Source organism: Arachis stenosperma, chromosome 5, assembly GCF_014773155.1.
Source record: "Arachis stenosperma cultivar V10309 chromosome 5, arast.V10309.gnm1.PFL2, whole genome shotgun sequence".
Lineage (NCBI taxonomy): Eukaryota > Viridiplantae > Streptophyta > Magnoliopsida > Fabales > Fabaceae > Arachis > Arachis stenosperma.
In genome coordinates, this window is record NC_080381.1 from 83685799 (window position 1) to 83757887 (window position 72089).

General features: G+C 40.0%; 2 protein-coding genes and 2 non-coding genes across 4 annotated transcripts; all 4 read left to right on the forward strand.

The window, feature by feature from the left end:
* Window positions 1–21310: 21310 nt before the first annotated feature.
* On the forward strand, window positions 21311–22899 carry LOC130980939 (uncharacterized). Its single transcript, XM_057904580.1, has 2 exons — window positions 21311–22370; window positions 22613–22899. Exons 1-2 carry the CDS (start codon window positions 21311–21313, stop codon window positions 22897–22899), a joined length of 1347 nt encoding a protein of 448 aa, XP_057760563.1.
* Window positions 22900–23124: 225 nt separating this feature from the next.
* On the forward strand, window positions 23125–23970 carry LOC130980940 (uncharacterized). Its single transcript, XM_057904581.1, has one exon. The coding sequence runs from the start codon at window positions 23125–23127 to the stop codon at window positions 23968–23970; it is 846 nt and encodes a 281-aa protein (XP_057760564.1).
* An 18342-nt stretch (window positions 23971–42312) lies between these two features.
* LOC130983432 (small nucleolar RNA R71) lies at window positions 42313–42420 on the forward strand. Its single transcript, XR_009087424.1, has one exon. It is a non-coding gene; the product is annotated as a small nucleolar RNA R71 (small nucleolar RNA).
* An 8725-nt stretch (window positions 42421–51145) lies between these two features.
* On the forward strand, window positions 51146–51253 carry LOC130984863 (small nucleolar RNA R71). Its single transcript, XR_009088769.1, has one exon. It is a non-coding gene; the product is annotated as a small nucleolar RNA R71 (small nucleolar RNA).
* Window positions 51254–72089: the final 20836 nt, after the last annotated feature.

Sequence of the window (72089 nt, forward strand, 5' to 3'; positions counted from 1 at the left end):
AGGAACTTCAGATAAGCGCATGAAGATGCCTTCCCTTCCGTCTCTCTGCTTTCCTACTGTCTTCATCCAACCCTTCTTACTCCTTTCCATGGCAAGCTCGTATAGGGTCTCACTGTTGTCAGCAGCTACCTCCCATCCTCGCAGTGAAAGCTAATGCACACACTCTGTCACAGTGCTGCCAATCACCGGTGTGGTTCCCTCCCCTACCGGAATAGAATAACTCTTTTGCGTCTGTCACTAACGCCCAGTAGGTTACAGGTTTGAAGCACGTCACAGTCATTCAATCATTGAATCCTACTCAGAATACCACAGACAAGGTTAGACCTTCTGGATTCTCTTGAATGCTGCCATCAGTTCTTGCCTATACCACGAAGACTCTGATCTCACGGAATGGTTGGCTCGTTTGTCAGGCGAGCACTCGGTTGTCAGGCGATCAACCATGCATCGTGCAATCAGGAATCCAAGAGATATTCACCAAGCCTCAAATGCTTGTAGAACAAGAGTGGTTGTCAGTCACTTTGTTCATGAGTGAGAATGGTGATGGGCGTCAATCATCACCTTCATCATGTTGAAGAACAAGTGATATCTTGGATAAAGAACAAGCGGAATTTGAATGAAAGAACAATAGTAATTGCATTAATACTCGAGGTACAGCAGAGCTCCACACCTTAATCTATGGTGTGTAAAAACTCCACCGTTGAAAATACATATGCATAAGGTCTAGGCATGGCCGAATGGCCAGCCTCCCAATGATCTAAGAACTAAAATGTCCAAAGATGATCTAGAGATCTAAAAGTGATCAAAAGATTTCTATACAATAGTAAAAGGTCCTACTTATAAGAAACTAGTAGCCTCGGGTGTACAGATATGAGTAAATGACATAAAAATCCTCTTCCGGGCCCACTTGGTGTGTGCTTGGGCTGAGCAATGAAGCAATTTCGTGTAGAGACTCTTCTTGGAGTTAAACGCCAGCTTTGGTGCCAGTTTGGGCGTTTAACTCCCATTTGGGTGCCAATTCCAGCGTTTAACGCTGGGATTCCTTGAGGTGACTTTGAACGCCGGTTTGGGCCATCAAATCTTGGGCAAAGTATGGACTATTATATATTGCTGGAAAGCCCAGGATGTCTACTTTCCAACGCCGTTGAGATCGCGCCAATTGGGCTTCTGTAGCTCCAGAAAATCCGCTTCGAATGCAAGGAGGTCAGAATCCAACAGCATCTGCAGTCCTTTTTGGTCTCAGAATCAGATTTTTGCTCAGGTCCCTCAATTTCAGCCAGAAAATACCTGAAATCACAGAAAAACACACAAACTCATAGTAAAGTCCAGAAAAGTGAATTTTAATTAAAAACTAATAAAAATATACTAAAAACTAACTATATCATATCAAAAACATACTAAAAACAATGCCAAAAAGTATACAAATTATCCGCTCATCACTATACTTGGGGCAGGCTAACTAATCATATCGAAATTTACATAAGCTTTAAATACATACGTTAAACAGAAAAATCAGAACAGAGTAAAGAAACACAGAGAACAGAGTAAAGAGATAATGAGAAAAGAGTAATATAACAAAAAGAATAGAGGAGAAGAGTATAAAAATAAAGAGTTAAGACTTGTGGCATGATGTTCTGTTGTATGTTCATCTGCTGCTTTTCCATTGCCCTAGAGGTCCTGTAGGCCCAAGTTCACCTACAGTGAGTTGTTATTCCTGTAGGCCGAAGTTCACCTACAGTGAATATCAATTGTGCATCTCAGGGTGTTGCTCCTGTAGGCCGAAGTTCACCTACAGAGAGTTATGATACCTGTAAGCCGAAGTTCACTTACAGGGGCGCCTTTTCTGTAAGCCGAAGTTCACTTACAGAGGTGCCATTTCTATAGGCCGAAGTTCACCTATAGAAAGTTGTTATGTTGTGATTGAACAGAGAAAGAAAGAGGTAACGTATAAGAATGTGAAAGTGATGATGAATAACGAGATTAATAATGAATGATGGTAATGATAATGATTATGTGATGATCTGCTGCATGAAAGCAGTCAGATAGATGGTGGTACGACCACTGAGAACGCTTTCCTGGGATACCTTGCTATAATGCTTTGCTGTAAGACAGAGGTTGCTTACAGAGGTATCAAGATGAATGTGCTCCTGTAAGACAGAGGTTGCTTACAGTGAGTGTGTTGTTGCTCCTGTAAGACAGAGGTTGCTTACAGTGAGTGTGTTGTTGCTCCTGTAAGACAGAGGTTGCTTACAGTGAGTGTGTTGTTGCTCCTGTAAGACAGAGGTTGCTTACAGTGAGTCTGCTGGGCATATATCGGCTAATAAGTGCCACCCTGCAAGACAAAGGTTGCTTGCAGTGGATACCCTGCAAGACAAAGGTTGCTTGCAGTGGGTATTGCCAACAGGAAAGCCTTATCCAGACAGAGGTTGCTGGGTAACGTCGGGAGCGGGTATGTAACCGACAGATGAGCTCATTACCTGCGCTAGGACTAGACATGCATCATACTTGGTTGTGCATTTTCTCTATTATGATTATTGCATGAATGTATGCTTTCTCTGTTTGTATTCTATTCTCTGTGTTTGTGTCTGTGTTTTACTTTCTTGTATTCTTCTGTTTGTGATCTTTTTCTGTTTTCTCTATTTTCTCTATTTATCTGTCCTCTGTTTACTACTTCTCTATATTCTGTTATTAGTCTGCTAAACAACACAAAATTAATGAACGTAACTAATAACCCCGGCCCTACTAAGAACTCCCCAGTTCTTACCCCTTCTCTCTCCCTTCCCCCTCCAGATGGAAGCATGAGTACCCTTCCGTAGTTCGCTGATGACTGTTCGTAAAGAGGATTCTGCTCTAGGTAATCTTCTGAGTCTAGGGTGAATTCCGTTCTCTGTTCATATGTATATACGGTGAGGCCAGCCAACGTCTGCACCCCGCTTATCTACAAACTTTAACCTAACTCCTTCGTACGATGTTGCTGTTATGTGGCCACTCGATGAAGTACTTGAGAGATGCTCTTTGATGTCATATGATCGTGCAGAGGAGTAGTATACGACCTTCCACCTTTTGATGACGTTCCACCTGACTTGAGTTTTGAAGACTTAGAATGTACTTTCCCTCGCTTTAGTAGTTTAGAGGGACTAGGTGAGTATAGAGTCTAGGCTAGCCTGGGTGCCAGCTTAGGGACCTCTTGAACAGGTCAGGACCTGGGATGTTGTATGTATATATATGTATATAGTTATTATCTAGCTATATCTAGGGGTGTTCTAACTAACAGTCTATATTCTAATAAAGGCTGAATCACCGAATGTTGTCAACTACTTGTGATGTGTTTATGTGTGGTTGTTTGTAAATGTTTTATATATTATTAGTTGTGAATTGATTATGAATGATACCGTTTGTTAATCCAAATGTTTTCAAAAAAAAAAGTACCTCGTAAAATAACTACGCTTTTAACAACGAATCAGGCTCATATAATAAATAATAGATAATAATTAGGAAGACAAGTTGGTAGCGCTCAGTTTCTAGTATGATCATGACGTACCAGAAATTGGGTCGTTACAATTTGGTATCAGAGCAGTTCGTTCCCAGTAGAGCCTGGGGAGTGGACTGACTATGCTTCATTGCATACTCTGCTTGTGTGTCTCATGCCGTTAGGGTATCTTTAAGATACATTTGGCATGAATGTCTATGCGTGCTCATTTTGGGAATGTTCGTGCCTAACTTGAGATATTAAGACTGATCACCTTAGATAGTCTGCAAAGCGGGCAAATTGCTTATCCTATTCCACTTGGCGGAGCTTCTGAGGATAAGGCATATTGGCTTTATATTCTTCAACCTTAGTTGCTGCAGGTTTATTCCTTACAGAAGTGGTTGGAGAAGCCTTTTTAGAGTGGTTACTATCAGCACCCTCAGGTGTCTGATTCCTCATTGGCGTTTGAACGCCAGGATTGGGTGAGGAATGGGCATTTAACGCCAACTTTTCCCCTTTTTATGGCGTTTGAACGCTAGAACTGGGCAAGGAATGGGCGTTTAACGCCAGCTTTTCCCCCATTTCTGGCGTTTGAACGCCAGGAGTATTCCTCTCTGGGCTCTTACTGTCCTCAGAGGGATTTTGGGCAGTGGTTTGCTTATCCTCTGTCAACTGTTCCTTTTTTGGCTTTTTGCTACTTTGAGCAGTGTTATTCAATGTCTTCCCACTCCTCAGTTGAACTGCTTGGCATTCTTCTGTTATCTGTTTAGATAACTGCTGTTTTGTCTGATTCAACTGTGATTCTATGTTCTTGTTGGCAATTTTAGTTTCTTGGAGCATCTCTTTAACTTCTGCCAACTGTTTTGTCATCAGGAGTAATTGCTGATTAAGCTCAACAATCTGTTCTTGAGGATTAGGATCAATAGTTTCTTCTTTTGTAGAGGGCTCACTGCTAGAGTACAAATGTTGATTTCTAGCAACAGTATCTATGAGTTCTTGAGCCTCTTCAATCGTCTTCCTCATATGTATAGATCCACCAGCTGAGTGGTCTAGAGACATCTGAGCTTTTTCTGTAAGCCCATAGTAGAAGATGTCTAACTGTACCCACTCTGAAAACATTTCAGAGGGGCATTTTCTTAGCATACCTCTATACCTCTCCTAATCATTATAAAGGAATTCATTATCCTCTTGTTTAAAGCCTTGGATGTCCAGCCTTAGCTGTGTCATCCTTTTTAGGGGGTAAAATTGATTCAGGAATTTGTCTGATAACTGTCTCCATGTTTTTATGCTTGCTGTGGGTTGGTTATTCAACAACCTCTTAGCTTGATCTTTTACAGCAAATGGAAACAGTAATAATCTGTAGACATCCTAATCCACCTCTTTATCACGTACTGTGTCAGCAATTTGTAAGAACTGTGCCAGAAACTCAGTAGGTTCTTCCTGTGGAAGACCGGAATACTGGCGATTTTGCTGCACCATGATAATGAGTTGAGGATTTAGCTCAAAGCTGCTTGCTTTAATGGGAGGTATACAGATGCTACTCCCATATGCAGCTGTAATGGGGTTAGCATATGACCCCAGAGTCCTTATGGACTGCTCAATTCCACTTAGGTCCATGATGGAGAAAGGGAAAATTATATGGATTCACAAGTAAAGTAAATATTTTTTTTTTAAAGTTGACCGAATAAAATTAAAATAAAACAAAAGGAAAATAAAATAAATTTTCGAAAACTAAAAGAAAATAATATCAAAGCAATTCGAAAACTAAATCAATTAGTTAATTAAAATGATTTTGGAGTTAGCAATTGAAAAGATATGATTGAAAATTATTTTGAAAAATATTTGGTTTTTGAAATGAGGAGAGAGAAAAACACAAAATGACACCAAACTTAAAATTTTTAGAAAATCAAACACAAATTTTCAAAAATTTGAAGGAAAACACAAAGAAGGCACCAAACATAAAATATGAAACTAAACTCAAATAAAAGACTCTAAACCAACAAAAATAAAACAGTCCTAATCTAAGCAACAAGATAACCCGTCAGTTGTCCAAACTCAAACAATCCCCGGCAACGGCGCCAAAAACTTGGTGCACAAAATTGCAGTCAAACTTTTGCAATTCCGCACAACTAACCAGCAAGTGCACTGGGTCGTCCAAGTAATACCTTACGTGAGTAAGGGTCGATCCCACGGAGATTGTCGGCTTGAAGCAAGCTATGGTAATCTTGTAACTCTTAGTCAGGATATCAATAATTATCAGATTTGATTGTGAAAGGTAAAAGAACATGAAATAAGTACTTGTTTTGCAGTAATGGAGAATAGGTTGAGGTTTTGGAGATGCTCCATCTTCTGAATCTCTGCTTTCCTACTGTCTTCTTCTTCATGCACGCAAGGCTCCTTCCATGGCAAGCTGTATGTAGGGTTTCACCGTTGTCAATGGCTACCTCCCATCCTCTTAGTGAAAATGGTCCAAATGCCCTGTCACAGCATGGCTAATCATCTGTCGGTTGTCAATCAGGTTGGAATAGAATCCAGTGATTCTTTTACGTCTGTCACTAACGCCTAGCCCTTCAGGAGTTTGAAGCTCGTCACAGTCATTCAATCCTTGAATCCTACTCAGAATACCACAGACAAGGTTTAGACCTTCCGGATTCTCTTGAATGCCACCATCAATTCTAGCTTATACCACGAAGATTCTGATTAAAGAATCCAAGAGATATCTACTCAATCTAAGGTAGAATGGAGGTGGTTGTCAGGCACACGTTCATAGGTGAGAATGACTATGAGTGTCACGAATCATCACATTTAACAAGTTTAGGAGCAAGTGATATCTTAGAATAGAAACAAGCGTGATTGAATGAAAAACTGTAGTAATTGTATTAATCCATCAAGACACAGCAGAGCTCCTCACCCCCAACCATGGGGTTTAGAGACTCATGCCGTAGAAAATACAATGAGAAACATGTAAAGTGTCATCCGGTACAGATACAATGTCAAAAGGTCCTATTAATAGTGAACTAGTAACCTAGGGTATACAGAAATGAGTAAATGACGTAAAAATCCACTTCCGGGGTCCACTTGGTGTGTGCTTGGGCTGAGCATTGAAGCTTTCATGTGTAGAGACTTTTTCTGGAGTTAAATGCCAGCTTTTATGCCAGTTTGGACGTTTAACTCCAATTTTTGTGCTAGTTCCGGCGTTAAACGCCGAGAATTCTGAAGCTGATTTGCAACGCCGGGTTGGGCCAATTGGGCTTCTGTAGCTCCGAAAAATTCACTTCGAGTGCAGAGAGGTCAGAATCCAACAGCATCTGCAGTCCTTTTCAGCCTCTGAATCAGATTTTTGCTCAGGTCTCTCAATTTTAGCCAGAAAATACCTGAAATCACAGAAAAACACATAAACTCATAGTAAAGCCCAGAAAAGTGAATTTTAACTAAAAACTAATAAAAATGTAATAAAAACTAACTAAAATATACTAAAAACATACTAAAAATTGCCAAAAAGCGTATAAATTATCCGCTCATCAGATGTAAAGGCCTTCAACCTTTACTAACACGTCCTCTACCAATCCATAAGCTTGTCTTACTTACTTGTCTACCATTTGTAATGAGAATATGACATGCTGTACCTCAATAATCCCCAACTTCTCCATTACAGAGAGTGGCATAAGATTTATACCTGACCCTAGGTCACACAGAGCCTTGTCAAAGTTCATGGTGCCTGTGGTACAGGGTATTAAGAATTTACCGGGATCTTGTCTCTTTTGAGGTAAAGTTTGCTGAACCCATGTATCTAGTTCACTAATGAGCAAGGGAGGTTCACCTTCCCAAGTCTCATTACCAAACAACTTGGCATTCAGCTTCATGATAGCTCCTAGATATTGAGTAACTTGCTCTCCAGTTACATCTTCATCCTCTTCAGAGGAAGAATAGTCTTCAGAGCTCATGAATGGCAGAAGAAGATTTAATGGAATCTCTATGGTCTCTATATGAGCCTCAGATTCCTTTGGGTCCTCAATAGGGAACTCCTTCTTGCTTAAGAGACGTCCCATGAGGTCTTCCTCATTGGGATTCACGTCCTCTCCTTCCTCTCTTGGTTCGGCCGTGTTGACTATTTCAATGGCCTTGCACTCTCTTTTTGGATTCTCTTCAGTATTGCTTGGGAGAGTACTAGGAGGAGTTTTAGTGATTTTCTTACTCAGCCGGCCCACTTGTGCCTCCAAGTTTCTGAAGGAGGACCTAGTCTCACTCATGAAACTTAAAGTGGCCTTAGACAGATCAGAGACTAAGTTTGCTAAATTAGAGGAGCTCTGCTCAGAATTCTCTGTCTGTTTCTGAGAAGATGATGGAAAAGGTTTGCTATTGCTAAACTTGTTTCTTCCACCATTATTAAAGCCTTGTTGAGGCTTTTGTTGATCCTTCCATGAGAAATTTAGATGATTTCTCCAGGATGAATTATAGGTGTTTCCATAAAGTTCACCCATGTAATTTACCTCTGCCATTGCAGGGTTCTCAGGATCATAAGCTTCTTCTTCAGAAGATGCCTCTTTAGTACTGTTGGATGCATTTTGCCATCCATTCAGACTTTGAGAAATCATGTTGACTTGCTGAGTCAACATTTTGTTCTGAGCCAATATGGCATTCAAAGCATCAATCTCAAGAACTCCCTTCCTCTGAGGCATCCCATTATTCACAGAATTTCTCTCAGAAGTGTACATGAATTGGTTATTTGCAACCATGTCAATGAGTTCCTGAGCTTCTGCAGGCATTTTCTTTAGGTGAATGGATCCACCTGCAGAATGGTCCAATGACATCTTGGAAAAGTTAGATAGACCATAATAGAATATATCTATTATGGTCCATTCTGAAAACATGTCAGAAGGATACTTTTTGGTCATCTGCTTGTATCTTTCCCAAGCTTCATAGAGGGATTCACCATCTTTTTGCTTGAAGGTCTGAACATCCACTCTAAGCTTGCTCAGCTTTTGAGGAGGAAAGAATTTACCCAAGAAGGCTGTGACCAGCTTATCCTAAGAGTCCAGGCTATCTTTAGATTGTGAGTCCAACCATGTTCTATCTCTGTCTCTTACAGCAAAAGGGAAAAGCATGAGCCTGTAGACTTCAGGATCTACTCCATTGGTCTTAACAGTCTTACAGATCTGCAAGAACTCAGTTAAACACTGGTAGGGATCTTCTGATGGAAGTCCATGAAACTTGCAGTTTTATTGCATCAGAGCAACTAGTTGAGGTTTTAGCTCAAAATTGTTTGCTCCAATGGCAGGAATTAAGATGCTTCTTCCATCAAATTTGGGCGTAGGTTTAGTATAATCACCAAGCATCCTTCTTGCATTATTGTTGTTGGGTTCGGCTGCCATCTCCTTTTCTTGTCCGAAAATTTCAGCAAGGTTGTCTCTGAATTGTTGTAATTTAGCTTCTCTTAGTTTCCTCTTCAGAGTCCTTTCAGGTTCTGGATCAGCTTTAACAAGAATGCCTTTTTCCTTGTTCCTGCTCATATGAGAAAGAAGAGAACAGAAAAGAAAGAGGAATCCTCGATGTCACAGTAAAGAGGTTCCTTATTGTTAGTAGAAGAAGAAATGGAATAAGAGTGAAGAAGAATGAATAATCCAAACACAAGGGTGAGGATAGAGACAGTGATTTGAGATGAAGAGAGGTGAAGAGAGGTGTTAGTAAATGAATAAATAAATAGAATAAGATGAGAGAGGGAGAAATTTTCGAAAATAAATTTTGAAAAGGAGTTAGTGATTTTCGAAAATCAAAGGAAGAATTAAAAATTGAAATTAAAATTTAAAATAATTAGTTAATTAAAAATAATTTTTGAAAAAGAGGGAGGTATTTTCGAAAATTAGAGAGGGAAGAGTAGTTAGGTGGTTTTGAAAAAGATAAGAAACAAACAAAAAGTTAATTAGTTAGTTGAAAAAGATATTAAAATCAAATTTGAAAAGATAAGAAGATAAGAAGTTAGATAAGATATTTTGAAATCAAATTTTTGAAAAAGATAAAATTTTGAAAAAGATATGATAAAAAGATATGATTAAAAAGATATGGTTGAAAAAGATTTAATTTTTAAAATTAAAATTAATTACTTAACTAACAAGAAACTAAAAGATCTGATTCTAGAATTTAAAGATTGAACCTTTCTTAACAAGAAAGTAACAAACTTCAAATTTTTGAATCAATCACATTAATTGTTAGTGTAATTTCGAAAATTTGAAATAAAATTGAGAAAAAGATTTAGAAAAAGATTTTTAAATTTTCGAAAATCATAAGATAAAAATGAAAAAGATTTGATTTTTTTGAAAAAATTTTGAAAAGATAAGATTTTTTAAATTGAAAATTTGACTTGACTTGTAAGAAACAACTAATTTTAAAAATTTTTGACTAAGTCAACTCAAATTTTCGAAAATTATGAGAAAATTAAGGAAAAGATATTTTTTATTTTTGAATTTTTAATGAGGAGAGAGAAAAACACAATTATGACCCAAAACATGAAAATTTTGGATCAAAACCAATGATGCATGCAAGAACACTATGAATGTCAAGATGAACACCAAGAACACTTTGAAGATCATGATGAACATCAAGAACATATTTTTGAAAATTTTTTTATGCAAAGAAAATATGCAAGACACCAAACTTAGAAATCTTTAATGCTTAGACACTATGAATGCAAAAATGCACATGAAAAATAACAACAAACACAAAACAAGAAAATATCAAGATCAAACAAGAAGACTTACCAAGAACAACTTGAAGATCATGAAGAACACTATGAATGCATGAATTTTCGAAAAATGCAAGAATTTTTAAAACATGCAATTGACACCAAACTTAAACAAGAAACACAAAATATTTTTGATTCTTATGATTATGATTTTTTTGTATTTTCTTTTTTTTTTCGAAAATATTCTTTAGGAAAATGAAAAAGAGAGAAAAAAATTTGAAAGATTTTTTTGAAAAATTTTTGAAATTAAAACAAAAAGAAAATACCTTACGTCCAAAGACTTGGTGGACGAAATTGTGATCATCAACAATGGCTCCAAAGACTTGTGCTCTCAAACATGAATCACACTTTGTCACAATTCTGCACAACTAACCAGCAAGTGTACTGGGTCGTCCAAGTAATAAACCTTACGTGAGTAAGGGTCAATCCTATAGAGATTATTGGTATGAAGCAAGTTATGGTCACCTTGTAAATCTCAGTCAGGCGGATAATAGGTGATTATGGATTTTTGAATAATAATAAATAATAAACAGAAAATAAATATAGAGTTACTCATGTAATTCAATGGTGGGAACTTCAGACAAGTATATGGAGGTGCTGTGTTCCTTCTGAATCTCTGCTTTCCTACTGCTTTTATCCAATCTTTGTCACTCCTTTCTATGGCAAGCTGTATGTAGGGCATCACCGTTGTCAAAGGCTACATCCCATCCTCTCAGTGAAAAAAGTCCAAATGCTCTGTCACGGCACGGCTAATCATCTGTCGGTTCTCGATCATGTCGGAATAGAATCCCTTGATTCTTTTGCGTTTGTCATCACGCCCAACAATCACGAGTTTGAAGCTCGTCACAGTCATTCAATCCCGGAATCCTACTCGGAATACCATAGACAAGGTTTAGACTTTCCGGATTCTCATGAATGTCGCCATCAATTCTAGCTTATACCACGAAGACTCTGATCTCACGGAATGGAAGGCTCGGTTGTCAGGCAAGGGGCAACCATGCGTCGCGTATCAGGAATCCAAGAGATACGCACTCTAGCTCTCGCTTGTAGAACGGAAGTGGTTGTCAGGCACGCGTTCATAAGGATGGATGATGATGAGTGTCACGGATTATCACATCCATCAGGTTGAAGTACGAATGGTATCTTAGAACAGGAATAAATCGAATTGAATAGAAAATAATAGTAATTGCATTAAAACTTGAGGTACAGCAGAGCTCCACACCCTTAATCTATGGTGTGTAGAAACTCCACCGTTGAAAATACATAAGTGATGAAGGTCCAGGCATGGCCGAATGGCCAGCCCCCATGAATGACCGAATGGTCAAAAGAACTAGATAGTCCAAGATCCTCTAATACACTAGTAAAAAGTTCTATTTATACTAAACTTGCTACTAGGGTATACAGAAGTAAGTAATTGACGCATAAATCCACTTTCGGGGCCCACTTGGTGTATGTTTGGGCTGAGCTTGATCTTTACACAAGGTGAGGCTTATCTTGGAGTTGAACGCCAAGTTGTAACGTGTTTTTGGCGTTCAACTCTGGTTCGAGACGTGTTTCTGGCGTTTGACTCCAGAATGCAGCATGGAACTGGCGTTGAGCGCTAAGTTACGTCATCTAATCTCGAATAAAGTATGGACTAATATATATTGCTGGAAATCTCTGAATGTCTACTTTCCAACGCCATTGAGAGCGCGCCATTTGGAGTTTTGTAGCTCCAGAAAATCTATTTCGAATGCAGGGAGGTCAGATTCCAACAGCATCAGCAGTCCTTTGTCAGCCTTTTATCAGAGTTTTGCTCAGGTCCCTCAATTTCAACCAGAAAATACCTAAAATCACAGAAAAACACACAAACTCATGGTAAAGTCCAGGAATGTGAATTTAGCATTAAAATTAATGAAAACATCCCTAAAAATAGCTAGATCATACTAAAAACTACCTAAAAACAATGCCAAAAAGCGTATAAATTATCCGCTCATCAGAGTGTCCCCACACTTGGGTCTTGTTCCATGTGATTTCCTTCCATGTCATCTTGGTGAGTTGCTGCTATGATTTCATTAATGAGGTCACATTGGAATATGGAGTGATCTTCTGGGGTGTGCTTCATAGCTTCATCTAGATTGAAGCTCACTGTTCTGCCATCTATCTGGAAGGAATAGGTTCCCGAAAAGGCATCCAGCTTGAACTTTGAAGTCTTTAAGAATGGTCTACCAAGCAGGATTGACGAAGGTCTCCCTGAGTCATTTTGGGGCATCTCCAGGATATAAAAGTCAATGGAAAATGTGAGCCCCTTAATGCTCACTAATACATCTTCAGCAATTCCAACCACTGTGATAATGCTTTTATCTGCTAACACAAAACGAGCTGCCGACCTTTAATTTTAAGGGAGCAAGCCTTAAAGCATTATATATAGACAAGGGCATAATACTCACTCATGCTCCTAAATCACATATACAGTCAGAAAATATCACACCTCCAATGGTACAGTTAACCATGCATGGGCCTGGGTCACTACATTTTTCAGGTATATTTCCCATTAAAGCAGATATAGAACTACCTAAAGGAGTAGTTTCTAATTCATTAATTTTATGTTTATGTATGCATAACTCTTTTAGAAACTTTTCATATTTAGGCACTTGCTGAATGACATTAAAAAGGGGAACAGTTACCTCAACCTTTTTGAAGATCTCTACCATTTTGGGATCAAGTTCCATATGCTTTCTGGGCTTCTTAGCAAGGTGTGGAAATGAAATAGGAGTGGCGTCTTTTATAGCTTCAGCTTGCTGGGGTTCTGCCTTCCTTGGTTGGGCTGCTTCTGCTTCAGCCATGCCAAGTGCTTCATCTTCTTCCTCAACATCCTCTACCTCACCCGTGTCCGCAGCTAGGGTATGTTCTGGTTGGCTTGATTCATCTGGATTCTTCTCTTGCAGTGTGGTTCCAGATCTCAGGGTAATGGCATTGATACCACCCTTGGGGTTGGGTAATGGTTGAGAGGGGAGTCCACCAGAGCTTGAGGGCTGGTTGTTAGAGTTATTCAGTGATCCAATCTGTGAGACAAGGGCTTGCAAGGTAGAGTTCAGACTATTTAGAGTAGAAGTAAGGTTGTTTTCCATGGCCTGTTGTCTCCTATCAATAGATTGTAGTAACTCATCATTAGGAGACGAAGAGGGATAAGTGATCTGAGGGGTCTGCTGAGATGCTTGAGGCTGCCTTAGATGAGGTGCTCTGTAGGCCTGATTCTGATTTTGCTGCCTGAAGTTGTTATTGTTATTCCACCTCTGGTTTCCATTGTTATCTCTGCCTTCTCTGTTATGATTGTCCCTCCAACCCTGGTTAGAATTATCTCTCTAACCTTGGTTGGAGTTATCCTGCCACCCATGGTTGTAGCTGCCACCTTGATTGTACCCTTGATTGGGGCGGTCATAGAAGTTATGAGTGGCTGCCATAGTGTGGTCTTCCTGTTAGAGTTGTGGACATTCATCAGTATAATGACTGTAATCTGCAAAGATCCTGTATACTCTTTGTAGAATCAACTGTTGGCTCTGCTGTGGTGGAGAAGGCTGAACTTGCTGAGCTTGTTGTTGACTTAGTTGCATCTGCTTCAGTAAGTTGGTCATTTCACATAAGCTCTGAGTTAGAGCAGCAGTCTCTTTGCTAGAGGATACCTCTGCAACAACTCTTGACCGACTTTGTTTCTGCCTGTGATTCCTAGTAGATTTGGCTAAGTCGCTGATCAATTGCCATGCCTTATCCATAGTCTTGTACTTTTTTATAGACCCATTGCTAGCACCTTCCAATGTGGTCTTATCTTGAGATTTCATGCCCTGTGTAAAGTAGCCGAGCAACACTATCTTGTCAATCATATGGTGGGAACATGCTTCCAGAAGATTATTGAAGCACTCCCAATATTTCTAGAGAGTCTCAGATTCGTCCTGAACGATCATGAAGATGTCCTTCCTTAGTTTATCGGTAACCTCAGCTGGAAAGAATTTCTCCAAAAGTTCTCGTTTAAGCGTATCCCAGTTAGAAATAGTTGCTTCGGTTTGAGTGTAGTACCACTCTCTTGCCTTTGCCTCAAGAGAGAATGGAAAGGCTTTTAATAGAATAGAAGTTTCGTCAGTACCATCACGCTTAACAGTAGAACAAGCTGTCTAAAAATCCCTAAGGTGCTTGATAGGCTCTTGAGCAGGTAAGCCATGAAACTTGGGCATCAAGTTGAGTAGTGCAGTCTTTATTTCAAAGTCCACAGCCACCACTGGGTGGTGTGCCTGGTACGGTTGTAGTGTACAATCAGGGGCTCCAGCCTCCTGGATAGTGACTCTCCTAGGTGCTGCCATGTCACCTGCACGTAAATCAACTGGATCAGTAGAAAGGGAGCTTGTTTCTTCCTTAAATGACGTTTCAGATTCGTCCTTGGAGAGGACTAGCCGACGCCGAGCTTGCCTTATACGTGAAATAGTTCTTTCAATCTCAAGGTCAAATACTGGCAAGCTTGGATCAGAAAGTGAACGCGTCATTCAATGAAAGAGACGTGCAGCTCATAGTAACAAAATAAAAAGAAAAATTGCAATTAAATAAATTCCAATCAATAAATTAGCACACTATTGCAATTCCCCGGCAACGGCGCCAAAAATTGATGTGAGCGAAAATTGGCAGATTAAGAATTAATTAGAAAAATGGCATTGCGAGTATAGCTCTTAACCGGCGAAAATCCACTTATCAATTTAGAAAAGAGTTGTCACAAATTTTTGAAATAAAATACTAGGAGTATGAGTCCCAGGTCGTCTCCTAATGAGTTGCAGGAAGATGTGCTATTTTATCAATCAGAGGTTTTCAAAATGGGTTTTGAGTTTGATGAACAAAAAATTAAATTAGAGAATTTATATGAATTAAATAAATTCTTGATCGGGAGAAGATTAATTGGAAGTTCTATCCTTGTTGGAAATTTGTCAAGATTAATTAATAATTAGTCATTGTTTTCATTTAGTTAACCCTCAACGAATGAAGGAAAGTCAAATTAAAAGTCAACTCCTATTCACAAGTCCTAATCCTCTCCATTGGGAAGGATTAGAGTTAGTGACTAACAAGCCAACCAACAATGAACCAATTACAATTGAGCTCTTGAGTATTCCAACTCAAGGTTCTCCTTTTAATAAACTCCCAATCAAGTTGGGGGACTACTCCATCATCATAAATATAGACTTCACAAAATCAATGGGGGAAATAAGAAGAGACATAATAAAAAATAATGAAAGAGATTAATTAAAAGTAAAAATAGTTTTTGTATTAATAAATTCTGAAAATAATCCAATATCAACTCTGGGCAAATTAAGAATATGGAAGAGTAAATGAAAAATAGATAACAAACTATAATGACCAGTTCCGGAGGTAGACTCCTCTCAAAAGCTAATGCCAAAAATCTTCAAATCCTAATTTATGAATGTAGAGAGAGAAACCTAGGGGAGTAGTATCCGATCTAAAAAAAACTAGAAATTGTGCGAAATGAATTGTTGCCTTTGTCTCTGCATGTTCCCTGGCTCAAATTTGTGTTTCTGGGCCGAAAACTGGGTTGAAATGTGGCTCAAAATCTGTGTCAGCGACTTCTGTAATTCTGTAGATCGCGTACGTCAGGCGACCGCATCGTCCACGCGTTCGCATCACTCAGCGTTTCTCATACCACGCGTGCGCATCGTCCACGCATTCGCGTCATTCGGGCAGCTTCCAATCCGCGCGGTCACGTCCGGCACGCGACCGCGCCACTGTGATTTCTTCCATTTCGCGTAGTCACGTGAGCCATGCGACCGCGTGACTTCTCGCTGGCCATCTCCTCAATTCCTTGTGTTCCTTCCACTTTTGCATGCTTTCTCTTCATTCCTTACGCCATCCTTGCCCTATGAAGCCTGAAACACTTAACACACAGATCACGGCATCGAATGGTACAAAGGAAAATAAAAATATACAATTGAAAGGTTTTTAGGAAGCAAGTTTTCAATCATAGAATATTTTTAGGAAGGAATTATAAATACATGCAAATCATATGAATAAGCGGGTGAAGACTTGATAAAACCACACAATTAAACACAATATAAATCATAAAATAGTGGTTTATCACTGACTCAGCAGGATGCACCCCCAGAGACACATGTCACCACAGAGTCTCAGCCAGTACCACAGCCTCAGCCAGAGCCAGAGCCGACCGGGTGTACCTCTCCCTGATCCTCAGGATTAGCATCGGGGACGATGCTTGATCTTAAGTGTGGGGAGGTTGCCGGTGGCACCATTAGAGGACCCGTGAACATTTTGGTTATTTTCTAGTTATATCTCCTAGTTATCTTATTTTGTGCACTCTTGTATATACTTGTCATTTTGGGTATTTTGGATACTTTTACTTTAGTTGTTGCATATTTTGGATTATTAGATGTTTTGGATGCTAGATTTCATACTTTAGTTGGATTCTTCTTTATATAGTTATCTTTTTAGCTTGTGGTTATGATTAGAAATTATTTTGGAATTGTCAAGACCTAGTTAACCCTTTTAGAAATTATTTTGCATAAGAAAATTGTTTTGATTGAAAAAGAAAAGGGTAAACTAGGGAATTTTTAGAATTTCTCAATCACAACAATGCTTAGTCAAATATTGAGATTTTCCAAAGACTTTAACTATAGGGCACCAACCCAATTGATTGGAAAAAATTTGCGAAACTTGCTTAAATTTTATATTTTGTGAAGCATGTTTTGAGCTAAGAACACAAGCAAGTGAGTTTTGAGCCTATTGATATGGTTACATTTATAACCACCTATTTTCCCTTCTTGTGTGCAATTGTTCTCTTTCTATGATTGTGATCCATGATTTGCCCAATTCTATATGTCCAATTATTCCTTGTATTCATGCATTTATGTGATTGAGGCCATTATTTCATTAGCTCACTTAACCAAATAGCCTACCCTTTACCATCCATTGCAACCAAGTTTGAGCCTATGCTTAACCCAATTATTCTTTATTTTAGCACATTACAAGCCCTAAAGTGGAAAATAATAAAATTCCCTTGTTTGGATCTTTGATTGGCTTAGGCTAGTGAGAGTGTCTATTATTCAAGTTTGGGAAGATTTGGGAACATTGGTTGGGATAAAAAGGAATGTTTTGTATTTTTATATTTGGAAATTGGGTGTATGCTCATGTATTGATTAAATGTAAGACCTTATGCATTGATATTCTTGAAAGAAGAAAAAAATGATGATGAGAAAAAAACAAAAGAAAAAAATAATATAAAAAAGAAAGAAAAAAAAGAAAAAAAGAGAAGAAAAACAATAAAAAGGGGATAAAATGCCCCAAAAGCAAAGCTCAATAAAAGATCAATGCATAAGTGTTGTGAAATGAAAAGAAAATGCATGAATATGTGGAAAAGTGAAAGATGGACAGTTAGGTTAGAATTCAATTATATAGGTCATTATATAGGTTAGGAGGGAAAGTTTAAGCTCATCAAAGATTCAAATTTTAGTCCACTTATCCATATATGATCCTACCTTGACCCTAGCCCCGTTACAACCTATGAAAGACCTCATGATGAATGTATGCATGCATGGATTATGTGTTGATTGTTAGAAGAAGGTCAAATCTTGGAAAAACATGATTAGGAGGGAATTGAGTTAATTAACCCTTAAACACTTGAGTGAAAAGAGCGGATACACATTTGGTGAGGGTTCCAAAGCTCAATTAAATGTGTTCACCTTTGTCACCTATATTCTTGCAAGTTTATAATTCTTTTGATAATCCAATACAATTGTGGTTTGGATTTGACTCCTATTGCTCTAAGCCCTTGTGCTTGTATATGATCTCTTGGAAATTGATTTGTTTGACCAAGCATTTGCATTCACTTTAGGTAGTTGCATCTAGATAGGTTCATATATTTTAGTTGCATTTAATAAATGTCATACCCCTTAGTTCATTCTTATTTTAGCATGAGGACATGCTAAGGTTTAAGTGTGGGGAGGTTGATAAACCCCGTTTTTAGGGTTTATCTTGTGTTGAATTTAGAGTATTTTGTTAACCTTTTCTCACATTTAGCCAATGAATTAGCATAGTTTTGTAATCTCTCCCGTACTTGTGCTTGAATGTAAAAACATGCTTTTTAAGCCTTTAATTTGATAATTTTAATTCACCCTTGATTCCATAAGATGCCTTGATGTGTTTGCTAGTAATCTCAGGTTAAAATAGGCTAGGCATGGATTAAAGGAGCAAGGAAGGAAGCATGCAAGTGGAGAGAAGCATAAAAAGCCAAAGAATTGATCTTGGCCAAGGACGCGCACGCGCACAAGGCGCTTGCGTGCACATTGTGAAATCGGCCAGGGACGCGTACACGTACCGTGCGCGTCCGCACCGAAGGCCGCACGTGACTTTTAAATAGAAAATGTGCCCAGCGATTTCTGGAAGCTCTGAGGCCCAGTTGCAACCAATTTTGGCGCCAAAGTACTTTAAAGGACCAAGGATTGAAGGGGGAGGCATCGTTCTATCACTTATTCTATCTTTAGTTCATACATACACATTAGGATTAGTTTAGAGTTAGTTTTCTAGAGATAGAAGATCTCACTTCTCTCTAGAATTAGGATTAGGTTTAGGTTAATCTCTCCTCTTAGATCTAGGATTGATTCAAGCTTTAATTTATTATTTCTCTATCAATTCTTACTCCTCTACTCTCCCTCTCTCTAGTTTTGTACTTTAATCATTGTAATTCTTCACTTTGTGGTGGATAAATTTTTGTTCTTTTGTTTTCTTCTAATAATGAAATTTGAGGTAATTCATGATAGTTGTGATTTCCTTGATTGTTGTTGTTAATTCTTTGTATTCAATTGTTGTTAGAATTCATTCTTGTTGTGATTTACTATACTTTTCTTTTGTACCTTCCAAGTGTTTGATGAAATGCTTAGGAGGATGTTAGAGTAGAATTTTATGTTCTTGGCTTGGGAAGGTAACTTAGGATTCCTTAAGTTACTAATGTCTAAGTGATTGATAGTTGATAGCCATTGACTCTAGCCTTCATTAATTCAATTAGTGAAAACTAAGATTTATGGGCTTGGATTGATACAACCCACTTGACTTTCCTTTGCTATTAGTTAGAGGATGACTTAGTGAGATTGATCCTTGCAACTATCATAATTGTGGCTAGTAATAATGAGAGAGACCTTTGACAACCAAACCATGCCAAGACCATTTTGTTAATCATTGCCATTTACTATTCATATTTCCCATTCAAAACCCCAAAATAAACAAGTCCATAACCAATAACAAGAACACTACCCTGCAAGTCCTTTGAGAGATGACCCGAGGTTTAAATACTTCGGTTTATAGATTTTAGGGGTTTGTACTTGTGACAAACAAATTTTTGTATGAAAGGATTATTGTTGGTTTAGAGACTATACTTTACAACGAGACTTCATTGGTGAAATTCTAAACTGTCAAAAATCTAATCATCAGTGACCTTGGGCGTGCCACTTTGGCTCGAAGGCGTGGCACGCCAGGTTACTTTGCCATTTAAAATACCTTGGGCATGCCACTTTGGCTCGAAGGCGTGGCACGCCAGGTTACTTTGCCATTCAAAATGTCCTGGGCGTGCCACTTGGGCTCGAAGGCGTGGCACGCCAGGGGTGAAAAAGGACAGTGTGCCACTTGAAAGGAGAGGCGTGGCACACCAAATCAGAAACAGAAGGAGCGTAACACGCCAGAGAAGCGCCAGTCACACGCCAGCTGAAAGATCACGTTTGTTGAGTTTCTTTTCCCTCCAAATTGTAATTTTCTTTTCACTTTTGTAATTTTCTTTTATTTTCTAGATCTAGGAGTAGTATAAATACCCTTGGAAATATTGGAAAAGGGGTAAGCAAGTCACAGAGTTTAGTTTTTGGATTTCACTTTTTTTAGTTTTCATACTTCATCTCTTCCATCTTTTGTACTTTCTCTCTGAGCTATGAGTAGCTAAATTCCCTCTCATTGAGAGAGGGAGCTCTATTGTACTTGATGAATTAATGATAGTGAATTTCTTCTTCTCCTCATCTTCTCTTTGATTTGCTAGAAGGAATTTCGATTTTCATGCTTAGTGTTCAATTAACTTGGAAAAGAGATTGAATGCAAAATGGGTTTCATGGGAACCTTGGAAAAGGAAACATGAAACCATGCTAGAAATCCCTTCTCACTCTTGAGTAAAATCTGGGTTTTGGTGTTTGGATATGGTGACATACAATCCTCCCTCTACTTGGACCTATGATGATGTGTGGTATAATCAGGGACCAAGCATATCTCTCTTCATGAGCAATTAGACCAAGGAATTGGCTATTGATCAAGATCTGAGAGATTGAGACACCAAGGGATTGGGGCTCAATCAATCATGATTGCCAAGAGGTCAATGAGTTGCATGATTGAAGAAGATATGAGCTGGATTTAATCCAAAGAGATAATATCTCCTGATCTCAACGAATTCCCCCATTCTTATCTCTCCCATTCTTTTATAGCTTTACTTACATTCTGCAAAATCCCATTCCCCTTTACATTCCTGTTATTTCCATTTCTGCATTTTATTGCTTTCTTTTATTCTTTTGCCATTTATGTTTCTGCCATTTATAATTCTGCACTTACAACTTATTCTGTTGAGCTTGACTAATTCACCAATTAATTAAAATTGCTCAAATCTACCAATCTCTGTGGATATGATCCCACTCCACTGTGGGTTAATACTTGACGATAATTTTGGTGCGCTTGTCAAGAGCGGATTCATCAATATTATTGGGAAAGGGTAGTGAATTCTGCCCACCAAGTTTTATGGCACCGTTGCTGGGGATTGGTTTGAATTTGACAATGATTAAACTGATTGGAGAGCTAGATTAAGCATTTTTTTATTTTTATTTTTTCCATTAATTGTTTCTTATTCATTTCCTAGTGTAACCTTTAAATTCCTTTCTCATCTCTGTTTTTCTTTCTTGTCTTTCTGAGATTTCTTTAGCTATTCATTGTTTATACTTCCACCCTTCTAACTATTTAATTAATTGTATCACTCAAGCTAATCACTAATTTTAACTAAGGAGATTTCTTCACTTGCTCTTTTCTTGCTGTGTGTTGACTGTATGACAGGTAGAAGTGGAGAGACTTCATCCTCTTTTGATAGTGAACCTGAGAAAACCTTCCTTAGATTGAGGAGGGAGGCTAGAGGCAAGGGCATAGTTGGAGAAGAACCAGTAGAAAAAGATCTAACAACCACCATGGAAGACGAAGCACACGAAGACGTTGGAGGAGGAGCTGGAAATCAAGCTGGGCAAGAAAGGAGAGTCTTAGGCTCCTATATCAACCCAAATCTAGGAAACTGTGGCAACAGCATCCTCAAGCCAACAATCCATGCCAACAACTTTGAGTTGAAACCTCAACTCATCACACTAGTCCAGAATAACTGTTCATATGGAGGAGGTGCTCAAGAAGATCCAAATCAACATCTCAACACATTCTTGAGAATATGCAATACTGTAAAGTCCAATAGTGTACACCCTGACACCTACAAACTACTTTTGTTCCCTTTCTCACTCAGAGATAAGGCAACAAAGTGGTTAGAATCATTCTCCAAGGAGAGCCTAACCACATGGGAAGATGTTGTGAACAAATTTATAGTGAGATTTTACCCTCCACAGAGGATCAACAGGCTAAGAGCTGAGGTGCAAACCTTTAGACAGCTAGATGGTGAAACACTCTATGAGGCCTGGGAGAGGTTCAAAGATCTAACAAGAAAATACCCACCAGATATGTTTAATGAGTGGGTGCAGCTCCACATTATCTATGAAGGATTAACCTATGAATCGAAGAAGGTGGTAGATCACTCTTCAGGGGGTTTACTCAATAAGAAAAAGACCATTGAGGAAGCCATAGATATCATTGAAACTGTAGCTGAGAATGACTACTTCTATGCTTCAGAAAGAGGCCAAAAAAAAGGGGTGCTGGAACTCAATTCTATGGATGCCCTGTTTGCACAAAACAAGGCAATTGCAGCACAATTGGCAGCCTTAACCAAGAAAATGGAAAACAATCAAGTTGTAGTTGTCCAAGTTCAAGCACCACCCCAAGAAGAACATGAACCAGAAGTTGAATGTGAGCAAGCAAACTATGTGCATAACCCCTCTCAACCACCATATGACCCAGGTGGAAGAACCACCCAAATTTTGGGTGGGGAAACCATGAAAATCACAACCAAGATCACAACAAACCATACCAAGCCAATCAATACCAGAATCACAACTCAAACCATCAGTCAAATAACAACAAACCTTACCACAATCCACCTCACACATTATATCCTTCCAACCAGCAAACACACCAACATCAAGACACACTAACCCCAACCTCACAACCGTGTGAAATTAAGGGTAACTTTGAGAGAGTAGAGGCCGCAATAGCACAGCTCTCATCACAGCTCACAGGGGTTATTTCCACCCTCTTGGAAAGGCAAGCACAAGCTGAAAAGAAGATAGATGCCAACCAAGAAGAATACATGTCGAATTTGAAGAACCAAGGTGCAGCAATCTCAAAGCTGGAAGCACAAGTGGGGTTCTTATCCAAGCAAATCCTAATGCCTACACACACATTTCCAAGTGACACCATGGCCAACCCAAGAGGGGAGTGCAAGGCCATCACACTTAGAAGCGGAAAAGTGATAGAAGAAGCCACCTAAAACCAGGAGAACCACGAAGAAGAAGCTGCAGAAAAGCCTGAAAATAGGAAGAAAGAAGAGGTCCCTAGCCCATCTTCACCAAAGCCAATCTTGAAGCCTTATGTGCCAAAGGCACCATACCCACAAAGGCTAAGGAAGGATGGGAAGGACAACCAGTTTTCCAGATTTTTGGAAATCTTCAAAAAGCTCCAAATCAACATACCATTTACTGAAGCATTGGAGCAAATGCCCCTCTACGCAAAGTTCCTGAAGGAGATCATGACAAGAAAAAGCAACTGGGGAGAAAAGGAGACTGTAGTCCTAACTGAGGAATGTAGTGCCATCATACAAAAGAAACTCCCCCAGAAAATGAAGGACCCAGGGAGCTTCCAAATCCCCTGCATCATAGGGGATATCACTATTGAAAAGGCTTTATGTGACTTGGGGGCTAGCATAAATCTCATGTCCTTGAACATGATGAGTAGGATGAGAATTGAGGAAGCCAAACCAATAAGAATGGCACTCCAACTAGCTGACAGAACATTCAAGTTTCCACATGGAGTGGTGGAAGATTTATTGGTGAAGGTGGGAGAATTCATCTTCCCAGCTAACTTTGTTGTGATGGATATGGAAGAAGAGGCAAACACTTCAATTATCCTAGGAAGGCCATTCCTAGCTACTACTGGAGCCATCGTTGATATGCAAAAAGGAGAACTAGTCTTGAGATTACATGAGGAAAAGATGGTCTTCAATGTCTTCAAGGCAATGAGTTATCCCAAGGAAGCAATAGGAGAATGCATGATGGTGGACACCATAGAACAAATAGTCCAAGAAGTCTTGGAAGAAGAGCAATATGAAGTAAGTATGGAATTGGAGCAACAAGCACCACGTGAAGAACCACCACAAGGAACCATGGAAAGTTCAATCATGACAAACCACAAAGACAAGAATGGAGAAGAGGCACCAAAACTAGAGCAAAAAACCCTACCTCCAAGCTTGAAATACGCCTATCTAGGTGACAAGAACACCTACCCATTGATCATCAACTCAAGCTTGTGTAAGGAGCAAGAGAGGAGCTCATCCAAGTGCTGAAACAACACAATGACGATATAGGCTGGACACTCACAGACTTAAAAGGGATCAGCCCTACAATGTGTATGCACAAGATCCTACTTGAGGAGGGTGCTAAGTGATGAGCGGATAATTTGTACGCTTTTTGGCATTGTTTTTAGTATGTTTTTAGTAGGATTTAGTTAGTTTTTAGTATATTTTTATTAGTTTTTAGTTAAAATTCACTTTTCTGGACTTTACTATGAGTTTGTGTGTTTTTCTGTGATTTTAGGTATTTTCTGGCTGAAATTGAGGGACCTGAGCAAAAATCTGATTCAGAGACTGAAAAGGACTGCAGATGCTGTTGGATTCTGACCTCCCTGCACTCAAAGTGGATTTTCTGGAACTACAGACGCCCAATTGGCACGCTCTCAATGGCGTTGGAAAGTAGACATCCTGGGCTTTCCAGCAATATATGATAGTCCATACTTTGCCCAAGATTTGATGACCCAAACCGGCGTTCAAAGTCACCTTCAGAATTCCCAGCGTTAAACGCCGGAACTGGCACCAAAGTGGGAGTTAAACGCCCAAACTGGCACAAAAGCTGGCGTTTAACTCCAAGAGAAGTCTCTACACGAAAATGCTTCATTTCTCAGTCCAAGCACACACCAAGTGGGCCCGGAAGTGGATTTTTATGTCATTTACTCATCTTTGTAATTCTTAAGCTACTAGTTCCCTATAAATAGGACCTTTTGCTATTGTATTTTTCATCTTTTGATCACTTTAGATCTTAGATCAGATCTTGGTTTTTCTGGTTCCCTCTCTGGGGCCGAAGCCAATGATCACTTTTGTTCTTATGTATTTTCAACGGTGGAGTTTCTACACACCATAGATTAAGGTGTGGAGCTCTGTTGTACCTCGAGTATTAATGCAATTACTATTGTTCTTCTATTCAATTCAACTTGTTCTTATTCCAAGATATCACTTGTTCTTCAACTTGATGAATGTGATGATCCGTGACACTCATCATCATTCTCACCTATGAACGTGTGACTGACAACCACCTCCGTTCTACCTTAGATTGGGTGAATATCTCTTGGATTCCTGATACACGATGCATGGTTGATCACCTGACAACCGAGCGCTCGCCTGACAACCGAGCCAGCCATTCCGTGAGATCAGAGTCTTCGTGGTATAGGCTAGAACTGATGGTGGCATTCAAGAGAATCCGGAAGGTCTAACCTTGTCTGTGGTATTCTGAGTAGGATTCAATGATTGAATGACTGTGACGTGCTTCAAACTCGCGATTGTGGGGTGTTAGTGACAGACGCAAAAGAATCACTGGATTCTATTCTGACATGATCGAGAACCGACAGCTGGATAGCCGTGCCGTGACAGGGTGCGTTGAACATTTCCACTGAGAGGATGGGAGGTAGCCACTGACAACGGTGAAACCCTTGCATAAGCTTGCCATGGAAAGGAGTAAGAAGGATTGGATGAAGACAGTAGGAAAGCAGAGAGACGGAAGGGACAAAGCATCTCCATTCGCTTATCTGAAGTTCTTACCAATGAATTGCATAAGTATCTCTATCTTTATCTTTATGTTTTATTCATCATCTATACCCATTTGAGTCTGCCTGACTGAGATTTACAAGGTGACCATAGCTTGCTTCATACCAACAATCTCCGTGGGATCGACCCTTACTCGCGTAAGGTTTATTACTTGGACGACCCAGTGCACTTGCTGGTTAGTTGTGCGGAGTTGTGTTAAAGAGTTGAGATTGCAATGAGCGTACCATGTTGATGGCGCCATTGATGATCACAATTTCGTGCACCACTAAGCCCTCAAGGCAACAACAAAGAAGGTTGAATCCAACCATGAATGAGGTAGTCCAAAAGGAAGTGTTGAAGTTATGGCAAGCTGGGGTGATCTACCCCATCTCAGACAGCCCTTGGGTGAGCCCGGTATAAGTAGTTCCAAAGAAAGGAGGAATCACTGTTGTACCAAATGAGAAGAATGAGCTGATACCAACAAGAACAGTGAGTGGTTGGCGCATGTGCATCGACTACAGAAAGCTCAATGAAGCCACCAGGAAGGACCACTTTCCCCTACCATTCATGGACCAAATGCTCGAAAGGCTGGCTGGACATGAATACTACTGCTTTCATGACGGTTATTCGGGTTACAACCAAATAGTTGTAGACCCAAAGGACCAGGAGAAAACTTCATTTACTTGTCCATATGGTGTTTTTGCTTATAGGAGGATGTCCTTTGGACTGTGCAATACACTTGCAACATTCCAAAGGTACATGCTCTCCATATTTTCAGACATGATTGAGAGGTTTATTGAGGTGTTTATGGATGACTTCTCTGTATTTGGTAACACATATTCTGATTGCTTGCATCACTTAGCCCTGGTGCTAAAGAGATGCCAAGAGACCAACCTTGTTTTAAACTAAGAAAAATGCCATTTCATGGTTACGGAAGGAGTGGTCCTTGGTCATAAAATCTCAAAGAAGGGCATAGAAGCAGACAGTGCAAAAGTAGAGGTGATTGAAAAGTTACCTCCACCTTGCAATGTCAAAGCAATTAGAAGCTTTTTGGGACATGTTGGTTTCTATAGGAGGTTTATTAGAGACTTCTCTAAGGTTGCCAAGCCATTGAGCAACCTAATTGTCTCTAATGTGCCTTTTGTTTTTGATAATGAATGCATGTTAGCCTTTAAAGAGCTTAAGAATAAACTTTCCTCTGCACCTATCATAGCACCACCATGTTGGGATCTACCCTTTAAGTTGATGTGTGATGCATCAGATTTTTCTGTGGGTGCTATTTTAGGATAGAGGAAGGACAAATTGGTGCATGTCATTTATTATGCCAGCAAGGTCCTTAATGAGAATCAAAGGAACTACACCACTACAGAGAAAGAATTACTTGCCATTGTCTTTGCTTTTGATAAATTTAGATCATATCTCATTGGTTCTAAAGTAATTGTATTCACTGATCATGCACCGCTCAAATACTTGCTTACCTAACAAGAATCCAAGCCAAGGCTAATAAGATGGATCCTGCTACTCCAAGAGTTTGACATCAAAATTAAGGATAGGAGTGGAGCAGAGAACAAAGTTGCTGACCACCTCTCAAGGATCCTACAAGAAGAAGAAGGAGCACACCATCTTGCAATTAATGAAAGCTTCCTGGATGAGCAATTGATGATGATACAAGAGACCCCTTGGTTTGCTGACATAGCCAATTTCAAGGCCATTAGGGAACTACCAACCAACATCAACAAACACAAGAGGAGAAAGCTCATCAAAGATACCAAATACTATATCTGGGATGAGCCGTATTTGTTCAAAAAGTGTGCTGATGGGATCTTGAGGAGGTGTATATCCCATGGAGAAGGACAAGAGGTGCTTTGGCAATGTCATGGATCTGTATATAGAGGCCACTTTAGTGGAGAAAGAACAGCAGCCAAGGTGCTCCAATGTGGATTCTACTGGCCAAGCATTTTCAAGGATGCAAGGGACTTGGTGTCAAGGTGTGATGAATGCCAAAGGGCTGGCAATCTACCCAGGAATAATGAGATGCCACAGAGATTTATAATGGAGCTAAAAATATTCGATGTATGGAGGATTGACTTCATGGGGCCTTTCCCATCCTTCTACCCAAATAGTTATATACTTGTGGCTGTAGATTATGTGTCAAAATGGGTGGAGGCTATTGCCACCACCACAAATGACAACAAGGTTGTAATGAGCTTCTTAAGAAAGAACATTTTCAGCAGGTTTGGAGTTCCCATAGCACTCATTAGTGATGGAGGGACATATTTCTGCAATAAACAACTGGAAGCACTCCTTCTCAGATATGGAGTCAAATACAAGGTGGCAACCCCTAATCATCCGCAGACCAACGGGCAAGCAGAAATTTCCAACAGGGAGCTAAAAAGGATTCTCGTAAAAACTGTTGGAAGCTCAAAGAAGGACTGGTCTAAGAAGCTAGACGATGCTTTTTGGGCCTACAGGACAGCCTTCAAGACCCCCATTGGGATGTCACCATACCAACTAGTATTTGGCAAGGCTTGCCACTTGCCAGTTGAACTGGAGCATAAAGCCTTCTGGGCTCTAAAACTACTGAACTTTGATGAGCGAGCTGCTGAAGAAAAGAGGCTGAGGCAACTCAACGAGCTGGAAGAATTTAGGAACCAAGCATATGAAAATTCAAAGATCTACAAAGAGAATACAAAAAGATGGCATGATCAAAAGATAGCAAGGAGGGAGTTCACTGAAGGACAAAAGGTGTTATTGTACAATTCTAGACTTAGGTTCTTCCTTGGGAAGCTTAAGTCTAGATGGTCTGGACCCTTCACCATCATCAAAGTATACCCCTATGGTCAAGTGGAGCTCATGGAGGACAAAACACAGAGAACCTTTACTGCAAATGGCCATAGACTCAAGCATTACCTGGGGGACTCACTGGATAAAAGGAGAGTGAGCTACCACCTCAACTGAAAAAGGAAGAACGTCAAGCTAGTGACGATAAAGAAGCTGGTTGGGAGGAAACCCAACACTTTATATCCTTTTGATTCATTGCTTTATTAGAAGTAGATTGTGAATATTAGCTTAGGAAGTTAATTTCAGTTTTGATAGTTAAGATAGCTTTCTGAGTTAAATTGTCTCCTGTTTTTGGAAGTGCAACTGGATGAAAGCATTTACTAATGATGATGAGTGATTGGGCTAAGAACTAGCTAAAAAGCTAAGTTTGGTGTGGCAACTCATCAACTTGATCTAGGCTTACAACCATTTGGATAAATTAAATTTTTAAGGAGTAAGCCCAGAGATTAAGTTTGGTGTGGCCACTACCATACGAGAATCAATCAGCAAGCCCAATACCACTCGATTTGGAAGCATTTAATACATTGGTGGAGGCTTGAATGAGAATTTTAATGTGTTCAGGGGAGATTAGAAGCAAAGAATGTGAAAAGATTGGAATTACTTCTTTCCCATGAACACATTAAAAACCCAATGATGAACCCAATTTATTGAGATGCAAATGAATTAAGTTTGGTATCCCAAGGGACACCCATCAGTTGCAACTCCATTCACTAGCATTGAAAAGGAATGTGGAGGATCATTTTGTTATTACTGATGGGGTTTTCGGTTTCTTTTTTTTAGGAGATTGAATGGGACCCACTTGATAGATAACAAGGAGGTCAAAATGTATTTACACTTTGGAACTCAACATATTCCCACGCTAGGCGCCACTCCCCAAGTGGAAAACATTGAATTCCCTTCATTTTCCACCATTCGAACCACACCCTTCACTCCTATAAATTCCCTACCCTCCCCATTCCCTCCCACTTCCATACACAAAACAAACTCACAGAGACCTTCTTTTTTTTTTCTTTCTCGTTCTTCTTTCTCTCTATCTTTCTACTTGATTGGGACAATCAAGTGCTAAGTTTGGTGTTGGGGGAAAAACTTTGTTTTTCTTGTGTTTCTTTGTAACACTCCATTAATATCTCAGAACCCTCAAACACCCTCTCTCTCTCCACCCAATGGCACCACCAAGATCCTCAACCTCAAAGAAAAGAAAGACCAAAGAACCAACCTCAGGTTTCTCAAGCTCAAACTTCAATGAGTACAAATTCCTCTCAGCATTCAACCAAAACCAATTCTATGGTTGGGTGTGTGAGAGGGAGATCATCCCAGAGGTCGGCTTCCAACTAGGAAGGAATGAGCACCTTGAGATCAACATTGAGATCAACAACAGGGGCTGGGCACTCTTCTGCAACCCGCCAAAGAAAGTTGTGGAAGGAGTGGTAAGGGAGTTTTATGCCAATGCCGTGCCACAGCCAGGGCAAACTTATGGGTATATTAGCTATGTGAGGGGGAAGTCCATTGACTATAGTCCCTCTAACATAGAAAGGGTGCTGATGGTGAAAAGGATCAACTCCACTCGGAGTTATGAGGAGAGGATGAAGCAACCAGACCCAGGCTTTAATGAAATCCTGAATGAAATCTGTGTACTAAATGTGCAGTGGATCAATGACAAAGATGGAAAACCCAACCAGCTGAGGAGAAGGGACTTGAGCCCCCAAGCTAGGGGGTGGTTAGACATTGTAAGAAGATCTTTGATCCCTACATCAAACACATCTGAGGTGACCAAGGAGAGGGCTGTACTTATATACAGTATAATAAAGGGAGAGGACGTGAATGTTGGGGAGTTGATTTCCAACAACATCAACAAGATACTGAAAAGCACTAACAAGAGCACAAGATTGGCATTCCCCAGCATCATACAAGAGCTATGTGATGACGCTGGAGTTGAGAAGGTGATTGATGAGGTGTTGGTGAAGCAAGATAAACCTATAACTGCCAAGAAGATGGCCAAGGTGTTGGCCGTCAATCCACTTCAAAGGGCTAGAGAGCATAGAGCTTATGCTCATGTGCCACAACCACAACAACGAGAGGAAGAGGAGGCTGGTGCGCGTAAATTGTGATCATCAACAATGGCGCCAAAGACTTGGAGCTCTCAAACGTGAATCACACTTTGTCACAACTTCGCACAACTAACCAGCAAGTGCACTGGGTCGTCCAAGTAATACCTTACGTGAGTAAGTGTCGATCCCACAGAGATTGTTGGTATGAAGCAAGCTATGGTCATCTTGCAAATCTCAGTTAGGCGAATTCAAATAGGTATAATGGTTTTCGAATATAAATATAAATAAAGCATAAAATAAAGGTAGAGATACTTATGTAATTCATTGGTGGGAATTTCAGATAAGTGCATGAAGATGCTATGTTCCTTCTGAATCTCTGCTTTCCTACTACTTTCATCCAATCCTTCTTACTCCTTTCCATTTCAAGCTGTATGTAGGGCATCACCATTGTCAATTGCTACTTCCCATCCTCTCAGTGAAAATGGTCCAAATGCTCTGTGATAGGCAAAATTGTGATTCACACTTTTTATAACTCGAACAATTCTTAGTAATGGCTCCAAAGACTTGGTGCACACTATTATGGTTCACTCACATTCTTCACAACTTCACACAACTAACCAGCAAGTGCACTGGATCGTCCAAGTAATAAACCTTACGTGAGTAAGGGTCGATCCCACGAAGATTGTGGGTATGAAGCAAGCTATAATCATCTTGTAAATCTCAGTCAGGCAGATTATAATGATTATAAAGGTTTTAAAAAATAATAATAAATAAAGCATAAACTAAAGATAGAGATACTTATGTAAATCATTGGTGGGAATTTTAGATAAGTGTATGGAGATGCTTTGTTCTTGTTGAATCTCTGCTTTCCTACCGCCTTCATCCAATCCTTCATACTCCTTTCTATGGCAAGCTGTATATAGGGCGTCACCATTGTCAATGGCTACTTCCCATCCTCTCAGTGAAAATGGTCCAATGCTCTGTCACAGCACGGCTAATCATCTGTCGGTTCTCGATCATGTCGGAATAGAATCCATTGATTCTTTTGCGCTTGTCACTACGCCCAACAATCATGAGTTTGAAGCTCGTCATATTCATTCAATCCCTGAATCCTACTCGGAATACCACAGACAAGGTTTAGACTTTTCGGATACTCAAAAGTGGCCGCCAAAGGGTTCTAACTTATACCACGAAGATTCTGGTTAAGGAATCCAAGAGATATTCACTGTAGCTTTCGCTTGTAGAACGGAAGTGGTTGTCAGGCACGCGTTCATAGGGACGGATGATGATGAGTGTCACGGATCATCACATCCATCAGGTTGAAGTACGAGTAATATCTTAGAATAGGAATAAGCTTGAATTTGAATAAAAGATAGTAGTAATTGCATTAAAACTCGAGGTACAGCAGAGCTCCACACCTTAATCTATGGTGTGTAGAAACTCCACCGTTGAAAATACATAAGTGATAATGGTCCAGGCATGGCCGAATGGCCAGCCCCCAAACATGATCAATAGTCTCCTAGGATGAACAATAGATTAAAACTGAGACCAAAGATATCTAATACAATAGTAAAAAGTTCTATTTATACTAGACTAGCTACTAGGGTTTACAGAAATAATTCTAAGTGTAGAAATCCACTTTCGGGGCCCACTTGGTGTGTGCTTGGGCTGAGCTTGAGCTTTACACGTGTAGAGGCTTCTCTTGGAGTTAAACGCCAAGTTGTAACGTGTTTTTGGTGTTTAACTCTGGTTTGTGACGTGTTTCTGGCGTTTTACTCCAGAATGCAGCGTGGAACTGGCGTTGAACGCCAGTTTGCATCGTCTAAGCTCGAATAAAGTATGAACTATTATATATTGTGGAAAATCCCTGGATGTCTACTTTCCAACACCATTAAGAGCGCGCCATTTAAAGTTCTGTAGCTCCAGAAAATCCATTTCGAGTGCAGGGAGGTCAGATTCCAACAACATCACCAGTCCTTTTTCAGCCTGAATTAGATTTTTGCTCAGGTCCCTCAATTTCAGCCAAAAAATACCTGAAATCACAGAAAAACACACAAACTCATAGTAAAGTCCAGAAATGTGAATTTTTCATAAAACCTAATAAAAACATCCCTAAAAGTATCTAGATCCTACTAAAAGCTACCTAAAAACAATGCCAAAAAGCGTATAAATTATCCGCTCATCACAACACCAAACTTAAATTGTTGCTTGTCCCCAAGCAACTGAAAATCAATTAGGATAAAAAGAAGAGAATATACTATAAATCTCAAAACATCAATGAATATTAGTTCTAACTAGATGAGCGGGACTTGTAGCTTTTTGCTTCTGAACAGTTTTGGCATCTCACTTTATCCCTTGAAGTTTAGAATGATTGGCATCTATAGGAACTCAGAGTTCAGATAGTGTTATTAATTCTCTTAGTTAAGTATGTTGATTCTTGAACAAAGCTACTTTTATGAGTCTTGGCCGTGGCTCTAAGCACTTTGTTTTCCAGTATTACTACCGGATACATAAATGCCACAGACACATAACTGGGTGAACCTTTTCAGATTGTGACTCATCTTTGCTAAAGTCCCCAGTTAGAGGTGTCCAGAGCTCTTAAGCAAACTCTCTTTGCTTTGGATCACAACTTTAACCACTCAGTCTCAAGCTTTTCACTTGGACCTGCATGCCACAAGCACATGGTTAGGGACAGCTTGATTTAGCCGCTTAGGCCTGGATTTTATTTCCTTGAGCCATCCTATCCATTGATTCTCAAAGCCTTGGATCCTTTTTATCCTTGCCTTTTGGTTTTAAGGGCTATTGGCTTTTTCTGCTTGCTTTTTCTTTTTCTTTCTCTATTTTTTTTTACCATTTTTTTTCGCAAGATTTTTCTTTTTCACTGCTTTTTCTTGCTTCAAGAATCAATTTCATGATTTTTTAGATCATCAACAACATTTCTCTTTTTCATCATTCTTTCAAGAGCCAACAATTTTAACATTCATAAACAACAAGATTAAAAATATGCACTGTTCAAGCATTCATTCAGAAAACAAAAAGTATTGTCACCACATCAATATAATTAAACTAAATTCAAGGATAAATTTTAAACTCATGTACTTCTTGTTCCTTTGTATTAGAACATTTTTCATTTAAGAGAGGTGAAGGATTCATGGAATTATTCATAGCCTTAAGACATAGACATTAGACACTAATGATCATGTAATAAAGACACAAACATAGATAAACATGAAGCTTAAAAATCGAAAAAACAGAGAGATAAAAACAAAGAAGTTAAGGAATGAGTCCACCTTAGTGATGGTGGCGCCTTCTCCTTGAAAGACCAATGGCACCCTTGAGCTCCTCTATGTCTCTTCCTTGCCTTTGTTGCTCCTCCCTCATAGCTCTTTTATCTTCTCTAATCTCATGGAGAATGATGGAATGCTCTTGGTGCTCCACCCTTAATTGGTCCATGTTATAACTCGAGTCTTCTAGAGAAGTGTTGAGTTGTTCCCAATAGTTGTTTGGAGGAAAGTGCATCCCTTGAGGCATCTCAGGGATGTCTTGATGACGAGCTTCCTCATGCGTCTCTTGAGATCCATGGATGGCCTCTCTTGTTTGCTCCATCCTCTTCTTAGTGATGGGCTTGTCCTCTTCAATGAAGATGTCTCCTTCTATGACAACTCAAGCTGAGTAGCATAGATGGCAAATATGATGAGGAAAAGCTAGCCTTGCCAAGGTAGAGGGCTTTTCGGCTACTTTGTAGAGTTCTAGAGAGATGACTTCATGAACTTCTATTTCCTCTCCAATCATGATGCTATGGATCATGATGGCCCGATCCACAGTTACTTCGGATCGGTTGCTAGTGGGGATGATGGAGCGTTGGATGAATTCTAACCATCCTCTAGCCACAGGCTTAAGGTCCAGTCTTCTCAATTGAACCAACTTGCCTTTTGAGTCTCTTTTCCACTGAGCTCCTTCCATACATATGTCCATAAGGACTTGGTCCAACCTTTGATCAAAGTTGACCCTTCTAGCGTAGGGGCGTGCATCTTCTTGCATCATAGGCAAGTTGAACGGCAACCTTACATTTTCTGGACTGAAATCTAAGTATTTTCCCTGAACCATTGTAAGATAATTCTTTGGATTCGGGTTAATACTTTGATCATGGTTCCTAGTGATCCATGCATTGGCATAGAACTCTTGAACCATTAAGATTCTGACTTGTTGAATGGGGTTGGTCAGAACTTCCCAACCTCTTCTTTGGATCTCATGTCGAATCTCCGGATACTCATTTTTCTTGAGCATGAAAGGGACCTCAGGGATCACCTTCTTCTTGGCCACAACTTCATGGAAGTGGTCTTGATGGGCCTTTGAGATGAATCTCTCCATCTCCCATGACTCGGAAGTGGAAGCTTTTGTCTTCCCTTTCCTCTTTCTAGAGGTTTTTCTGGCCTTAGGTGCCATAGATGGTTATGGAAAAACAAAAAAGCTATACTTTTACCACACCAAACATAGAATGTTGCTTGCCCTCGAGCAAAGAAAAGAAAGAATAGAAGAAGAAGAAGAAGATATGAAGGAGAAGGAGAGGGGTGTGTATTCGGCCAAGGGGGAGAAGATAGGGTTGTGATGTATGAAAATGAAGAAGGATAGAGGGGTTTATATAGTGGATGGAGAGGGTAGTAGGTTCGGTCATTAGGGTGGGTTTGGATGGGAAAGGGATTTTGAATTTGAAGGTAGGTGGGGTTTATGGGGAAGAGTGGATGGATGTGAGTGGTGAAGAGGTGATGGGAAAGAGAGATTGAGGTGATTGATAAAGGGTTTTTGGGGAAGAGTGTTATTGGATTGTGTGAAGAAGAGAAAAGGTAAGTTGAGGTAGGTGGGGATCCTGCGGGGTCCACAGATCCTGAGATGATCCTGTGGGATCCACAGATCCTGAGATGATCCTGTGGAGTCCACAGATCCTGAGGTGTCAAGGATTTATCATCCCTGCACCAATGAGGCGTGTAAAATGCACTCTGCATGCAATCCTGGCATTTAACACCAGATTGATGCTTGTTTCTGGCATTCAATGCCAGATTCATGCTCTATTCTAGCATTGAACGCCAGCCAGATGCTCCTTACTGGCGTTTAAACGCCAGTAAACTCTTCCTCCTGGGTGTGCTATTTCTTCTGCTATTTTTGATTCTGTTTTTAATTTTAGTAATTGTTTTGTGACTCCACATGATCATGAACCTAATAAAACATAAAAGAACAATAGAAAACATAGATAAATAAAAATTGGGTTACCTCCCAATAAGCGCTTCTTTAATGTCAATAGCTTGACAGTGAACTCTCTTGGAGCCTCACAAATCATCAGAGCATTGTTGGGACCTCCCAACACCAAACTTAGAATTTGAATGCGGGGGTTCAACACCAAACATAGAGTTTGGTTGTGGCCTCCCAACACCAAACTTAGAGTTTGATTGTGGGGGCTCTGTTTGACTCTGTATTGAGAGAATCTTTTCATGCTTCCTCTCCATGGTTGCAGAGGAAGATCCTTGAGCTTTAAACACCAGGTAGTTCCCATTCAATTGAAGGACTAGCTCTCCTCTGTCAACATCAATCACAGCTCCTGCTGTGGCTAGGAAGGGCCTTCCAAGGATGATGGATTCATCCTTATCCTTCCTAGTGCCTAAGATTATGAAATCAGCAGGGATGTAAAGGCCTTTAACTTTCACTAACACATCTTCTACCAATCCATAAACATGTCTTATTGACTTGTCTGCCATCTCTAATGAGAATGTGGCAGCCTGTACCTCAAAGATCCCCAGCTTCTCTACTACAGAGAGCGGCAAAAGATTTATACCTGACCCCAGGTCACACAGAGCCTTTTCAAAGGTCATGGTGCCTATGGTATAGGGTAATAAGAATTTACCAGGATCTTGTTTCTTTTGAGGTAAAGTTTGCTGAACCCGTGTATCTAGTTCACTAATGAGCAAGGGAGGTGCATCTTCCCAAGTCTCATTACCGAACAACTTGGCATTCAGCTTCATGATAGCTCCTAGATATTGAGCAACTTGCTCTCCAGTTACATCTTCATCCTCTTCAGAGGAAGAATAGTTTTCATAGCTCATGAATGGCAGAAGGAGGTTTAAAGGAATCTCTATGGTCTCTATATGAGCCTCAGATTCCTTTAGGTCCTAAATAGGGAAATCCTTCTTGTCTGGGAGACATCCCATGAGGTCTTCCTTATTGGGATTCACGTCCTCCCCTTCCTCTCTAGGTTCGGCCATTTTGATTATGTTAATGGCCTTGCACTCTCTTTTTGGATTCTCTTCAGTATTGCTTGGGAGAGTACTAGGAGGAGTTTCAGTGATTTTCTTACTCAGCTGGCCCACTTGTGCCTCCAAATTTCTGATGGATAACCTTGTTTCACTCATAAAACTTAAAGTGGCCTTAGACAGATCAAAGACTATATTTGCTATGCTAGAGGAGCTCTGCTCAGAATGCTTTGTCTGTTGCTGAGAAGATGATGGAAAAGGCTTGTTATTGCTAATCCTGTTTCTTCCACCATTATTAAAGCCTTGTTGGGGCTTTTGTTGATCCTTCCATGAGAAGTTTGGATGATTTCTTCATGAAAAATTATAGGTGTTCCCATAGGGTTCACCCATGTAATTCACCTCTGTCATTGCAGGGTTCTCAGGATCATAAGCTTCTTCTTCAGAAGATGCCTCTTTAGTACTGTTGGATGCATTTTGCCATCCATTCAAACTTTGAGAAATCATATTGACTTGCTGAGTCAACATTTTGTTTTGAGCCAATATGGCATTCATAGCATCAATTTCAAGAACTCCCTTCCTCTGAGGTGTCCCATTACTCACAGAATTCCTCCCAGAAGTGTACATGAATTGGTTATTTGCAACCATGTCAATGAGTTCTTGAGTTTCTGCAGGCAATTTCTTTAGGTGAATGGATCCACCTGCAGAATGGTCCAGTGACATCTTAGAGAACTCAGATAGAACATAATAGAATATATCCAAAATGGTCCACTCTGAAAGCATGTCAGAAGGACACCTTTTGGTCATCTGCTTGTATCTTTCCCAAGCTTCATAGAGGGATTCACCATCTTTTTGTTTGAAGGTCTGATCATCCACTCTAAGCTTGCTCAGCTTTTGAGGAGGAAATAACTTAGCCAAGAAGGCCGTGACCAGCTTATCCCAAGAGTCCAAGCTATCTTTAGGTTGTGAGTCCAACCATGTTCTAGCTCTGTCTCTTACAGCAAAAGGGAAAAGCATGAGCCTGTAGACTTCAGGATCTACCCCATTAGTCTTAATAGTCTCACATATCTGTAAAAACTCAGTTAAAAACTGGTAGGGATCTTCTGATGGAAGTCCATGGAACTTGGAGTTCTGTTGCATTAGAGCAACTAGTTGAGGGTTCAGCTCAAAATTGTTTGCTCCAATGGCAGGGATTGAGATGCTTCTTCCATCAAACTTGGAAGTAGGTGTAGTATAATCACCAAGTATCCTCCTTGTGCCTCCACCATTGTTATTAGGTTCGGCCATGTCTCTGTAAGTTTTTCTCTGGATTGTTGTGCTTTAGCTTCTCTAAGCTTCTTCTTCAGAGTCCTTTTCGGTTCTGGATCTGCTTCAACAAGAATGTTCTTGTCCCTGCTCCTGCTCATATAAAAAAGAAGAGAACAGAAAAAAAAGAAGAGGAATCCTCTATGTCACAGTATAGAGATTCTTTTATGTTAGTAAAAGAAGAAAATAATACAAAAAGGAAAAGAGGAAAATTCGAACTCAGAGAGGAAGAGGGGGTTCGAATTTTTAAGATGAAGAGAAGTGTTAGTAATTAAATAAATAAATATAAAGAGATGAGAGAGAGAATTTCGAAAATTAATTTTGAAAAAGGGTTAGTGATGTTCGAAAATTAAGAGAAGAAATAAAATTAAAATTAAAATTTGAAACAATTAGTTAATTAAAAAAAATTTTGAAAAAGGGTGAGGTAATTTTGGAAAATTAGAGAGAGGAAAGTAGTTAGGTGGTTTTGAAAAAGATAAGAAATAAACAAGAAGTTAATTAGTTAGTTTGAAAAAGATTTGAAAATCAATTTTGAAAAGATAAGAAGTTAGAAAAGATTTTGAAATCAATTTTTGAAAAAGATATTATTTGAAAAAAAAAAAGATATTTTGAAAAAGATTTGATTTTTAAAATTAGAATTGATTACTTGACTAACAAGAAACTAAAAGATATGATTCTAGAATTTAAAGATTGAACCTTTCTTAACAAGAAAGTAACAAACTTCAAATTTTTTAATCAATCACATTAATTGTTAGTAAAGTTTTTGAAATTTCGAAATAAAGATAAGAAAAAGATTTTGAAAATCAATTTAAAAATATTTTCGAAAAAATATAAAAGAAAAATGAAAAAGATTTGATTTTTGAAAAAGTTTTGAAAAGATAAGATTTTTAAAATTGAAATCTTGACTTGACTAACAAGAAATAACTAATTTTAAAAATTTTTTACTAAGTCAACCTTATGAGTGAAACAAGGAAAATATATTTTTTTTTATTTTTGAATTTTTAATGATGAGAGAGAAAAACACAAATTTGACCCAAAACATGAAAATTTTGGATCAAAACCAATGATGCAAGCAAGAACACCATGAAGATCAAGATGAACATCAAGACTTATTTTTTAAAATATTTTCAAGAAAAGAAAAAACATGCAAGACACCAAACTTAGAAATTTTTCATGTTTAGACACTATGAATGCAAAAATGCATATGAAAAACAAGAAAAAACACAAAACAAGAAAATATGAAGATCAAACAAGAAGACTTACCAATAACAACTTGAAGATCATGAAGAACACATGCATGAATTTTTTGAAAAAATGCATAAATTTTAAAAATATGCAATTGACACCAAACTTAAAAATTGACACTAGACTCAAACAAGAAGCACAAAATATTTTTTGGTTTTTATGATTTTTTAAAAAAATTTTGAAAATTACTTTTTGGAAAAACGAAAAAAACAAAAAAAATTTTAAAAGATTTTTGAAAACATTTTGAAAAGAAATTACCTAATCTGAGCAACAAGATGAACCGTCAGTTGTCCAAACTCAAACAATCTCCGGCAACGGTGCCAAAAACTTGATAGGCAAAATTGTGATTTACACTTTTTATAACTTAAACAATTCTTAGTAATGGATCCAAAGACTTGGTGCACACTACTATGGTTCACTCACATTCTTCACAACTTCGCACAACTAACCAGCAAGTGCACTGGGTCGTCCAAGCAATAAACCTTACGTGAGTAAGGGTCGATCCTACGGAGATTGTTGGTATGAAGCAAGCTATAGTCATCTTGTAAATCTCAGTCAGGCAGATTATAATGATTATAAAGGTTTTCAAAAATAATAATAAATAAAGCATAAACTAAAGATAGAGATACTTATGTAAACCAATGGTGGGAATTTCAGATAAGTGTATGGAGATGCTTTGTTCCTGTTGAATCTCTGCTTTCCTACTGCCTTCATCCAATCCTTCATACTCCTTTCTATGGCAAGATGTATGTAGGGCGTCACTGTTGTCAATGGCTACTTCCCATCCTCTCAGTGAAAATGGTCCAAATGCTCTGTCACAGCACAACTAATCATCTGTCAGTTCTCGATCATGTCAGAATAGAATCCATTGATTCTTTTGCGTCTGTCACTACGCCCAACAATCGCGAGTTTGAAGCTCGTCACAGTCATTCAATCCCTGAATCCTACTCGGAATACCATAGACAAGGTTTAGACTTTCTGAATTCTCAAGAGTGGCCGCCAAAGGGTTCTAGCTTATACCACAAAGATTCTGGTTAAAGAATCCAAGAGATATTCACTATAGCTTTCGCTTGTAGAACGGAAGTGGTTGTCAGGCACGCGTTCATAGGGACGGATGATGATGAGTGTCACGGATCATCACATCCATCAGGTTGAAGTACGAGTAATATCTTAGAATAGGAATAAGCTTGAATTGAATAAAAGATAGTAGTAATTGCATTAAAACTCGAGGTTCAGCAGAGCTCCACACCTTAATCTATGGTGTGTAGAAACTCCACCGTTGAAAATACATAAGTGATAATGGTTGAGGCATGGCCGAATGGGCAGCCCCCAAACGTGATCAATAGTCTCCTAAGATGAACAATAGATTAAAACTGAGACCAAAGGTGTCTAATACAATAGTAAAAAGTTCTATTTATACTAGACTAGCTACTAGGGTTTACATAAATAATTCTAAGTGCAGAAATCCACTTTCGGGGCCCACTTGGTGTGTGGTTGGGCTGAGCTTGAGCTTTACACGTGTAGAGGCTTCTCTTGGAGTTAAACACCAAGTTGTAACGTGTTTTTGGCGTTTAACTCTGGTTTGTGACGTGTTTCTAGCGTTTTACTCTAGAATGCAGCATGGAACTGGTGTTGAACGCCTGTTTGCGTCGTCTAAACTCGAATAAAGTATGGACTATTATATAATTCTGGAAAGCCCTGAATGTCTACTTTCCAACGCTGTTGAGAGGGCGCCATTTGGAGTTCTGTAGCTCCAGAAAATCCATTTCCAGTGTAGGGAGGTCAGAATTCAACAGCATCAGCAGTCCTTTGTCAGCCTGAATCAGATTTTTGCTCAGGTCCATCAATTTCAGCCAGAAAATACCTGAAATCACAGAAAAATACACAAACTCATAATAAAGTCCAGAAATGTGAATTTTGCATAAAAACTAATGAAAACATCCCTAAAAGTAGCTAGATCCTACTAAAAACTTCCTAAAAATAATGCCAAAAAGTGTATAAATTATCCGCTCATCAACAGGGTATTAAGAATTTACCAGGATCTTGTTTCTTTTGAGGTAAAGTTTGCTGAACCCTTGTATTTAGTTCACTAATGAGAAAGGGAGGTTCATCTTCCCAACTCTCATTACCAAACAACTTGGCATTCAGCTTCATGATGGCTCCTAGATATTGAGCAACTTGCTCTCCAGTTACATCTTCATCCTCTTCAGAGGGAGAATAGTTTTCAGAGCTCATGAATGGCAGAAGGAGGTTTAATAGAATCTCTATGGTCTCTATATGAGCCTCAGATTCCTTTAGGTCATCAATAAGGAACTCCTTTCTGTCTGGGAGATGTCCCATGAGGTCTTCCTCATTGGGATTCACGTCCTCCCCCTCCTCCTTGTATTCGGCCAAGTTAATTATATCAATAGCCTTGCACTCTCTTTTTGGATTCTCTTCTGTATTGCTAGGGAGAGTACTAGGAGGAGTCTCAGTGATTTTCTTACTCAGCTGACCCACTTGTACCTCCAAATTTCGAATGGAGGACCTTGTTTCATTCATAAAACTTAGAGTGGACTTAGATAGATCAGAGACTATGTTTGCTAAGCCATAGGGGTTCTGCTCAGAATTCTCTGTCTGTTGCTAAGAAGATGATGGAAAAGGCTTGCTATTGCTAAGCCTGTTTCTTCCACCATTATTAAAGCCTTGTTGAGGCTTTTGTTGATCCTTCCATGAGAAATTTGGATGATTTCTCCATGAGGGATTATAGGTGTTTCCATGGGGTCACCCATGTAATTCACCTCTGCCATTGCAGGGTTCTCAGGATCATAAGCTTCTTCTTCAGAAGATGCCTCTTTAGTACTGTTGGATGTATTTTAGAATCCATTCAGACTCTGAGAAATCATGTTGACTTGTTGAGTAAACATTTTATTCTGAGCCAATATGGCATTCAGAGCATCAATTTCAAGAACTCCCTTCCTCTGAGGCGTCCCATTACTCACAGGATTCCTCTCAGAAGTGTACATGAATTGGTTATTTGTAACCATGTCAATGAGTTCTTGAGCTTCTGCAGGCGTTTTCTTTAGGTGAATGGATCCACCTTTAGAATGATCCAATGACATCTTAGAAAACTCAGATAGACCATAATAGAATATATCCAAAATGGTCCACTCTAAAAGCATGTCAGCAGGACACTTTTTGGTCAACTGTTTGTATCTTTCCCAAGCTTCATAGAGGAATTCACCATCTTTTTGTTTGAAGGTTTGAACATCCACTCTAAGCTTGCTCAGCTTTTGAGGAGGAAAAAACTTAGCCAAGAAGGCCGTGACCAGCTTATCCCAAGAGTCCAGGCTATCTTTAGGTTGTGAGTCCAACCATGTTCTAGCTTTGTCTCTTACAGCAAAAGGGAAAAGCATGAGCCTGTAGATCTCAGGATCTACTCCATCAGTCTTAACAGAGTCACAGATCTACAAGAACTCAATTAAAAACTGATAGGGATCTTCTGATGGAAGTCCATGAAACTTGCAGTTCTGTTGCATTAGAGCAACTAGTTGAGGTTTCAGCTCAAAATTGTTTGCTCCAATGGCAGGGATTGAGATGCTTCTTCCATAAAAATTGGAAGTAGGTATAGTATAATCACCAAGCATCCTCCTTGCATTATTGTTGTTGTCATTATTTTCGGCTGCCATCTCCTCTTCCTTTTCGAAAATTTCTGTAAGGTTGTCTCTGGATTGTTATATTTTAGCTTCTCTTAGTTTCCTCTTCAGAGTCCTTTCAAGTTCAGGATCTGCTTCAACGAGAATGTTCTTGTCCTTGCTCCTACTCATATGAAAAAGAAGGGAACATAAAATAATAATAGGGATCCTCTTTACCACATTAGAGAGATTCCTTTATGTGAGTATAAGAATAAAAGAATAGAAGAAGGAGAAGAGAAAAATTCGAACACAGAGGGGAAGAGTGGGTTCGAATTTTGAGATGAAGAGAAGTGTTAGTAATTAAGTAAATAAATAGAAGAAGATGAGAGGGGGAGAATTTCAAAAATTATTTTTGAAAAATGGTTAGTGATTTTCGAAAATTAAGAGAAGAAATAAAATTAAAATTAAAATTTGAAACAATTGGTTAATTAAAAGAATTTTGAAAAAGAGGGAGAGGATTTTCGAAAATTAGAAAAAGAAAAGTGGTTAGGTGGTTTTGGAAAAGATAAGAAATAGTAAAACAAACAAAAAGTCAATTAGTTAGTTGAAAAAGATTTGAAAATCAATTTTGAAAAGACAAAGATTATTGAAATTGATTTGAAAAAAATAGATGATTGAAAAAGATATTCTGAAAAAGATTTGATTTTTAAAATTAAAATTGATTACTTGACTAACAAGAAACTAAAAGATATGATTCTAGAATTTAAAGATTGAACCTTTCTTAACAAGAAAGTAACAAACTTCAAATTTTTAAATCAATCATATTAATTGTTAGTAAAGTTTTTGAAAATTATGAAATAAAGATAAAAATAGATTTTGAAAATCATTTTTAAAAATTTTTCAAAAATAAATAAAAAATGAAAAAAATTTGATTTTTAAGAGAGATTTGAAAAGATAAGATTTTAAAAAAATGAAATCTTGACTTGACTAACAAGAAACAACTTATTTTAAAAAATTTTGACTAAGTCAACCTAAAGATTTCGAAATTTATGAGTAAAACAAGGAAAAGATTTTTTTTTTAAATTTTTAATGATGAGAGAGAAAAACAACAAAATGATTCAAAACATAAAAATTATGAATCAAAACACATGATGCATGCAAGAACACTATGAATGTCAAGATGAACACCAAGAACACTTTGAAGATCATGATGAACATCAAGATATATTTTTGAAAAATTTTCAAGAAAGGAAAAACTTGCAAGACACCAAACTTAGAAATTTTCAATGCTTAGACACTATGAATGCAAAAATGCATATGAAAAACAACAAAAGACACAAAACAAGAAAATATGAAGATCAAACAAGAAAACTTATCAAGAACAACTTGAAGATCATGAAGAACACCGTGCATGAATTTTTCGAAAAAATGCATAAAATTTAAAAACATGCAATTAACACCAAACTTAAAAATTGACAGTAGACTCAAACAAGAAACAAAAAAATATTTTTTTATTTTTATGATTTTATAAATTTTTTTTGTATTTTTTTTTGAAAAATATTTTTAGAAAAACGAAAACAAAGGAAATTATCTAATCTGAGCAACAAGATGAATCGTCAGTTGTCCAAACTCGAACAATCCCCGGCAACGGCGCCAAAAACTTGGTGCGCGTAAATTGTGATCATCAACAATGGTGCCAAAGACTTGGAGCTCTCAAACGTGAATCACACTTTGTCACAACTTCGCACAACTAACCAGCAAGTGCACTGGGTCGTCCAAGTAATACCTTACGTGAGTAAGGGTCGATCCCATGGAGATTGTTGGTATGAAGCAAGCTATGGTCATCTTCCAAATCTCAGTTAGGCGGATTCAAATAGGTATAATGGTTTTCGAATATAAATATAAATAAAGCGTAAAATAAAGGTAGAGATACTTATGTAATTCATTGGTGGGAATTTTAGATAAGTGCATGAAGATGTTGTGTTCCTTTTGAATCTCTGCTTTCCTACTGCTTTCATCCAATCCTTCTTACTCCTTTCCATGGCAAGCTATATGTAGGGCATTGGTGCACGAAATTGTGATCACTACAACTCAAATAATCCCTAGTAATGGCTCCAAAGACTTGGTGCTCAATACCATGGCATAAACACAACTTCGCACAACTAACCAGCAAGTGCACTGGGTCGTCCAAGTAATAAACCTTACGCGAGTAAGGGTCGATCCCACGGAGATTGTTGGTATGAAGCAAGCTATGGTCACCTTGTAAATCTTAGTCAGGCAGACTCAAATGGGTATAGATGATGAATGAATAAAACATAAAGATAAAGATAGAGATACTTATGTATATCATTGGTGAGAGCTTCAGATAAGCGTATGAAGATGCTTTCCCTTCCGTCTCTCTGCTTTCCTACTGTCTTCATCCAATCCTTCTTACTCCTTTCCATGGCAAGCTTATGCAAGGGTTTCACCGTTGTCAGTGGCTACCTCCCATCCTCTCAGTGGAAATGTTCAACGCACCCTGTCACGGCACGACTATCCATCTGTCGGTTCTCGGTCAGGCCGGAATAGAATCCATTGATTCTTTTGTGTCTGTCACTAACGCCCCGCCTGCTAGGAGTTTGAAGCACGTCACAGTCATTCAATCATTGAATCCTACTCAGAATACCACAGACAAGGTTAGACCTTCCGGATTCTCTTGAATGCCGCCATCAGTTCTTGCCTATACCACGAAGACTCTGATCTCACGGAATGGCTGGCTCGTTTGTCAGGCGAGCACTCAGTTGTCAGGCGATCAACCATGCATCATGTATCAGAAATCCAAGAGATATTCACCCAATCTAAGGTAGAACGGAGGTGGTTGTCAGTCACACGTTCATAGGTGAGAATGATGATGAGTGTCACGGATCATCACATTCATCAAGTTGAAGAACAAGTGATATCTTGGACAAAGAACAAGCGGAATTGAATAGAAGAACGGTAGTAATTGCATTAATACTCGAGGTACAGCAGAGCTCCACACCTTAATCTATGGTGTGTAGAAACTCCACCGTTGAAAATACATAAGAACAAGGTCTAGGCATGGCCGTGAGGCCAGCCTCCCAATGATCTAAGATAGCATAAGAACAAAGATAGCTACCAAGATATCTAAATACAATAGTAAAAGGTCCTACTTATAGAGAACTAGTAGCCTAAGGTTTACAGAGATGAGTAAATGACATAAAAATCCACTTCCGGGCCCACTTGGTGTGTGCTTGGGCTGAGCAATGAAGCATTTTCGTGTAGAGACTCTTCTTGGAGTTAAACGCCAGCTTTTATGCCAGTTTGGGCGTTTAACTCCCATTTAGGTGCCAGTTCCGGCGTTTAACGCTGGGAAATCTGAAGGTGACTTTGAACGCCGGTTTGGGCCATCAAATCATGGGCAGAGTATGGACTATCATATGTTGCTGGAAAGCCCAGGATGTCTATTTTCCAACGCCGTTGAGAGCGCGCCAATTGGGCTTCTGTAGCTCCAGAAAATCCACTTCGAGTGCAGGGAGGTCAGAATCCAACAGCATCTGCAGTCCTTTTCAGTCTCTGAATCAGATTTTTGCTCAGGTCCCTCAATTTCAGCCAGAAAATACCTGAAATCACAGAAAAACACACAAACTCATAGTAAAGTCCAGAAAAGTGAATTTTAACTAAAAACTAATAAAAATATACTAAGAACTCAACTAAAACTACTAAAAACATACTAGAAACAATGCCAAAAAGCGTACAAATTATCCGCTCATCACAACACCAAACTTAAATTGTTGCTTGTCCTCAAGCAACTGAAAATCAAATAAGATAAAAAGAAGAGAATATGCAATGAACTCCAAAAACATCTATGAAGATCAGAATTAATTAGATGAGCGGGGCTTTTAGCTTTTTGCCTGTGAACAGTTTTGGCATCTCACTCTATCCTTTGAAATTCAGAATGATTGGCTTCTTTAAGAACTCAGAATCCAGATAGTGCTATTGATTCTCCTAGTTAAGTATGATGATTCTTGAACACAGCTACTTTATGAGTCTTGGCCGTGGCCCAAAGCACTCTGTCTTCCAGTATTACCACCGGATACATACATGCCACAGACACATAATTGGGTGAACCTTTTCAGATTGTGACTCAGCTTTGCTAGAGTCCCCAATTAGAGGTGTCCAGGGTTCTTAAGCACACTCTTTTTGCCTTGGATCACAACTTTATTTCTTTCTTTTTCTTTCTTTTTCTCTTTCTTTTTTGTTTTTTTTTTCGCCTCTTTTTTTTTGTATTCACTGCTTTTTCTTGCTTCAAGAATCATTTTTATGATTTTTCAGATCCTCAGTAACATGTCTCCTTTTTCATCATTCTTTCAAGAGCCAACATTCATGAACCACAAATTCAAAAGACATATGCACTGTTTAAGCATACATTCAGAAAATAAAAGTGTTGCCACCACATCAAAATAATTAAACTGTTATAAAATTCAAAATTCATGCAATTCTTCTCCTTTTCAATTAAGAACATTGTTTATTTAAGAAAGGTGATGGATTCATAGGACATTCATAACTTTAAGGCATAGACACTAAGACACTAATGATCATAAGACACAAACATGGACAAACATAAAGCATAAATTTTTGAAAAATAAGAAAATAAAGAACAAGGAGATTAAAGAACGGGTCCACCTTAGTGATGGCGGCTTGTTCTTCCTCTTAAAGGTCTTATGGAGTGCTTGAGCTCCTCAATATCTCTTCCTTGTCTTTGTTGCTCCTCTCTCATGATTCTTTGATCTTCTCTAATTTCATGGAGGAGGATGGAATGTTCTTGGTGCTCCACCCTTAGTTGTCCCATGTTGGAACTCAATTCTCCTAGGGAGGCGTTCAGTTGCTCCCAATAGTCTTGTGGAGGAAAGTGCATCCCTTGAGGCATCTCAGGGATTTCATGATGAGAGGGGTCTCTTGTTTGTTCCATCCTTTTCTTAGTGATGGGCTTGTCCTCATCAATGGGGATGTCTCCCTCTATGTCAACTCCAACTGAATAACAGAGGTGACAAATGAGATGAGGAAAGGCTAACCTTGCTAAGATAGAGGACTTGTCCGCCACCTTACAGAGTTCTTGGGCTATAACCTCATGAACTTCCACTTCTTCTCCAATCATGATGCTATGAATCATTATGGCCCGGTCTAGAGTAACTTCGGACCGGTTTCTAGTGGGAATGATTGAGCGTTGGATAAACTCCAACCATCCTCTAGCCACGGGTTTGAGGTCATGCCTTCTCAATTGAACCTGCTTCCCTCTTGAATCTCTCTTCCATTGGGCGCCCTCTTCACAAATGTCAGTGAAGACTTGGTCCAACCTTTGATCAAAGTTGACCCTTCTAGTGTAAGGATGTCCATCTCCTTGCATCATGGGCAAGTTGAATGCTAACCTTACATTTTCCGGACTAAAATCCAAGTATTTCCCCCGAACCATAGTAAGCCAATTCTTTGGATCCGGGTTCACACTTTGATCATGGTTCTTGGTGATCCATGCATTGGCATAGAACTCTTGAACCATTAAGATTCTGACTTGTTGAATGGGGTTGGTAAGAACTTCCCAACCTCTTCTTCGGATCTCATGTCGGATCTCCGGATATTCACTCTTTTTGAGTGAAAAAGGGACCTCGGGGATCACCTTCTTCAAGGCCACAACTTCATAGAAGTGGTCTTGATGCACCCTTGAGATGAATCTCTCCATCTCCCATGACTCGGAGGTGGAAGCTTTTGCCTTCCCTTTCCTCTTTCTAGAGGTTTCTCCGGCCTTGGATGCCAAAAATGGTTGTGGAAAAACAAAAAGCAATGCTTTTACCACACCAAACTTAAAAGGTTTGCTCGTCCTCGAGCAAAAGAAGAAAGAAGAGAGTAGAAGAAGAAGAAATGAGGAAGAAGAGAATGGCTTTGTGTTCGGCCAAAGAGAGGGAGAAGTGGTGTTTAGGTTGTGTGAAAATGAAGGGGTGAAGAAGGGTATATATAGGGGAGGGGGGCTCATGGTTCGGTCATGTATGGGAGGGTTTGGGAGGGAAAGTGGTTTGAATTTGAAGGGTGAGGTAGGTGGGGTTTTATGAAGGATGGATGTGAGTGGTGAAGAGAAAGATGGGATTTGATAGGTGAAGGGTTTTTGGGGAAGAGGTGTTGAGGTGATTGGTGAATGGGTGAAGAAGAGAGAGAGTGGTGGGGTTGGTGGGGATCCTGTGGGGTCCACAGATCCTGAGGTGTCAAGGAAAAGTCATCCCTGCACCAAATGGCATACAAAATCACATTTTGAGCCAATTCTGGCGTTAAACGCCGGGCTGGTGCCCATTTTTGGCGTTTAACGCCAGGTTCTTGCCCTTTTCTAGCGTTTAACGCCAGTCTGGTGCCCCTTTCTGGCGTTAAACGCCCAGAATGGTGCCAGACTGGGCGTTAAACGCCCACCTGCTAGCCTTACTGGCGTTTAAACGCCAGTAAGTTCTTCCTCCAGGGTGTGCTATTTTTCTTCCTGTTTTTCATTTTGTTTTTGCTTTTTCAATGGATTTTGTGACTTCTCATGATCATCAACCTACAAAAAACATAAAATAACAAAAGAAAATAAATAAAATATAACATTGGGTTGCCTCCCAATAAGCGCTTCTTTAATGTCAGTAGCTTGACAGAGGGCTCTCATGGAGCCTCACAAATGATCAGAGCAATGTTGGAACCTCCCAACACCAAACTTAGAGTTTGAATGTGGGGGTTCAACACCAAACTTAGAGTTTGGTTGTGGCCTCCCAACACCAAACTTAGAGTTTGACTGTGGGGGCTCTGTTTGACTCTGATTTGAGAGAAGCTCTTCATGCTTCCTCTCCATGGTGACAGAGGGATATCCTTGACCCTTAAACACAAAGGATTCTTCATTCACTTGAATGATCAGTTCACCTCTATCAACATCAATCACAGCCTTTGCTGTGGCTAGGAAGGGTCTGCCAAGGATGATGGTTTCATCCATGCCCTTCCCAGTCTCTAGGACTATGAAATCAGCAGGGATGTAATGGTTTTCAGTCTTCACCAAAACATCCTCTACAAGTCCATGAGCTTGTTTTCTTGAGTTGTCTGCCATCTCTAGTGAGATTCTTGCAGCTTGCACCTCAAAGATCCCTAGCTTCTCCATTACAGAGAGAGGTATGAGGTTTACACTTGACCCTAAGTCACACAGAGCCTTCTTGAAGGTCATGGTGCCTATGGTACAAGGTATTGAAAACTTCCCAGGGTCTTGTCTCTTTTGAGGTAATTTCTGCCTAGACAAGTCATCCAGTTCTTTGGTGAGCAAAGGGGGTTCATCCTCCCAAATCTCATTTCCAAATAACTTGTCATTTAGCTTCATGATTGCTTCAAGGTATTTGGCAACTTGCTCTTCAGTGACATACTCATCCTCTTCAGAGGAAGAATACTCATCAGAGCTCATGAAGGGCAGAAGTAAGTCCAATGGAATCTCTATGGTCTCATTTTGAGCCTCAGATTCCCATGGTTCCTCATTTGGGAACTCAGTGGAGGTCAGTGCACGCCCATTGAGGTCTTCCTCAGTGGCGTTCACTTCCTCTCCTTCCTCTCCAAATTCGGCCATGTTGATGGCCTTGCACTCTCCTTTTGGATTTTCTTCTGTATTGCTTGGAAGAGTACTTGGAGGGAGTTCAGTAACTTTCTTGCTCAGCTGTCCCACTTGTGCCTCCAAATTCCTAATGGAGGACCTTGTTTTAGTCATGAAACTTTGAGTGGTTTTAATTAGATCAGAGACCATGGTTGCTAAGTCAGAGGGGTTCTGCTTAGAATTCTCTGTCTGTTGCTGAGAAGATGATGGAAAAGGCTTGCTATTGCTAAACCTGTTTCATCCACCATTATTGTTGTTGAAACCTTGTTGAGGTCTCTCTTGATTCTTTCATGAGAAATTTGGATGATTTCTCCATGAAGAATTATAGGTGTTTCCATAGGGTTCTCCTAGGTAATTCACCTCTTCCATTGAAGGGTTCTCAGGATCATAAGCTTCTTCTTCAGATGAAGCATCCTTAGTACTGCCAGGTGCATTTTGCATTCCAGACAGACTTTGAGAAATCAAATTGACTTGTTGAGTCAATATTTTATTTTGAGCCAGAATGGCATTCAGAGTATCAATCTCAAGAACTCCTTTCTTCTGATTTGTCCCATTGTTCACAGGATTCCTTTCAGAAGTGTACATGAATTGGTTATTTGCAACCATTTCAATTAGCTCTTGAGCTTCTGTAGGCGTCTTCTTCAGATGAAGAGATCCTCTAGCAGAGCTATCCAAAGACATCTTGGATAGTTCAGAGAGACCATCATAGAAAATACCTATGATGCTCCATTCAGAAAGCATGTCAGAAGGACATTTTCTGATCAATTGTTTGTATCTTTCCCAAGCTTCATAGAGGGATTCTCCATCCTTCTGTCTGAAGGTTTGGACTTCCACTCTAAGCTTACTCAATTTCTGAGGTGGAAAGAACTTTGCCAAGAAGGCATTGACTAGCTTTTCCCATGAGTCCAGGCTTTCTTTAGGTTGTGAGTCCAACCATATCCTAGCTCTGTCTCTTACAGCAAAAGGGAATAGCATAAGTCTGTAGACCTCAGGGTCAACCCCATTAGTCTTGACAGTGTCACAGATTTGCAAGAATTCAGCTAAAAACTGATGAGGATCTTCCAATGGAAGTCCATGGAACTTGCAATTCTGTTGCATTAGAGAAACTAATTGAGGCTTAAGCTCAAAGTTGTTTGCTCCAATGGCAGGGATAGAGATGCTTCTCCCATAGAAGTCGGGAGTAGGTGCAGTAAAGTCACCCAGCACCTTCCTTGCATTGTTTGCATTGTTGTTGTTTTCGGCTGCCATGGGTTCTTCTTCTTTGAAGATTTCTGTTAGGTCCTCTACAGAGAGTTGTGCCTTAGCTTCTCTTAGCTTTCGCTTCAAGGTCCTTTCAGGTTCAGGGTCAGCTTCAACAAGAATGCCTTTGTCTTTGCTCCTGCTCATATGAAAGAGAAGAGAACAAGAAAATATGGAATCCTCTATGTCACAGTATAGAGATTCCTTGAGGTGTCAGAAGAACAGAAAAATAGAAGAGAGAGGTAGAAGAATTCGAACTTAATCAGATAGAGTTCGAATTGTGCATTGAGAAGGAGTGGTACTCCATAAATAGAAGGATGTGAGAAGAGGGGAAGAGAATTTTCGAAAATTAATTAAAAAGATTTTAAAAACATTTTGAAAAACTTTAATTTGATTTTCGAAAATCAAGAGTGAGAAAGAAATCAAGTAATTTTTGAAAAAGATTTTAAAATTAGAAATAAAAAAGATATGATTGAAAACTGTTTTGAAAGAGATGTGATTAAAAAGATATGATTGAGAAGATATGATTTGAAAAAAATTTTAAAAGGATTTGATTTTAAAAATTAATGACTTGCCTAACAAGAAAAGATATGATTCAAACATTAAACCTTTCTCAACAGAAAAGGCAACATACTTGAAATGTTCAATCAAATCATTAATTGTTAGCAAGTATCTTTGAAAAAGGAAAGAAATTGATTTTGAAAACATTTGATTGAAAAGATATGATTTGAAAAGGATTTGATTTTGAAAAACTTTGAAAACTTGAAAAATCTGAATTAAAAACAGAATCTTCCCTCTTGTGCCATCCTGGCGTTAAACACCCAGAATGGTGCACATTCTGGCGTTTAACGCCCAATGCACTACCTTTTTGGGCGTTAAACGCCCAACCAGGTACCCTGGCTGGCGTTTAAACGCCAGTCTGTCCTTCTTCACTGGGCATTTTGAACGCCCATCTTTTTCTGTGTAATTCCTCTGCTGCATGTTCTGAATCTTCAGTTCCCTGTACTATTGACTTGAAAATAGAACCAAGATCAAATAAACAATGCATGCAAGACACCAAACTTAAAATTAGACACTAGACTCAAACAAGAAACATAAAATATTTTTGGTTTTTTATGATTTTGAAATTTTTTTGTGCTTTTTCGAAAATTATATGGAAATAGAAAATGAAGGTTTCAGAATTCTTAATTTGAATTCCAGGAATCATTGCAATGCTAGTCTAAGACTCCGGTCCAGGAATTAGACATGGCTTCACAGCCAGCCAAGCTTTCAAAGAAAGCTTCGGTCCAAAATACTAGACATGGCCAATGGCCAGCCAAGCCTTAGCAGATCATTGCTCCAATAGCAAGATTGATAGAGATCAATAAGCTCTTGTGATGATCAGTTGAAACCTCGGTCTAATAAGATTAGACATGGCTTCTCAGCCAGCCAGATTTCAGCAGATCATCATGAAATACTAGAATTCATTCTTAAGAACTCTGAAGAAAAATACCTAATCTAAGCAACAAGATGAACCGTCAGTTGTCCATACACAAAACAATCCCCGGCAACGGCGCCAAAAACTTGGTGCACGAAATTGTGATCACTACAACTCAAATAATCCTTAGTAATGGCTCCAAAGACTTGGTGCTCAATACCATGGCATAAACACAACTTCGCACAACTAACCAGCAAGTGCACTGGGTCGTCCAAGTAATAAACCTTACGCGAGTAAGGGTCGATCCCACGAAGATTGTTGGTATGAAGCAAGCTATGGTCACCTTGTAAATCTTAGTCAGGCAGACTCAAATGGGTATAGATGATGAATGAATAAAACATAAAGATAAAGATAGAGATACTTATGTATATCATTGGTGAGAGCTTCAGATAAGCGTATGAAGATGCTCTCCCTTCCGTCTCTCTGCTTTCCTACTGTCTTCATCCAATCCTTCTTACTCCTTTCCATGGCAAGCTTATGCAAGGGTTTCACCGTTGTCAGTGGCTACCTCCCATCCTCTCAGTGGAAATGTTCAACGCACCCTGTCACGGCACGGCTATCCATCTGTCGGTTCTCGGTCAGGCCGGAATAGAATCCATTGATTATTTTGCGTCTATCACTAACGCCCCGCCTGCTAGGAGTTTGAAGCACGTCACAGTCATTCAATCATTGAATCCTACTCAGAATACCACAGACAAGGTTAGACCTTCCGGATTCTCTTGAATGCCGCCATCAGTTCTTGCCTATACCACGAAGACTCTGATCTCACGGAATGGCTGGCTCATTTGTCAGGCGAGCACTCGGTTGTCAGGCGATCAACCATGCATCATGTATCAGAAATCCAAGAGATATTCACCCAATCTAAGGTAGAATGGAGGTGGTTGTCAGTCACACGTTCATAGGTGAGAATGATGATGAGTGTCATGGATCATCACATTCATCAAGTTGAAGAACAAGTGATATCTTGGACAAAGAACAAGCGGAATTGAATAGAAGAACGGTAGTAATTGCATTAATACTCGAGGTACAGCAGAGCTCCACACCTTAATCTATGGTGTGTAGAAACTCCACCGTTGAAAATACATAAGAACAAGGTCTAGGCATGGCCATGAGGCCAGCCTCCCAATGATCTAAGATAGCATAAGAACAAAGATAGCTACCAAGATATCTAAATACAATAGTAAAAGGTCCTACTTATAGAGAACTAGTAGCCTAAGGTTTACAGAGATGAGTAAATGACATAAAAATCCACTTCCGGGCCCACTTGGTGTGTGCTTGGGCTGTGCAATGAAGCATTTTCGTGTAGAGACTCTTCTTGGAGTTAAACGCCAGCTTTTATGCCAGTTTGGGCGTTTAACTCCCATTTAGGTGCCAGTTCCGGCGTTTAACGCTGGGAAATCTGAAGGTAACTTTGAACGCCGGTTTGGGCCATCAAATCTTGGGCAAAGTATGGACTATCATATATTGCTGGAAAGCCCAGGATGTCTACTTTTCAACGCTGTTGAGAGCGCTCCAATTGGGCTTCTGTAGCTCCAGAAAATCCACTTCGAGTGCAGGGAGGTCAGAATCTAACAGCATCTGCAGTCCTTTTCAGTCTCTGAATCAGATTTTTGCTCAGGTCCCTCAATTTCAGCCAGAAAATACCTGAAATCACAGAAAAACACACAAACTCATAGTAAAGTACAGAAAAGTAAATTTTAACTAAAAACTAATAAAAATATACTAAGAACTCAACTAAAACTACTAAAAACATACTAAAAACAATGCCAAAAAGCGTACAAATTATCCGCTCATCAGGCACCACCATTGTCAATGGCTACTTCCCATCCTCTCAGTGAAAATGGTCCAAATGCTCTGTCACAGCACGGGTAATCATCTGTCGGTTCTCGATCATGTCGGAATAGAATCCATTGATTCTTTTGCGTCTGTCACTACGCCCAACAATTGCGAGTTTGAAGCTCGTCACAGTCATTCAATCCCTGAATCCTACTCGGAATACCACAGACAAGGTTTAGACTTTCCGGATTCTCAAGAATGGCCGCCAATGGATTCTAGCTTATACCATGAGGATTCTGATTAAGGAATCCAAGAGATATTCACTCTAGCTTTCGCAGGTAGAACGGAAGTGGTTGTCAGGCACGCGTTCATAAGGACGGATGATGATGAGTGTCACGGATCATCACATCCATCAGGTTGAAGTACGAGTGATATCTTAGAACAAGAATAAGCTTGAATTGAATAGAAGAACAATAATAATTGCATTAATTCTCGAGGTACAGCAGAGCTCCACACCTTAATCTATGGTGTGTAGAAACTCCACCGTTGAAAATACATAAGTGATGGTCCAGGCATGGCCGAATGGCCAGCCCCCAAACGTGATCAATAGTCTCCTTAGATGAATAATAGATTAAGACTGAGACCAAAGGTTAAAATACAATAGTAAAAAGTCCTATTTATACTAAACTAGTCACTAGGGTTTACAGAAATAAGTAATTGATGTAGAAATCCACTTCCGGGGCCCACTTGGTGTGTGCTTGGGCTGAGCTTGAGCTTTACACGTGCAAAGGCTTCTCTTGGAGTTAAACGCCAAGTTGTAACATGTTTTTGGCATTTAACTCTGGTTTGTGACGTGTTTCTGGCATTTTACTCCATAATGCAGCATGGAACTGGCGTTGAACGCCAGTTTGTGTCATCTAAACTCGAACAAAGTATAGACTATTATATATTTCTAGAAAGCTATGAATGTCTACTTTCCAACGCTGTTGAGAGTGCACCATTTGAAGTTCTGTAGCTTCAGAAAATCCATTTTGAGTGCAGGGAGGTCAGAATCCAACAGCATCAGCAGTCCTTTGTCAACCTCCTATCAGATTTTTGCTCAGGTCCCTTAATTTCAGCCAGAAAATACCTGAAATCATAGAAAAGCTCACAAACTCATAGTAAAGACCAGAAATGTGAATTTTGCATAAAAACCAATAAAAACATCCCTAAAAGTAGCTAGATCCTACTAAAAACTATCTAAAAATATTGCCAAAAAGCGTATAAATTATCCGCTCATCAGAGGCAGAGGAGCAACCAAAACTTCTGGCACTTCAACCACCACCATACCAACAATACCAACAATTTCCTGAAGGAATGAACTTGGAGCAGCTGCAAGGAGACGTGCACTAAATGAAGGGAGATCTGCATCAATTGAGGGAAGATGTCAACCAATTTCAAAGTAGCCAAAGGGAGCAATGGAACCAAGTGAATGAGAAAATACACAACCTCCAAGGAAGCTCTGAACAACTGAAGGAGCAGCAAGGAAAGATCAACTGGGGAGAAGTGCAAGGTAGCTTAGGGATGATGCTGGAATATCAATTACATCAAATGAACAGCCTTGCTGAATTCAGACACCTCTACGAAGTTAGAACTATAGCAAGAAGGGAATATGACTACTATGAACAAACTAAGTTGAGTTACTTGTGCAATGCAGTAGCCAACTTGAATCCCAGTTACCCCACCTATATGCAAAAATTGGAGGAACTCAGTGGACGGCAGGAAGAAATTGCGTATCAGCACAAAGAAAATGTGAAGTCCTACATGAGAAGGCTGGGCTTTTGGAAGCCCAAGGACAAGAAAGCACAAGAAGGATCCTCCAAAAAGGGTGGAGATGACTCCTCCCCCTCCAAGAAGAAGGACAAAGGCAAGGGGCCAATGAACTAAAGAAGCTGCATAAGGTTATTGAGTTCCATGGTTGACATTTCCTAAATTCCTGAATTCTATTTAAGTTTTCTTTATCTGTTTACTTTATGTTTGAGAATAATTGATAATGTTAGGATAGTTTATGTTTTATTTTGCTTGAAGTCTTTTGTGAGTCCTTTGATATGCAAGAAAGAAAATGCAATGATAATTGTAGTCTTTATTTTCATCAATAAAGTAGAGTTTGTCTCCATAAGAGTTGTTGTGAGTGTGTAAGAACAAGAGTAAATGAGACTAAGACCAAGAAAGCTTATTCAAAATAACTAAGGAACAAAAGACTAAGTCAAGAACATTGAATGAAGTGAAAAGAAAAAAAAAATGAGTCATGAAAGGTAACTAGTCCTAGAAGGCATGACAAGTAGAAGTTGAGGGGTGTTCCTTGAATATCTATAGAACCAAGAAGTAGTCAGCAACAAAGACCCAAGGCTCTGAGCATCAACTACTAAGGAGGGAAGAGAAACATTGAAAAACTCAAAAAGAGTTAGAACCCCTAGTATATGCTTGTGGTGAAGATGTGTCAAGAAGAGGCCTGGGCAAGTAAATTCTCAGGGGTGTTTCAACACCTAGCACCCTAAAGTCAACTGGCTTGGGAGTGTTGATTGAAAGCCTAACTAAAGGGTATTCTTGAGACAAAACACTTAAAGTCGTGGTCAATAAACAGAAAAGAAGCACAAAAGAGAAAGAAAGAGTTAACCCTTACTACTTCAAGGTGACAATCAATGAAAAGGACCCTTAAGGATCTAGGAGCTCTTTGTGATATTCAAAACACTCATGCATGTGTTGAGCACTTAGTCTAATTCCTAGTTACATTACATCCATTCAAGGTCAAGTCTCAATTCACCAAAATGACCACTCACATTGATTTGCTTGGGACAAGCAAAGCTTAAGTTTGGTGTTGTGAAAACGTACATTATCTACCCTTTTTCTTGCATAAAAAGGACCATAAAAGAGGCATAATCTCATTTGATCATTGCAATTCTTGCCTTAATTGATGAATATCATAGTACATTGCTTTGAAATGAGTTTGTGCTGGATTTCAGGTGGAGAAGACATCAAAAATGGGAAAGAAAACAACAAAACAAGTGGGGCGTGTGAAGCAGGTGGGCCACTTGGAACAGACGCCACAAAGATGTATTGGCGTGGCACGCCAGAAGCTGGGCGTGGCACGCTAGTACAACATTCCTGAGAGCAAAATTGGAGACCATCAAAGGGGCGTGGCACGCCAGAACCAGGGCGTGGCACGCCAATTCGTTACTAAAAGAACCATCACTATGGCGTGCCACTTTGTGTTGAAGGCGTGGCACGCCAGCCCTAGAGTTCACTTGGGCATGCCACTTGAGGACCAAGGCGTGGCACGCCAAGCTTTTGAGACCCACAAGTGAATGGGCGTGACACTTGAGCAACAAGGCATGGCACGCCAGTGAACAAAGAGACAATGCAAAAGATGGGCATGTCACTTGGTATCGAAGACCTGGCATGCCAGCTCAAGAACTCCCACTAAGGCGTGCCACTTGAGTGATGAGGCATGGCACGCCAGCACCTAAGGAGGCCAAATAAAGCTGGGCGTGCCACTTTGTATCGAAGGCGTTGCACGCTAGCTCAATCTTCTCACTTTGGCGTGCCACTTGAACATCCAGGCGTGGCACGCCAACCTCTGGGACAATGGCAAATGAAGGGCGTGACACGCCAGTCTCATGGCGTGGCACGCTGGTAGTGTTTTCCAGAGGAGAAATTAAAGGGCCAGTGGACTCAGGCGTGCCACTTGGGAGATGAGGCGTGGCACGCCAGCAAGAAGATAAAGCAAATGAAGGGCATGACACGCCAGTCTCATGGCGTGGCACGCTGGTAGTATTTTCCAGAGAGGAAGAAGAGGAGCCAATGAACTCAAGTGTGCCACTTGGATGACGAGGTGTGGTACGCCAGCAAGGAGGTAAAATTTTAAGTAGGGCGTGGCACGCCAGACCCTGGGCATGCCACGCTGGTTCAAATCTCCAGAAGCATAGAGATAAGGGAAGTGAACTTGGGCGTGCCACTTTGGCTCAAAGGCGTGGCACGCCAGGTTACTTTGCCATTTAAAATACCTTGGGCGTGCCACTTTGGCTCGAAGGCGTGGCACGCCAGGTTACTTTGCCATTCAAAATGTCCTGGGCGTGCCACATGGGCTCGAAGGTGTGGCACGCCAGGTGTGAAACAGAGGATGGCGTGCCACTTGAATGGAGAGGTGTGGCACGCCAAATCAGAAACAGAAGAAGCATAACACACCAGAGAAGTGCCAGTCACACGCCAGCTGGAAGATAACATTTGTTGAGTTTCTTTTCCCTCCAAATTGTAATTTTCTTTTCACTTTTGTAATTTTCTTTTATTTTCTAGATCCAGGAGTAGTATAAATACCCTTGGACGTATTGGAAAAGGGGTAAGCAAGTCACAGAGTTTAGTTTTAGGATTTCACTTTTTTAGTTTTCACACTTCATCTCTTCCATCTTTTGTACTTTCTCTCTGAGCTATGAGTAGCTAAATTCCCTCTCATTGAGAGAGGGAGCTCTATTGTACTTGATGGATTAATGATAGTGAATTTCTTCTTCTCTTCATCTTCTCTTTGATTTGCTAGAAGGAATTTTGATTTTCATGCTTAGTATTCAATTAACTTGGAAAAGAGATTGAATGCAAAATAGGTTTCATGGGAACCTTGGAAAAGGAAACATGAAACCATGCTAGAAATCCCTTCTCACACTTGAGTAGAATCTGGGTTTTGGTGTTTGGATATGGTGACATACAATCCTCCCTCTACCTGGACCTATGATGATGTGTGGTATAATCAGGGACCAAGCATATCTCTCTTCATGAGCAATTAGACCAAGGAATTGGCTATTGATCAAGATTTGAGAGATTGAGTCACTAAGGGCCAATCATGATTGCCAAGAGGTCAATGAGTTGCATGATTGAAGAAGATATAAGCTGGATTTAATCCAAAGAGACAATATCTCCTTATCTCAATGAATTCCCCCATTCTTATCTCTCCCATTCTTTTATAGCTTTACTTACATTCTGCAAAATCCCATTCCCCTTTACATTCCTTTTATTTCCATTTTTGCATTTTATTGCTTTCTTTTATTCCTTTGCCATTTATGTTTCTGCCATTTATAATTCTGCACTTACAACTTATTCTGTTGAGCTTGACTAATTCACCAATTAATTAAAATTGCTCAAATCTACCAATCTCTGTGGATACGATCCCACTCCATTGTGGGTTAATACTTGACGATAATTTTGGTGCGCTTGCCAATAGCGGATTCATCAATATTATTGGAAAAGGTTAGTGAATTCCGCCCACCAAGATACTTATGTAATTCACTGGTAGGAATTTCAGATAAGCGTATGGAGATGCGTTATTCCTTCTGAATCTCTGCTTTCCTACTGTCTTCATCCAATCCTTCATACTTCTTTCTATGGCAAGCTATATGTTGGGGATCACCGTTGTCAATGGCTACCATTCGTCCTTTCAGTAAAAATGGTCCAAATGCGCTGTCACCGCACGGTTAATCATCAGTCGGTTCTCACTCATGTTGGAATAGGATCCATTGATCATTTTGCATCTGTCACTACGCCCAACACTTGCGAGTTTGAAGCTCGTCACGGTCATCCCATCCCAGATCCTACTCAAAATACCACAGACAAGGTTTAGACTTTTCGGATCTCAAGAATGCTACCAACTGATTCTAGCTTATACCACGAAGACTCTGATCTTGAACCAGAAGGCTAAGAGATATGCATTCAAGCTTGTTTGCATGTTGAATGGGAGTGTTTGTCAGGCACGCGTTCATAGGTTGAGAATGATGATAAGCGTCACATAATCATCACATTTAACATGTTCTTGTGTACGAATAGATATCTTAGAATAGGAATAAGCATGAATTGAATAGAAAATAGTAGTAATTGCATTGATACTCGAGGAACAGCAAAGCTCTACAACTTAATCTATGGTGTGTAGAAACTCCACCGTTGAAAATACATAAGTGATGATGGTCCAGGCATGGCCGAAAGGCCAGCCCCCAATGTCTAAGGACTAAACGTCCACAGATCCCAGCATGAAAATACAATAGTAAAAAGTCCTATTTATACTAGACTAATTACTAAGGTTTATAGAAATAAGTAAATGATGCAGAAATCCACTTCCAGGCCAATTTGGTGTGTGCTTGGGCTGAGTATTGAAGCTTTCACGTGTAGAGACTTCTCTTGGAGTTAAACGCCAATTTGTAGCCTATTTTTGGCGTTTAACTCCAGCTTGTAACCTGTTTTTGGCGTTTAACGCTAGAATAGGGCAGGGAGTTGGCGTTTGAACACCAGTTTGCGTCATCAAAACTCGAGCAAAGTATAAACTATCATATATTTCTCGAAAGCCCTGGATGTCTACTTTCCAACGCAATTGAGAGCGCATAATTTAGACTTCTGTAGCTCCAAAAAGTTCATTTCGAGTGTAGGGAGATCAGAATTCAACAGCATCAACAGTCCTTTTTCAGCATTTGAATCAGATTTTTGCTCAGGTCCCTCAATTTCAGCCAGAAAATACCTGAAATCACAGAAAAACACACAAATTCATAGTAAAGTCCAGAAATGTGAATTTTGCTTAAAAAATAATTAAAATATACTAAAAAGTGAATAAAACATACTAAAAACTATATAAAAATAATGCCAAAAAGTGTATAAATTATCCGCTCATCATTGGCCTTTCAATCATAGCTTGCTTGGACAGTTGTCCAATTTGCCTTTCTAAGTTTCTCATTGACGCTTCATGATTCTTACTTGTTAGTTCCTACTGCTTCATCATCTTCTCCATTAGTATCTCTAGGTTGGAGATTCTTTGAGTATCTTGTGGTATTTGTGGCTGATTGTGAGATGTTGAGGGTAGATGATAATTGTTTTGGTTATTGACTGGATTATTGGATGGATAATAATTGAAATTAGGATGATTGTTTTGGGGTTTTTTGTATGGATTGGGGTTAGTGTTTTGATGGTGGTTGTTATTTGTGTTTCTTGAGTTGTTGTGGTTTGGATTTCTTTGCCATGGCTACTGGTTTTGATTGTGGCTATCTCCCCATCTGAGATTTGGGTGGTTCTTCCAGGAGAGGTTGTATGTGTCTCCATGGAATTCATTCTTGCTGGATCCTTGGTTGTTGGTATGCAAAATTGTGATCATCAATGGCGCCATGAACATGGTACGCTCATTGCAATCTCAACTCTTTATCACAACTCCGCACAACTAACTAGCAAGTGCACTGGGTCGTCCAAGTAATAAACCTTACGCGAGTAAGGGTCGATCCCACGGAGATTGTTGGTATGAAGCAAGCTATGGTCACCTTGTAAATCTCAGTCAGGCAGACTCAAATGGTTATGGGTGATATATGAATAAAAGATAAAGATAGAGATACTTATGCAATTCATTGGTAAGAACTTCAGATAAGCGAATGGAGATACATTGTCCCTTCCGTCTCTCTGCTTTCCTACTGTCTTCATCCAATCCTTCTTACTCCTTCCCATGGCAAGCTTATGCAAGGGTTTCACCGTTGTCAGTGGCTACCTCCCATCCTCTCAGTGGAAATGTTCAACGCACCCTGTCACGGCACGGCTATCCAGCTGTCGGTTCTCGATCATGTCGGAATAGAATCCAGTGATTCTTTTGCGTCTGTCACTAACGCCCCACAATCGCGAGTTTGAAGCACGTCACAGTCATTCAATCATTGAATCCTACTCAGAATACCACAGAAAAGGTTAGACCTTCCGGATTCTCTTGAATGCCGCCATCAGTTCTAGCCTATACCACGAAGACTCTGATCTCACGGAATGGCTGGCTCGGTTGTCAGGCGAGCGCTCGGTTGTCAGGCGATCAACCATGCATTGTGTATCAGGAATCCAAGAGATATTCACTCAATCTAAGGTAGAACAGAGGTTGTTGTCAGTCACACGTTCATAGGTGAGAATGATGATGAGTGTCACAGATCATCACATTCATCAAGTTGAAGAACAAGTGATATCTTGGAACAAGAACAAGCGGAATTGAATAGAAGAACAATAGTAATTGCATTAATACTCGAGGTACCGCAGAGCTCCACACCTTAATCTATGGTGTGTAGAAACTCCACCGTTGAAAATACATAAGAACAAGGTCTAGGCATGGCCGTGAGGCCAGCCCCCAAAGAGGGTTCAATCATAAAAGCATGATCAAAAGATGAAAATACAATAGTAAGAGGTCTTATTTATAGGGAACTAGTAGCTTAAGAATTACAAAGATGAGTAAATGACATAAAAATCCACTTCCGGGCCCACTTGGTGTGTGCTTGGACTGAGCAATGAAGCATTTTCGTGTAGAGACTTCTCTTGGAGTTAAACGCCAGCTTTTGTGCCAGTTTGGGCGTTTAACTCCCACTTTGGGCCATCAAATATTGGGCAAAGTATGGACTATCAATATTGCTGGAAAGCCCAGGATGTCTACTTTCCAACGCCGTTGAGAGCGTGCCAATTGGGCTTCTGTAGCTCCATAAAATCGACTTTGAGTGCAGGGAGGTCAGAATCCAACAGCATCTGCAGTCCTTTTCAGTCTCTGAATCAGATTTTTGCTCAGGTCCCTCAATTTCAGCCAGAAAATACCTGAAATCACAGAAAAACACACAAACTCATAGTAAAGTCCAGAAAAGTGAATTTTAATTAAAAACTAGTAAAAATATACTAAGAACTAACCAAATCATACTAAAAACATACTAAAAACAATGCCAAAAAGCGTATAAATTATCCGCTCATCAGTTGTGCATATAGTTCACTTGTTCCTGCTACTGATCCTCTTGGTTTTCTTCATTTGATCCCCACCCAGTTGGTGGTTGATTGGTGACATTCACTGATGCAACTTGCAAACTGTCGATTCTCTTAGCCATTTGCTCAAATTGTTGCTGGATTTCCTGCTGCATCACCTTGTTTTGAGCTAGGATAGTGTCTACACCTTCAAACTTAAATTGTTGCTTGTCCCCAAGCAACTGAAAATCAAATAAGATAAAAAGAAGAGAATATGCAATGAATTCCAAAAACATCTATGAAGATCAGTATTAATTAGATGAGCGGGGCTTTAGCTTTTTGTCTCTGAACAGTTTTGGCATCTCACTTTATCCTTTGAAATTCAGAATGATTGGCTTCTTTAGGAACTTAGAATCCAGATGGTGTTATTGATTCTCCTAGTTAAGTATGATGATTCTTGAACACAGCTACTTAATGAGTCTTGGCCGTGGCCCAAAGCACTCTGTCTTCCAGTATTACCACCGGATACATACATGCCACAGACACATGATTGCGTGAACCTTTTCAGATTGTGACTCAGCTTTGCTAGAGTCCCCAATTAGAGGTGTCCAGGGTTCTTAAGCACACTCTTTTGCCTTGGATCACAACTTTATTTCTACCCTTGCCTTTTGGTTTAAAGGGCTATTGGCTTTTTCTGCTTACTTTTTCTTTTTTTCTCTTTTTTTCGTTTTTTTTTTTGAATTCACTGCTTTTTCTTGCTTCAAGAATCATTTTTATGATTTTTCAGATCCTCAGTAACACGTCTCCTTTTTCATCATTCTTTCAAGAGCCAACAATTTTAACATTCATGAATAACAAACTCAAAAGACATATGCACTGTTCAAGCATACATTCAGAAAACAAAAGTGTTGCCACCACATCAAAATAATTAATCTATTATAAAATTCAAAATTCATGCAATTCTTCTCTTTTTCAATTAAGAACATTGTTTCATTTTAAGAAAGGTGATGGATTCATAGGACATTCATAACTTTAAGGCATAGACACTAAGATACTAATGATCATAAGACACAAACATAGATAAACATAAGCATGAAAATTCGAAAAACAGAAGAATAAAGAACAAGGAGATTAAAGAACGGGTCCACCTTAGTGATGGCGGCTTGTTCTTCCTCTTGAAGGTCTTATGGAGTGCTTGAGCTCCTCAATGTCTCTTCCTTGTATTTGTTGCTCCTCTCTCATGATTCTTTGATCTTCTCTAATTTCATGGAGGAGGATGGAATGTTCTTGGTGCTCCACCCTTAGTTGTCCCATGTTGGAACTCAGTTCTCCTAGGGAGGTGTTCAGTTGCTCCCAATAGTTTTGTGGAGGAAAGTGTATCCCTTGAGGTATCTCAGGGATTTCATGATGAGTGGGGTCTCTTGTTTGCTCCATCCTTTTCTTAGTGATGGGCTTGTCCTCATCAATGAGGATGTCTCCTTCTATGTCAACTCCTACTGAATAACAGAGGTGACAAATGAGATGAGGAAATGCTAACCTTGCTAAGGTAGAGGACTTGTCCGCCACCTTATAGAGTTCTTGGGCTATAACCTCATGAACTTCTACTTCTTCTCCAATCATGATGCTATGAATCATGATGGCCCGGTCTAGAGTAACTTCAGACCGGTTGCTAGTGGGAATGATTAAGCGTTGGATAAACTCCAACCATCCCCTAGCCACGGGCTTGAGGTCGTGCCTTCTTAATTGAACCGGCTTCCCTCTTGAATCTCTCTTCCATTGGGCGCCCTCTTCACAAATGTCAGTGAGGACTTGGTCCAACCTTTGATCAAAGTTGACCCTTCTTGTGTAAGGATGTTCATCTCCTTGCATCATGGGCAAGTTGAATGCCAACCTCACATTTTCCGGACTAAAATCTAAGTATTTCCCTCGAACCATTGTAAGCCAATTCTTTGGGTTCGGGTTCACACTTTGATCATGGTTCTTGGTGATCCATGCATTGGCATAGAACTCTTGAACCATTAAGATTCCAACTTGTTGAATGGGGTTGGTGAGAACTTCCCAACCTCTTCTTCGAATCTCATGTCGGATCTCCGGATATTCACTCTTTTTGAGTTTGAAAGGGACCTCGGGGATCACCTTCTTCAAGGCCACAACTTCATAGAAGTGGTCTTGATGCACCCTTGAGATGAATCTCTCCATCTTCCATGACTCGGAGGTGGAAGCTTTTGCCTTCCCTTTCCTCTTTCTAGAGGTTTCTCCGGCCTTGGATGCCATAAATGGTTATGGAAAAACAAAAAGCAACGCTTTTACCACGCCAAACTTAAAAGGTTTGCTCGTCCTCGAGCAAAAGAAGAAAGAATAGAGTAGAAGAAGAAGAAAATGGAGGAGATGGAGGAGGCTTATGTTTCGGCCAAAGGGGGAGAAGTAGTATTTAGGTTGTGTGAAAATGAAGGAGTGAAGATGGGTTTATATAGGGGGAAGAAAAGGGTAGGTTTCGGCTATGGGGTGGGTTTGGGAGGGAGAGTGGTTTGAATTTGAATGGTGAGGTAGGTGGGGTTTTTGGGGAAGAGGTATTGAGGTGATTGGTGAATGGGTGAAGAAGAAAGAGGGTGGTGGGGTTGGTGGGGATCCTGTGGGGTCCACAGATCTTGAGGTGTCAAGGAAAAGTCATCCCTGCACCAAATGGCATGCAAAAATGCGTTTTGAGCCAATTCTGGCGTTAAACGCTGGGTTGGTGCCCATTTCTGGCGTTTAACGCCAAGTGCTTGCCCTTTTCTGGCGTTTAACGCCAGTCTGGTGCCCCTTTCTGGCGTTTTGGTGGGGATCCTGTGGGGTCCACAGATCTTGAGGTGTCAAGGAAAAGTCATCCCTGTACCAAATGGCATGCAAAAATGCGTTTTGAGCCAATTTTGGCGTTAAACGCCGGGTTGGTGCCCATTTCTGGCGTTTAACGCCAAGTGCTTGCCCTTTTCTGGCGTTTAACGCCAGTCTGGTGCCCCTTTCTGGCGTTAAACGCCCAGAATGGTGCCAGACTGGGCATTAAACGCCCATCTGCTAGCCTTACTGGCGTTTAAACGCCAGTAGGTTCTTCCTCCAGGGTGTGCTGTTTTTCTTCCTGTTTTTCATTTTGTTTTTGCTTTTTCAATTGATTTTGTGACTTCTCATGATCATCAACCTACAGAAAACATAAAATAACAAAGGAAAATAGATAAAATATAACATTGAGTTGCCTCCCAACAAGCGCTTCTTTAATGTCAATAGCTTGACAGAGGGCTGGTACGCGAAATTGTGAACAATACTTTTTCACAACTCTCATAATCCCCGGTAATGGCTTCACAAACGTGGTAGCTCAATACCATGGCATTACACAACTTCGCACAACTAACCAGCAAGTGCACTGGGTCGTCCAAGTAATACCTTACGTGAGTAAGGGTCGATCCCACGGAGATTGTTAGTATTGAAGCAAGCTATGGTCATCTTGTAAATCTTAGTCAGGTAAACTCAGATGTATATGATGATGAACGAAAATAGCATAAAAGATAAAGATAGTGATACTTATGTAATTCATTGGTAGGAACTTCAGATAAGCGCATGAAGATGCCTTCCCTTCCGTCTCTCTGCTTTCCTACTGCCTTCATCCAATCCTTCTTACTCCTTTCCATGGCAAGCTCATGTAGGGTTTCACTGTTGTCAGCAGCTACCTCCCATCCTCTCAGTGAAAATACGTCCCTGATGCTCTGTCACAGCATAGGCTAATCATCTGTCGGTTCTCGTTCAGGCCGGAATAGAATCCATTGATTCTTTTGCGTCTGTCACTAACACCCTAGCCTGCTAGGAGTTTGAAGCACGTCACAGTCATTCAATCATTGAATCCTACTCAGAATACCACAGACAAGGTTAGACCTTCCAGATTATCTTGAATGCCGCCATCAGTTCTCGCCTATACCACGAAGACTCTGATCTCACGGAATGGTTGGCTCGTTTGTCAGGCGATCAACCATGCATCATGCAATCAGGAATCCAAGAGATATTCACTAAGCCTCAGATGCTTGTAGAACAAGAATGGTTGTCAGTCACCTTGTTCATGGGTGAGAATGGTGATGGGCGTCAATCATCACCTTCATCATGTTGAAGAACAAGTGATATCTTGGACAAAGAACAAGCGGAATTGAATGGAAGAACAATAGTAATTGCATTAATACTCGAGGTACAACAGAGCTCCACACCTTAATCTATGGTGTGTAGAAACTCCACCGTTGAAAATACATAAGAACAAGGTCTAGGCATGGCCGTGAGGCCAGCCTCCAAAAGTGATCAAAAGATCTAAAGAAAAAGGTTCCAAAGATCCGATCATCTCTAATACAATAGTAAAAGGTCCTACTTATAGAAAACTAGTAGCCTAAGGTGTACAGAAATGAGTAAATGACATTAAAATCCACTTCCGGGCCCACTTGGTGTGTGCTTGGGCTGAGCAATGAAGCATTTTTCGTGTAGAGACTCTTCTTGGAGTTAAACGCCAGCTTTGGTGCCAGTTTGGGCGTTTAACTCCCATTTGGGTGCCAGTTCCAGCGTTTAACGCCGGGATTTCTTGAGGTGACTTTGAACGCCGGTTTGGGCCATCAAATCTTGGGCAAAGTATGGACTATTATATATTGCTGGAAAGCCCACGATGTCTAATTTCCAACGCCGTTGAGAGCGCGCCAATTGGGCTTCTGTAGCTCCAGAAAATCCACTTCGAGTGCAGGGAGGTCAGAATCCAACAGCATCTGCAGTCCTTTTTGGTCTCTGAATCAGATTTTTGCTCAGGTCCCTCAATTTCAGCCAGAAAATACCTGAAATCACAGAAAAACACACAAACTCATAGTAAAGTCCAGAAAAGTGAATTTTAACTAAAAACTAATAAAAATATACTAAAAACTAACTAGATCATACCAAAAACATACTAAAAACAATGCCAAAAAGTGTATAAATTATCCGCTCATCACAACACCAAACTTACATTGTTGCTTGTCCCCAAGCAACTGAAGATCAAATAAGATAAAAAGAAGAGAATATGCAATGAACTCCAAAAACATCTATGAAGATCAGTATTAATTAGATGAGCGGGGCTTTTAGCTTTTTGCCTCTGAATAGTCTTGGCATCTCACTCTATCCTTTGAAATCCAGAATGATTGGCTTCTTTAGGAACTCAGAATCCAGATAGTGTTATTGATTCTCCTAGTTAAGTATGATGATTCTTGAACACAGCTACTTATTGAGTCTTGGCCGTGGCCCAAAGCACTCTGTCTTCCAGTATTACCACCGGATACATACATGCCACAGACACATAATTGGGTGAACCTTTTCAGATGGTGACTCAGCTTTGCTAAAGTCCCCAATTAGAGGTGTCCAGGGTTCTTAAGCACACTCTTATTGCCTTGGATCACAACTTTATTTCTTTCTTTCTTTCTTCTTTTTTTTTGTATTCACTGCTTTTTCTTGCTTCAAGAATCATTCTTAATGATTTTTCAGATCCTCAGTAACATGTCTCCTTTTTCATCATTCTTTCAAGAGCCAACATTCATGAACCACAAATTCAAAAGACATATGCACTGTTCAAGCATACATTCAGAGAACAAAAGTGTTGCCACCACATCAAATTAATTAAACTGTTATAAAATTTAAAATTCATGCAATTCTTTTTCTTTTTCAATTTAAGCACGTTTTTATTCAAGAAAGGTGATGGATTCATAGGACATTCATAACTTTAAGGCATAGACACTAAGACACTAATGATCACAAGACACAAACATGGATAAACATAAGCATAAAATTCGAAAAACAGAAGAGTAAAGAACAAGGAAATCAAAGAACGGGTCCACCTTAGTGATGGCGGCTCTTTCTTCCTCTTGAAGATCCCATGGATTGCTTGAGCTCCTCAATGTCTCTTCCTTGTCTTTGTTGCTCCTCCCTCATGATTCTTTGGTCTTCTCTTATTTCATGAAGGATGATGGAGTGTTCTTGATGCTCCACCCTTAGTTGTCCCATGTTGGAACTCAATTCTCCTAGGGAGGTGTTTAATTGCTCCCAATAGTTTTGTGGAGGAAAGTGCATCCCTTGAGGTATCTCAGGGATCTCTTGATGAGAGGGGTCTCTTGTGTACTCCATCCTTTTCTTGGTGATGGGCTTATCCTCATCAATGGGGGTATCTCCCTCTATGTCATCTCCAACTGAATAACAGAGGTGACAAATGAGGTGAGGAAAGGCTAACCTTGCTAAGGTAGAGGACTTATCCGCCACCTTGTAGAGTTCTTGGGCTATGACCTCATGAACTTCCACTTCTTCTCCAATCATGATGCTATGGATCATGATAGCCCGGTCTATGGTAACTTCGGACCGGTTGCTAGTGGGGATGATTGAGCGTTGTATGAACTCTAACCATCCTCTAGCCACGGGCTTGAGGTCATGCCTTCTCAATTGAACCGGCTTTCCTCTTGAATCTTGCTTCCATTGTGCGCCCTTCTTGTGTAAGGATGCTCATCTCCTTGCATCATAGGCAAGTTGAACGCCACCCTCACACTCTCCGGACTAAAATCCAAGTATTTCCCCCGAACCATAGTGAGATAATTCTTTGGATTCGGGTTCACACTTTGGTCATGGTTCTTGGTGATCCATGCATTGGCATAGAACTCTTGAACCATCAAGATTCCGACTTGTTGAACGGGGTTGGTAAGTACTTCCCAACCTCTTCTTCGGATCTCATGGCAGATCTCCGAATATTCACCCTTTTTGAGTGAAAAGGGGACTTCGGGGATCACCTTCTTCAAGGCCACAACTTCATAGAAGTGGACTTGATGCACCCTTGAGAGGAATCTATCCATCTCCCATGACTCGGAGGTGGAAGCTTTTGCCTTCCCTTTCCTCTTTTTAGAGGTTTCTCCGGCCTTGGATGCCATAATGGTTATGGAAAAATGAAAAAGCAACGCTTTTACCACACCAAACTTAAAATGTTTGCTCGTCCTCGAGCAAAAGAAGAAAGAAGAGAGTAGAAGAAGAAGAAATGAGGAAGAGGGAGAAGGTGGTGTGTTCGGCCAAGAAGGGAAAGAAGGGGTGTTTAGGTTGTGTGAAAATGAAGGGTTGAAGAAGGGTATATATAGGAGAGAGGGGGTTAATGGTTCGGCCATTATGGGTGGGTTTTGGGAGGGAAAGTGGTTTGAATTTGAAGGGTGAGGTTGGTGGGGATTTATGAAGGATGGATGTGAGTGGTGAAGAGAAAGATGGGATTTGATAGGTGAAGGGTTTTTGGGGAAGAGGTGTTGAGGTGATTGGTGAATGGGGGAAGAAGAGAGAGAGTGATGGTGGGGTCCTGTGGGGTCCACAGATCCTGTGGTGTCAAGGAAAAGTCATCCCTGCACCAAATGGCATCAAAATTCACGTTTTGAGCCATTTCTGGCGTTAAACGCCGGGCTGATGCCCATTCCTGGTGTTTAACGCCAGGTTCTAGCCCTTTTCTGGCGTTTAACGCCAGTCTGGTGCCCCTTTCTGGCGTTAAACGCCCAGAATGGTGCCAGACTGGGCGTTAAACGCCCAACTGCTAGGCTTACTGGCGTTTAAACGCCAGCAGCATCTTCCTCCAGGGTGTGCTGTTTTTCTTCCTGTTTTTCATTCTGTTTTTGCTTTTTTCATTGTTTTTGTGACTTCTTATGATCATCAACCTACAAAAAAAGATAAAATAACAAAAGAAAATAGTTAACTATAAAACATTGGGTTGCCTCCCAACAAGCGCTTCTTTAATGTCAGTAGCTTGACAGAGGACTCTCATGGAGCCTCAGAAATACTCAGAACCGTGTTGGAACCTCCCAACACCAAACTTAGAGTTTGAATGTGGGGGTTCAACACCAAACTTAGAGTTTGGTTGTGGCCTCCCAACACCAAACTTAGAGTTTGATTGTGGGGGCTCTGTTTGGCTCTGTTTTGAGAGAAGCTCTTCATGCTTCCTCTCCATGATGATAGAGGGATGTCCTTGGGCCTTAAACACCAAGGATTCTTCATTCACTTGAATGATCAGTTCACCTCTATCAACATCAATCACAGCCTTTGCTGTGGCTAGGAAGGGTCTGCCAAGGATGATGGATTCATCCATGCACTCCCCAGTCTCTAGGACTACGAAATCAGTAGGGATGTAATGGTCTTCAACTTTTACCAGAACATCCTCTACAAGTCCATAGGCTTGTTTTCTTGAGTTGTCTGCCATCTCTAGTGAGATTTTTGCAGCTTACACCTCAAAGATCCCTAATTTCTCCATTACAGAGAGGGGCATGAGGTTTACACTTGACCCTAAGTCACACAAGGCCTTCTTGAAGGTCATGGTGCCTATGGTGCAAGGTATAGAAAACTTCCCAGGATCTTGTCTCTTTTGAGGTAATTTCTGCCTAGACAAGTCATCCAGTTCTTTGGTGAGCAAGG

Bases quoted from the DNA above. Each gene is read 5' to 3' on its own strand.
- LOC130980940 (XM_057904581.1), top strand. From the start codon at position 23,125: ATGCCCCTCTACGCAAAGTTCCTGAAGGAGATCATGACAAGAAAAAGC.
- LOC130980939 (XM_057904580.1), top strand. From the start codon at position 21,311: ATGACAGGTAGAAGTGGAGAGACTTCATCCTCTTTTGATAGTGAACCT. The intron at 22,371-22,612 runs GTGGAAGAACCA...TTGAGAGAGTAG, and splicing joins TCAACCACCATATGACCCAG to AGGCCGCAATAGCACAGCTC.